Source organism: Carassius auratus, unplaced genomic scaffold, assembly GCF_003368295.1.
Source record: "Carassius auratus strain Wakin unplaced genomic scaffold, ASM336829v1 scaf_tig00011917, whole genome shotgun sequence".
NCBI classification, from domain to species: Eukaryota; Metazoa; Chordata; class Actinopteri; order Cypriniformes; family Cyprinidae; genus Carassius; species Carassius auratus.
In genome coordinates, this window is record NW_020524252.1 from 1 (window position 1) to 72,089 (window position 72,089).

General features: G+C 35.3%; 2 protein-coding genes and 1 pseudogene across 10 annotated transcripts in view; 2 read left to right on the forward strand and 1 right to left on the reverse strand.

Moving 5' to 3' along the window:
• Positions 1 to 5: 5 nt before the first annotated feature.
• On the forward strand, positions 6 to 11,896 carry LOC113073322 (kinesin-like protein KIF13B; annotated as a pseudogene).
• A 2,469-nt stretch (positions 11,897 to 14,365) lies between these two features.
• Positions 14,366 to 28,294, reverse strand: LOC113073320 (homeobox-containing protein 1-like). 4 transcript variants are annotated; one of them, XM_026246220.1, is made up of 10 exons: positions 28,151 to 28,294; positions 24,012 to 24,524; positions 22,896 to 22,981; positions 18,751 to 18,861; positions 18,102 to 18,255; positions 17,848 to 17,930; positions 17,636 to 17,731; positions 15,632 to 15,723; positions 15,449 to 15,532; positions 14,366 to 15,111 (listed from the first exon to the last, which is right to left on the reverse strand). In XM_026246220.1, exons 2-10 carry the CDS (start codon positions 24,521 to 24,523, stop codon positions 14,968 to 14,970), a joined length of 1,362 nt encoding a protein of 453 aa, XP_026102005.1. In that variant the 5' UTR covers position 24,524; positions 28,151 to 28,294; the 3' UTR covers positions 14,366 to 14,967. The 4 variants fall into 4 exon arrangements, with proteins under 4 accessions (XP_026102005.1, XP_026102004.1, XP_026102003.1 ...); XM_026246219.1 differs by having other exon boundaries at positions 15,632 to 15,726; XM_026246218.1 differs by having other exon boundaries at positions 15,632 to 15,741.
• Positions 28,295 to 48,415: 20,121 nt separating this feature from the next.
• Positions 48,416 to 72,089, forward strand: part of LOC113073321 (filamin-A-interacting protein 1-like) — a 32,902-nt gene continuing 9,228 nt past the window's right edge. For 4 of the 6 annotated variants that reach the window (XR_003280483.1, XM_026246224.1, XM_026246223.1 and 1 more), the window contains exons 1-4: positions 48,416 to 48,841; positions 60,943 to 61,218; positions 62,845 to 63,018; positions 63,117 to 63,295. Coding sequence is in view for 5 of the 6 variants with exons in the window: in XM_026246224.1 (XP_026102009.1) it covers positions 60,949 to 61,218; positions 62,845 to 63,018; positions 63,117 to 63,295 (623 nt within the window). In the remaining variant the exon portion in view is untranslated. The remainder of the gene's footprint in view (positions 48,842 to 60,942; positions 61,219 to 62,844; positions 63,019 to 63,116; positions 63,296 to 72,089) is intronic. The other 2 variants (XM_026246226.1, XM_026246227.1) reach the window with 1 other exon arrangement.

Below are 72,089 nucleotides of genomic sequence, written 5' to 3' on the forward strand. Positions count from 1 at the left end.
CGGCTCTAACTGGACGACAGGAATATCTGGACCAACGTCTCCAGAAACTTGTCGGCAAGCAAGGCAAGATGAGATTTAGATGAACTGCATTATAAATCATATGTGTTTTATCAGTGGAATATAGATTGACCTCTTTGGGGAAAGTGAGAGACGTGTTTGACCTCTGTTTGACCTTACAGATAAGTCCGAAGAGGATGTGGAGAGCGAGTCGCAGCTGCTGGAGTGTCGTCTGACGCTGACGGAGGAGAGAAACGCTGTGCTGGTGCCCTCTGCTGGCAGCGCTATCCCAGGAGCCCCGGCGGAGTGGTGTGACACCATATACATCACTCCTATCAAACAATCATAGAACTAGCCTTATTAACCATAACCAACTCCTGAAGTCTCACAGTCTGCTTGTTGTAATCCTCTTTGGGTCATTCAGTTTCACTGTCTCCCTTCCTTTTCTGCAGGGCTCCTGTTCCAGGAATGGAGACCCACATCCGGTCATCTTCCTGGACCTCAGCGGTAAATATTTACTGCCTGGATGTTTACTTCTACATAGGCAGCTGCCTACTAAGGCAGCATCATACCTGAAATAGACCGCATGTGTGAATGATTTGGAACATGAACAGAAAATATCACTTACGATTGTCTTTATTGCCAATTGAAATGCTAATAATAAATGTAAAGTTAAAATAAAACAATCAAAATAAAATATGTAATTAGTTTAAATGCGTGTTATATTTTATTATTATATACCATTTTATTTTTATTAATATTGACTAATTTTTTTATTTTTTATATATTAATTATTATTTTTTTTTCATTAACGTTTTTGGTAATGTTACGTGCTTTTGGCATTTTTATATATATATTTTTAATTTATATTATTATTATTTGTTTTTAGTTTTAGATTTTCAGTTAGTTGCCAAGGAAATATTACCCTTTTATATTTTTGATGTTTTTTTTTTTTTTAAATGTTAAGTTTTGAAATTTTAATTGTATGCATTTGTCATTTCTATCTAATTATTTTATTTTTAAAATGTGTTTAGGTAGTATTTAAAAGTTTTTAGCTTTTAGTTTGGGATCTGTTTTTAGTTATCTTAATACTACAATTGATTGCTTCTGTTGTCCTCATTTGTAAGTCGCTTTTGATAAAAGCGTCTGATAATAACAGTTTTATTTTTATTTCAGCTTTATAAAGATATATCTGATTTATTTATACCACCGTCTAATATACAGTTTATAAAAATATAATATAAAATGCATACCGTATTTTTCAGACTATAAGTCACACATAAGTATAAGTCGCATCAGTCAAGAAATACGTCATGATGAGGAAAAAAACATATATATAAGTCGCACTGGACTAGAAGTCGCATTTATTTAGAACCAAGAACCAAGAGAAAACATTACCATCTACAGCCGCGAGAGGGCGCTCTGTGTTTTCAGTGTAGACTACAGGAGAACTGAGCAGCATAGAGCGCCCTCTCACGGCTGTAGACGGTAATGTTTTCTCTTGGTTCATTTCTCTTGATTCATGTCAATTAATTTTGATAAATAAGTCACACCTGACTATAAGTCGCAGGAGAGCACCTAATAAAAAAAAGTGCGACTTATAGTCCGGAAAATACGGTACTTAAAATTAAAATAAAACCAATCCAAAAAAATTTAAGCTGAAATATTTGTGTTGCTAAATTATTGAAATATTAACTTTAAAATAAACTTTGAATAAATATCTTACATTGGGTTCAGCTGACAAAAAAATGGTTAGGAATCCCTGTCGTATGAATAATTTCTGCTCAACATTTCTCTGTTCTGTCTGTCTGCAGCTGATGATTTCTATGATCATCTGTCCGCTCCTCTCGCTGGAGGTCTGGATGCTGCGCTCGACAGAGAAGATAAAGATGATTTCATGGACTTACAGATCGTCAAACACTATGAGAATCAGGTGAGGAGACTATCGGTAAAAAAACCAAACAAAGAACCAGGATATTCCATGTCACATGAAGTTGTCTCTCTTCCCACAGGTGAAGGCAGAGGCATCATGGGACTGCACCGTTCACGACAGCCCTGAGCTGAATCGAGCGACGGGGCCGGATCACAGGATTTACCTCACGTCCGTGCCATCGTTCAGCTCAGTCATCCCGCGCACATGCAGCTGGTGCTACGCAAGCGCATCTGTGTGAACCTCACCGGACGACAGGTGGGACTGATGAAGATACCTCTGTGTTTCTTATCCACTGCTCTTTTAGTGATCGGATCTCTTCCTGCAGGGTTTTGCTCAAAGTCTGCTGAGGAGAATGTCTCACCGCAGCTCTGTTCACAGCTGTGGAGTCACGTTTGAGATCGTCTCAAATATCCCAGGGGTACGTGAAAGAGCAATCTATTCTTGTTTAGGCATGCGGTTCTTGTGTCGCAATGTGAGTTAGATAATACACACTAGTGTTTCAGAAGTTGCAAGGTGTTTTGAAAGAAGTCTCTAATGCACACCAGGACTGCATTTATTTGATTAAAAATTAGAAAAAAAATAGAAAAAATTGTGAAACATTATTACAATTTAAAATATTTGTTTCGATTTAAATATATCTTAAAATGTATTTTATTCCTGTGATGCAAAGCTGAATTTTCAGCATCATTTCTCCAGTCGTCAGTGTCACATGATCTTCAGAAATCGTTCTGATATGATGATTTTCTGCACGAGAAATGAGTACAAAGTTCAAAAGATCAGCATTTGTTTGAAATGGAAATGCATTATAAAATATAATAGCAAATATCTTTAACTTTTGATAAATTGAATGCATCCTTGCTGAATAAAGTACTAACTTCTTCTGAAAAGACCCTCGATTTTGTATGTCACGTACATGAGTCTATGAGAAGCAGGTAACAGAAACAGGTTTGTGCATTTGTTGACAGGACATTCAGAGCTCTGAGGACCGAGAGATGCTCGCTCGACTGGCTGCCAGCACCGAAAACCCCGGAGCCGAGAGTGAAGCCGCCATCGAGAAATACCTGCGGAGTGTGTTAGCGGTGGACAACATCTCCTCCGCTGGACCGTCTCAGACAGGTCTGACATACCTCATGAGCTTCCTGTACATATGCAGTGTTGCATCTACTTTACATGTGCAAATAAAATATAAATGCTTTTGTTTTTTTTGCTATATACACTTACATGTCATCTTTGTATTCTTTTGTGAATTCAGGAGGTTTCGCGTGAGGGAGCATTTGAAGATAAAGGAAAGCTTCCAAACGCTGCCTCAGTTCATTCCAGTGTCCACCGGGTAAGACCGCGAACAACATCTCTAAAGCATCTAAATTCAGCTTAAACTTAAACTAGAAATGAAATATAAGCTGTTTATTTTTCAGCTCTCTGGCAGTAGGAAAGATCTGTCCAGCAGCCAAGACTCAGCAGAACAATAAAGTGAGAGAAAAAACACCTTAATTATTTGCATAACAGTTCAGATTTCCAATAGTTTGGTTTGTGTTACAGTTCAGTACATACTTAGTGTATGTCACTGTCAGTGTTGGGGTAGTTACTCAAAAGATTTAATTAGTTACTAGTTACTTCTGTAAATTGTAATGAGATTCCTTTACTAGTTACTGCATTTGAAAAGTAACTTCAATACTTATTACTTACTTTTAAAAATATTTTTGTTGAATTTTTTTCCAAATTCCCGTTTTCCGTTAAAAATTTTCATGGAATTCCATTTTTTTGTTTTATTTTTTTCTCAAACTCCTGTACGTTAAATTTAATGTATTTATTAAAAAGCATGTCTAATTAATTTAAATCATAACACTTATACATTTTCACAGCAATTTATTAAAAGTTTTTTTTTTTTTATTATGTTTAGGGCCCTATTAAATTTTTTTTTTTTTTTCAACCATATGTTAGATTTTTTAGCATGTGTAATTATTTAAATGCATAAAAACAACTTCATTTATTACATATTTCTTAAAATAGCCTTATGAAATGTTTTTTTTTTTCCCCTTCAGAAATTCTGTGTATTTACATTTTTCTGTTTATCAAATGAAGGCATAAAACATTCATTTAGATTTTCTTTTAAAATATTGAAAATTAAGCAAACTTTATTTTTGTTAAAGGGGTTTTTACTGTTAAAAATAAAACATGGAAGAAATGTTTAAGCAGGAGATGCTTTAAAGTGCCGAGAAATAGAGGTTTCCTCGGTAACAGCTGTAAACAAAGCAGCGCTGAGCTCACAAACGCTGCTTATTCAAGTCTTCCTTCAGAAATACAGCGATATAAAAACACTTGTCTCGTTTCGATATTTAAACATATAAATGTAAGGAATTATTATTATTTTTAAAACGTGCAGTGTGTGCTCATGTTTATTCAACAAAGCCTTTTGGAAAATCTTTAGTTTTAAAATCGTGGGCGAGTCTCCAAAAATAATTAAATGTATGGGAAATACATACCACATCACAACCACCTGAGCCCAACTTCAGTCTACTCATTACTGTGACTTTAACTGCGTTTTTGTTAACTTAGGGCCAGGCGCGTGCGCCTGATGAAACTGTCTATAAGATGACATTTCAGCACTTGACAAACGTACACAGCACTTGAAGCACAGCTGTGCAATTGCTTTACGTTGCAATGTTGGGAAACGCACATCAAACAATAATGAACGATCGTAAAATTACTCGAAGAAATCACTCCTTAAGCGCTAAGATCAATTGTTATCAGGAAACCCGGCTCAGAACTTTACACACAGGCAAACACGGCATGTGTACCGCAGGAAAGCGCGTTCCTATAGTCTAGTAAAGTAGTGTAGTTACCAATATTATTAGTGTAATGCGTTACATTACTTAGCTACCCAAAAAAGTTATATAGTTACTGTAATCCGTTACTTTGTAACTCGTTACCCCCCAACACTGGTCACTGTTTTGGGAAACTACGAACAGCAAGCAGTGACTTATTACTGTGATACTCTGATTTGTATAGTATTTGTGTCTTTGTTTCATTTTCAGATTCATTTTATTACTTATTTGCTGTCCATCCAGAAGTTGAGCTTGTTTACTGATGGTTTGTATCCGTGCTTTGACTTTCTGTAGAGTGGCTGGGACGGTCGGCAGGAGATTTCTACACCAAAATCAGCCACAAAGAGTGCATCTCACTCAGCGTCAGTAGAAAATCAAAAATCAGAGCCAGGTAACTGTCCTCATCCTCTTCTGCTGTCCACGTTTCCCTTCACAGGTGAGACGGAGCTTGCATTACCTGTTTGACTTTACTCCAGAGTTTTACACGCCAACAGCAACAAACCAGAAAAAACAACAGAACACCTTAGCAAACATACAAAAACACAATAGCAACATATTAAAAGCACTGAGAACAACTTAGCAACACCTTAGCAAGCAAGTGGCACTTCAGATAAGAAGTTGAAAGTTGTTACTGTATTTGACCCACTGGCCTATGCATTAACCAGCACTGCATGGCGCTTATTAAAGGTTTGTGTTTGCAGCAGTTGTTTGGTGCATGTCATAAAAATGCTATTGAGTAAAACGGGTTGGTAAAAAGTGTTTGCGCTTCATTTGGCCACTGTGCTTTCATTGAAGGTGCTGATCTGTTTTTCATGCTTTGCTCTATTTTTTTACTCTCATGGGTTCCCTGCTCATTTCTCCTCTGCTTTTCTTCTGTCTTTCCATCTTTCTCTCTTCTGCTGCTCCTCAAACCCATGTTCCTGCAGGTCTCTCAGGATTTGCTGCATCTTATTTCTCCCCAGTGAAAGCTATAGTATCTCCAGTACCCAAGATGTTCAAGACTCTGTTGTCCAAAAAAGAGGAGAAGAAAGAGATGGCGCCTCCTGGTGTCTGTGAGCAGGTAGCAACACCTTCTGAGGCTCATACTTTAGGAAACATTTCTAGATTTAGAAGCAGTGATTACCACACAATGTCCTGAATTATGTTAATTTTTACATTTTGAGTTCAGGGTTATGTTTCATGTGTATTTAAATTATTTAGCTTTTTATAAGCAATAATAAAAATAATATATAAAACCATTAAACCAGTAAAATATCATGCATCAAGTTGTATTGCAAAAATGCGTTATTTTTGGTTTTACCAGATATTCCTGGTGAAACACTTGATAATATTCTCCCCCTTGAATTTCACCTAGAATGTGCCACGTATTATTGTGCAGTCTGCCAGTCTTGAAGACATCAACAGCTATGAACTGGTAAGTCTGTTCAGTTAGAACCTGAAAAATAAAATGTTTATTTGTTTGGTATGATATGTGCAGTGTTGGGGTAGTTACTCAAAAAAATTTAATTAGTTACTAGTTACTACCAGTAGTTACTTCTGTAAATTGTAATGGGATTACTTTACTAGTTACTGCATTTGAAAAGTAACTTCACTACTTTTTATTTTACTTTTTTTTAGGGCCCTATAAAATTTATTTTTTTCTCAACTCCTTTTTAATGGTTACATTTAATTGTATTCATCAAAAAGCATGTCTAATTAATTTAATTCATAACACATACATTTTCACAGCAATTTATTAAAAGTTTTAACAAAAATTACGTTTAGGGCCCTATGAAATTTTTTCTTTTTTCTTCACCATACGTTTTATTTTTTTAGCATGTGTAATTATTTAAATGCAAAAAAAAAAAAAAACTTCCTTTATTTAATTTTCTTAAAAAGCCTTATGAAAAAAATGTTTTCCCTCAGAAATTCTGTTTACATTTTTCTGGTTATCAAATGAAGGCATAAAACATTCATTTAGATTTTCTTTTAAATATAAATTGCATTTCTTTTTTCTTCTTCTGAGAAATATTTTCAATCTGAGTATGAACAACAAACACAAACTATGCAGCATATAGTAAAAACAACTGCACAAATTGTCTTCAACAATACAGTGCAAAAACAGTGCAAATGATTCTGAAACTACATACAAAATGAGTGAGAAATATTCAGAGTGCAACAGAAAAAAATTGTGCAACTATCTTTATGAACTGTATAATTCTATAATGATTTACATAGTATACATAATATAAATGATCGATCCGTTGGCTGTAATCTGTGTCAGAATCGTTTTTAACGGGACATCGGCTAACGATTTATCACGTTTTATGTCAAAGTACTCTGTTGAGTGTTTTTTGTGCTTTTTCAGAGAGTTTTCTCATGCAAATGTGTTATTGTGTATTTGTATTCATGCACTCAGGACAGACTTTACTTTCACTTTGTTTTCGTTCATTTTCCAAAGCCGTAGGCTATGTTAAGTAGTAGTTCAAAAGATTACTTATTGGTTTAATATGGGAGAGTTTGAACCTGGGCATGGGGGTGGGAGTTAGCGTCACCAATCATTTCTGTTTGGCTCAGAGGAACGAATCAATGTTGTCAAAATGCGATGACGTAATCCCGTACACTATGGCACCTCTAAGCACTAAGATCAATTGTTATCAGGAAACCTGGCCCAGAACTTTACAAACAGGCCAACACGGCATGTGTACCGCAGGAAAGTGCGTTCCTATAGTCTAGTAAAGTAGTGTAGTTACCAATATTATTAGTTTAATGCGTTACTTTACTTCTTTACCCAAAAAAATAATATCGTTACTGTAATCCGTTACAGTAAATAGTAATATTTTTATATTTTGTATTTATATGAACAATTTGTGTCTGAACTTGTGTATTTGTGTAGTTTAGATGCATTTTATGGTAGCACTTTTTTTCACAGTCCTGTTTCATGTGTACGTACTATGTACTTACTAAAGCAATTACAATAACTGAGTAATAACTAACCCTTAATCTCCCCCTAACCTTTCTTTAACCCATGTGGTTATTTTATACTGCCCAGAATGATACTGTAAAATACATGTATAGTAAAATAAAGTGAACCCATTTCATTTTGAAGACTCCACAGGGTCCATCAAAAGAAACCGCTCAAGACAGCCAATCAGAATCTGCTTCCTTTGTGCCCATTTTTCCGGTTATTCCTGATAAAGTAGAGACCCACTAAAGCATCCACCATATCCTCAGAAACCACGTCTGACATCCAGATAGTAAGTCTACATGTATTCCATGCAGCTGCTTATTAGTATGGTGAATATCTGGTGATGTGGTATTGTGGGAAACCTAAAAGTTGCTTTTATTACTGTGTATATTATTAATTAGCTTGATCTGTATGATCTCCTCAGAGCCATGCTATGGAAACTCCAAATTCAGAAAATGAGGAGGAGATTCTACTTCCTAAAGAAGTTGAAGTTACACCTCTTTCTGTTCCTCCAGTGGTTGAGGAAGTTCTACCTTCTAATCTTTCTCCAGAGGTTGAGGTTCCCCCTCTTAATTCTCCTTCAGATGCTGAGGAGGTTCTACCTCGATCTGTTCCTCCAGTAGATGAGGTTGAGGTTCCCCCTCTTAATTCTCCTTCAGATGCTGAGGAGGTTCTACCTCGATCTGTTCCTCCAGTAGATGAGGTTGAGTTTCTACTTGCATCTGTTCCTCCAGAGGTTGAGGTTCCCCCTCCTAATTCTACCACAGATGTTGAGGAGGTTCTACCTGCATTTGTTCCTCCAGTATATGAGGAAGTTCCAGCTCCTAATCCTCCTTTAGAGGCTGAGGAGGTTCTACCGTTATCTGTTTGTCCAGATGATGAGGAAGTTCTATCTCCACCTGTTTCTACAGAGGTCAGAGAGGCTCCACCTCTTTCTGTTTCTCCAGGACTCAAAGAGTCTCTATCTCCTATTCCTCCATTGGAGATTGAGGAGATTTCACCTCCTGCTCCTGTAGAGGTTGAAGACCCCAAGCAAAGTCCAGTTGGTGATTCAACAAACAGCTCCCTCAGCGATGTCTCAAGTGGATACATCTCCACAAGTCTCTCCATAGTGACTCTCTCAGAGGCATTGAATGTTGATCCTCCTCTCATCGACAGCACAGAGGCCAAAATAGACTCTTCTTCCAAAAAGAGTGAACCAAAAACAGAGTTTGTGCCAACAAGCAGCACATCCCCGGAGCATCAGTCAAAACGTGAACCAGCCGACCTAGAACTTGGAGAACAACCACCTACTGAATCCCAGACATCAGAAGAACATGGTCAAGTGTCTCTACTAGATACATCTCCTGGAAAACTCCTCAGTGTTTCTGATTCCTTACCTCAAGAAGCCTCTGGAGCCAACGTCTCTTCATCTGGCCAATCATCTTGTTCAGCCCCATTATCTACACCATTAGCACCACCATTAGCCTCAAAAACAGCTGATCCATCAGTACCAGTAAAGCAAGCCAAGCCATTAGTGCCTACCAAGCAATCAAGACCTGAACAAAACGTCAAACTCACTCCTGCTCCCACCTCCAACCCTTTCCAAATCCACAGAGTCAAGACCTCTGGCCTAAAGTCTTTCAAAGGGATCCTGAATGAAGAAGAGGAAGAGGGTAAAACTAAACAAATTAACGTTTCATCTGCACTGAGCGAGTCTCAAGAAAGACTGGAGATCATTTCTGATTCAGAGGAAAGTCTTGAGACTCCCGACTGGCTGAAGGAGGGGGAATACGTCACTGTGGGCACCAATAAAACTGGAACCGTTCGTTACGTAGGACCAACTGACTTTGCAAAGGGTGTTTGGGTTGGAGTGGAACTTGATGTTCCAGCAGGTTGGTAATGCTTTTCCACTTCAGTAGATCAATAAATCAGTAGTTTGCAATAATACCTGCATGCATATCAGATTCCAGTCATTGGAAAGAACTTGCAACCCCTTGACCAGTGTTTCCTTGAGAATTAATTTGCAAATATTGTTTTTAAGGAGCATTTGCATGCATAACTATAGTAGATTTAGAGAATAGTGTGTGCAGTACCACCTCCTTGCAGTACTTGCCAGGGCTACATATCCCAAAAGCATCATTGGTGCCAATAGCTGCGTTTTCATTACAGATGTGCAATATTTTATTAATATTATCCAAGAATTAATGGCAAGGAAAGCCCCTTATATCTGGGAGTGGCCTCATATGAAGTGTTTCTTGGAGGTTATATTACATTAAAGAATGATCATGTGTTTTAACCTACGCTGGGTGACCTGTAAATTGAAAAAATGGTTTCCATTGCAGTTTTGTGAAATATTCCTTTTTCATATTGCCTGAAAAATAACCTCATGTGAGCGTGAAAACTTTTTTGCAATTTATATGAAAGTTTTTGCAAAATTGACGCGTTTGCATTGCAGCTAATGGCTTCTACGATATGTTTAAGCTTATGATGGGAAATGCAGCTCTGGTGCAAGGTATTACATGTTGTGGACTTGGGGTTTTGTAGGACTTAAAATGGTGCTCACTAGTTCCTAGTTTACACTTGCATAGACAGTGGTGCACTAACCAACTATTCCAGTTATTATAAAATGACTTCTAATTGTATGATCAAAGGACCAGTGATTCGCATGGTTATCTTCTCGTATCCACCACTAAACATTTCTAGATGATGGTTTTGACTCGTAGCTGTGTATGATTGAAAATGGTGCTTACGAAATTTACACTTGCATAAACTACACAGTGGTCCACTTACCAACTTTTCCAATTATTAGAAATGATGTCTAATCGCAAGATCATTGGACTGTTAATTTTCAGATGTTCTTCTCTTGTATGCACCAAATAATTATGCTTTTCTTCATGTCCAGGTAAAAACGATGGTTCGGTTGGCGGTCGCCATTACTTCCACTGCAACCCTGGTTACGGTGTTCTTGTGAGAGCAAATCGGGTCGTGAAAGCGTCGGGTACCGCTAAACGGTTGAGGCAGAAACACAAGCAGAACCTCTCGGGATCTAGTCCCAACCTGGCAGCCCTTACAGCGATGGCCAAAGGAGAAGCTGGAGCACGCAAGGGTGAAAACAGGAAGTCTTGGGTTAGCTGAGGGAAATGCATCATTGTTGATGGACGTGTACGGACGACAGTATTGGTATGGCACTGAAACACTACACTAATACTTGCAGGGATGTAACTGCCACCTGATTTACTCAAATCTACACTACATAGTGCCTTCCAAGTGTTCGAAAAGCGCATTTTAGAAATGTATTTTCAGCCTCGGTAAGCAGTATTTTTGGTATTATTCGTTTTTTTAATGGTTTTAATATCACAAAGTGCCCTGTTTATCTGAACCCAATGTCAGGGAGTATGTGCATGTGGTTGTTCCTTAGAAAAATCAGGACACTGATGGATTAATTTCATGATTTTATATACAGTAGGAAGGCGAGATGGGTTTTACTTATGGAGATTAAAAGCTCCAGACTGTTTTATTCATTAAGGATTGTTTTAACTGTTATTATGGTGAGATAATTCTGCATTTTCTCTTGGTTTGGTACCTTTGTATTATTATTAACTTTCTTCTTCTTCTTGGAACGAGTAATTTATGATCAAATTGTTATTTGTTTATTTATTTTGCAGATCAAAGTAATGACAAAAATGAATTATGAAGATTTTATATATCGCAATGGTGAGAGTAATAAACTTTATTATTTTATTATCTTGCCTTTTAAATGTCTGCATGAAATCGTAGAAGATCTTGTATACAATCTTCAAACTCTTTGAAGAATAAAATCACATGGCTGGTCATCAATATACCTTTATTTTCCAGAAGATAAAATACTAAAATAAACACAAGTTTAAAAAAAAGTCATTTTAAACAAAGAAACTGTACAAAAAGTTATATATACTATAATATACTTACTTATAGAACAGTCTACAGTCCAAAAAAGGCACTAAATTCTTAAATGGGAGATACAGATGATTCACAACAGAATGATTTGAAATTATGGAATTATTTGATTCAAACAATCTTTAAATTCATAGTTACTCTCTTCTGTTTATTTATACAGTTGCTTTTAAAGGCCTATAGATTTTTTTTGTGTATAGACATATGAAAATGCAAATGAAAAACACCCCCTTTAAACCAGCAGTTACCGTTCGTTGCTCTGGAATAAAATACTTGAGGCAACAGAACGAGTCATTGGTATTACTTTATCTGTCACTGTGAGATCATGTAAATGTAAATACTTGACATCATACTGCAGTTTGGCACATTCTGTCATGTTTACAAAGAGGCTCTAATGACACACGGACGAGGACAAGTCGTTTCCTTAGTTTGAAATACAACTGTAAAAGCACATTTGAACATTATAGCATTAGAAAATGACCTGCAACAAACTTAAAAAACAAAAAATGTGGCAAATAAAGTAGTGTTTCTTGAGAGAAGGGGGTGCTTGATCTAAATCGGACACGCTTCAGGAGACTGCTCTGAACTTAAAACAAAAACAGTGTAAAACAATCAAATAAAAAAAGAATCTTGAATTATTATTAAGCAAAATGTCATTTTATAAATATCAATTGTACACAATAGAGGAAGGATACATAAAAAAACTGGGCTTCATTATTCATGCACGAACAGAACTCATTTCTGTTAGCTGTTTGTAAAAGCATTCTCCTGTAGTTTGTCGCGTTATGCAAGTGATGCTTTGAGTTTGTGATCGTTTATTTAAGAACGGCTCTACGAATGAGTCATTCTGCTCGTTTCAATGAATGAATCCCAGCGAGTGAATTGTTATTCTAAAACAATTTTGAATAAAAAAAAAAAAAAGCTACATTTTGGAACCAAGCTTATGTTAGATGAGTTAGACTCTGTGTGGCAGCAGAACAAACATTTGTCATTCAGTCTCTCGTGAACGATTAACACAGTGAAATTCTGATATCATTTCATAATAATAATAATAATAAAGCTTCGTGGGAGTTTGCACGTTATAATTCTGACTGCTGTCGGCTTGAGCCAATATTTCACATTGACGTATTTAGTTTTAAACATCATACGAGCAGATGCTTCGGTCTTGACTCTTTGTGTGAAATCTTTGCACGTGAGTAAAAATGTAAAAGCTAAATAAATACAAACATAAGAATAGCACTTTAATGCATATTTACTTTGGGTGATGCTGGACAGTTAAAGGTGGGGTAAGCGATTTTTCAAAAATGCTTTAGAAAACTGATCCAGGCCAAGTAGCAAAACAAACTTGTAGCCAATCAGCATTAAGGGGCGTGTCTACTCATGATGTGGAGGAGAGAGCGCTTTCCATTACAGCTGTTGTCAGGCTTCTTTGGTGATTTCAAATATGACATCGTCCCCTTGGAATTATGAGGTTCTATCTGCGTTCTGAGTAGTTTTGAGATATTGAGCTTTAAAGTTTTTGTGTTCCATAGACTTCTGTAGATAGAACCTTTTTGTTTTTTCAATAAAAAATCCCAAAATGTACACAACTTAAAATAAAAAAGACATCATGTAAATAAATTGTCACAGATTAAGAATGTGAATAACTCAATTTTGACAAAAATGTCAGATAGAACCTTATAATTCCAAGGGGACGACATGTAATAGGAAGTTTAGTGAACATTTTTGGAGAATTTAATGTTGACCCATTCAAAGAGATAGGAGTTGCACTTGCACCCCCGAGAGGGGCTTTAAAGATGGCCGCCGAGTGACATGACTCATCTTAAAAGGACTTTGAATGGACACGACAAAGCGACCATTGAAAACCATTTGAAATTTGTGTCAGTACATCATAAATAGAACGCAGCAGCAGTTTTCTGTCGGGGATTTGTCGTGTCATGTCACATCCAGTGTATACCATAGATATGTAGGCTATATACATCTATAGTGTAGACGGCATCACTGATTATGATGAGTTCGCTAAAAATCTGGTGTACACAAGGTGTAATATTGGTTTTGCTTTGTTTCTCAGAAGTAATCGTTGCATGGGGTGTGCACGTATGTGAGGGGCGGAGCTATCAAAATAGGGGCAAGACCCTTTCGGGGGAGAGGTGTGTTTGTTTTGGTGATTTTTAAATGTCAACATTGGCTACCAGAAATCACTTACCCCACCTTTAATGGTTTAAAATAAAGCTAGCTGTCTGCCCACTGAAGCCTCAATTTGCAGGTTGATTTAGAGTCCAGGAGACTTGAGCTTTAACGCTGATTAACTTTGAAAAACGCTTTGGCGGTTATGTACTCACATCTTTCAAGTTTCACTACAGTTATATTTCACCCTCCCCCGCCACATTTGAACATAATTCAAATTAAAGTACAGTGTAATGCAATTGAATGAATCTCTACAAAAAAAAAAAAATTATATAAATATCCTGGTTTAATGTCTCCCGCAAACCAAATGCAAAGTAAGAAATTATATTTTGCATCATGGCAATAATGCACATTTTCCGTAAAAAAAAAAAAAAAAAAAAAAAAAGGTTTAATATTTTTTTTAATGATTCTTTTTCTAGTCAGCATAGTCAAATGCTTTACAATTTAAAGAAAAAATTTAAATTTATGCATTTAGCAGACGCTTTTATCCAAAGCGACTTACAGTGCATTCAGGCTATCAATTTCTACCGATCATGTGTTCCCGGGGAATCGAACCCCCAACCTTGCACTTCATAACGCAATGCTCTACCGATTTAAAATTGTTTTTCTATTTAATTTATGCAAAATATATTTATCTCTCTTTCATTTTGTGTTGAGACACATTTTTGACAGTTTTCATGAGATTCACGCAATTGCAGTTTAAAGAAATATGGAACAAAAAAGTAAAGTAGAGGCATTAAGCCTGTTAACTGAGAACGTCTGTCGTGGGAATGGAGGAGATCATGGATTCAAAGCAGAAATTTGCTATCAGACTCTCCTCTCTCTTAAAATCTCCGCCTTTAGCTTATCTGTGAAACTGAGGGTCACTGGAGCACACAGACAGGAAGCACACCAAGCATTATACAAGTTACTGGAATGAGGTACGAGGTTTGGGTCAGCCAGGGTTCAGGAGGCTTAAATAAGATCTGTTGGCCGAACATAGTCACACTTCCTGTCAGCTTGTGTCGAGAGAGTGTGTCGTTGACTCTGGGCTTGTTTAGTAGTGTTGATAGCAGGTGATATTCAATTCTAAAAGCTTGAGACAAAGCGTTGATTTGGTCATTGAATACGTCTGGAGACATCCACACACAAACTCATTGATCCTCTTCGTCCCGTGGTCTTCTTCAGTCGTCATCCAGTGACTCTGTTTTGATTTCACTGGCCACGCCTCCCGGGCGGGACAGGGCGAGGATGCTGTGATTGACAGCTGCCATCTCCACAGCGAGAGAGATGGGGTCCTGGTGGTCTGCGTGATTACTGGTGTCATCCTTAAAGAGACTGTTCAAGTCAGTGAAACATTTAATATCAAGTCACAAAAAATGGATTGTGAACTGCCTTTTTTATTATTTTGTACTGTTCTCTGAAGGCCACTTACATGAATTATGTCATAAAGTGGCTCATTCCACATTTGGCTTCAATATAAGCTTGTTTTAGAAAGTTTTGAGTTCTGAAACTTATGTTTTTATAGTACAATTACCGATTTAAAAAAGATCAAGAGAATAGTTTTCTCAGTTTATAACCCCTTTCACATAACTTCAGCTTGAGCTTGGATTATCTGCATGTATAAAGTGTGTGTACTTTTTATTTTTGTTTTCCATGTGATACCTGTGTTGGTGAGGTGGGCTCCAGACGGTAGTAACCGAAAGGTCTGTTCATGCCTCTCTTTTCAAAATAGGAAACGTCACAACCCTGTAATGAAATCACTGAGATCAGCTCTAGCAGCGGTGTTAAACATCCCATGTTCAACAGATCTGAAAAATAAGACTAGGGATCGTTTGATTCTCTCACCTGCTCGTTGTAGTCGTTGGTGTCGACGTCGTCACTGTTGGAGTGTCCTCCGGGACTCTGCACCTCGATCCCGTGACTCTCCAAGATTGTGGCTTCTTGGAAAAAAGACCCTGTCATGAAACATCTGAAACTCTTTAAAAACCCACTACCACAACAAATGAAAAATAGCAAATGATTTACTACTAGAAACCAAACCAATAAAATCCTGACTGATTTTGAAAATGTTTCCTCATCAAGATAAAGTCATTGACTATATATGTTAATAGCAAAATTGCTATTAACAATAGCTTGTACCTGTCTTTGATCAAATGGGTGCCCTAGCAGGATTGTATTGTTGTGCCCCCTTCCTCAAATATTATGATGAAAAAAAAAACCTACTATATGGGTAAAAACAGAACTTTTAAGTACATAAAAAATATATATATATTGTTTACAAATTACAATTGTAGCTCTTGAGAGCTACTTATGGATATAACTTTATTAATCCAGTTGTCTAATTGATTTTATAGTCTCAAGCATTCAGAAATCATGCAAAAGAGAATTAAGGAGTTGGCTCCCTTTGCAGGCATTTGTAATAACATGTACATAAATTGTTTATTTTGTATTTGCCTACATTATCTATTTTAACAGTGTTATTATTAACCAATCATTATTGCCTCATTGTTTTTTGTATAATGCATTTTAAGTCATTTTAAAGGCTATTGATGGCTTAGGTCTGTCTTTATAACCAAAAAAAAAAAAAAGATCTTTATACTTTTTTTGTAAATTATTAATTGAAGAAACAAGACCATGGTTAATTTGTGGTCACCATGGCTACAAGAAACCTGATTTTTGGTGTTATTAGTGTTAAAGCATGTCTAATTTTTGTAAGGGAACATGGTGGTGGTGAAATTATTTCTGACATTTAAAACATTTTAACGTCAACAGCCAAAAACATTTCAAAGGATTATGAATGTGCCTGAAGTGATGCATGCTCTTCGTTTATAACTTTAACAAATGATTTACAATTTACTTTAATATGAACAGTTTACCGTTGTTTTTATGACTGTAAAGTCATTGTCAAATGCTACTGATGTTAGAAAAGTGTATACCAATATTTCATTCAACTTTAGAGACGGTCCCTAAATTTGCAAATATTGTACACCCAACGTCAAGCCAACTTTATGCCTTTTTTTTTTTTAACCGTCTTTTGTTTTCTTTTCTCTGCGCTGGATTGCTGATGTCTTTTCATGGTCATTGATGTCCATCCATCAATTATGATAAGTGCATTCAGCCGCAAACATGAGGTGCTAGCGGGCGCAAGCACGGACGCAGGAATGGTGCATCGTTTTTCTATTCACAATCGATAAGCACGTTATTCGAAATGCTTAATCCACTCATTATTCCAGCTTCAATAATCAACTTGCTGTCACTGTGACCAATGACAAATGTGACTTTGCAGTTTAACATTTTTTGTATCTGGAGTCGACTTGCATAATAATTTAGACCGTTTGCACATTTGGATTATAATAATGACTGCTCGTCTAGTGCTGACGTTAGCTTTACTTATTTGCCATCATCTCTGTGCTCTCTGAACAGAGTCTGGGCAAAAATGTTAGATATAACAACCAGACGGTTCATTCATAATATTATTATAAAAACTGCAAAGTGCGTTATGGTGGAATAAGTCCCGCCTTGCAGAAGCTCTAGTAGCCATAGAAACATGCGTGTTCGCTACCTGGAGCAACTAAATATAAACTTTTTAACGCAATTTTTTGAGCATCATGGAAAACATTTATGCAACAGTTCATCTAAGATTTTGCTGCTGTTTTGAAACATTTCATGTAAATGTTAGTGCAAGTCTGCAAGCAGTTTTTGAAATTGCAAGTTTGTTTGCATTTATTGTTACATACCCGCCCTGCTTCTGATGATGTCGCTCCTGTTTTTTTTTTCTGTTTTTTTCTTTTTCAATATCTCAATGATACAAAAAAAGAACAGTGGTATAAATCAACTAAAATATAGTACCAATATTGGCCCTCCTCTTGATCTCTTTGCGTCGGTTGGCAAACCAATTGTAGACTTTCAAGGACGTGACTCTTTCCAAGTCAGACAACTTCTTTCCTAGATGGAAAAAAACAAGATTTAAAGGTCAAAGGCATTTGCAAAAATGCAACATGTTATTTGTAGTTCAACAGATAAATCTCACTGTGCAGATTCAGACACACCAGCATTTCTACCTGGTTTCTGAATAACAGCGTTGCAGGCGTTTGCGATCTCCTCTCGTCTGGCTTCATCTGGATATTGATTATCACTGAAATAGCTGAGGAGTGAACAAAGAATAAACACTGCACAATTAGCAGGACTAGTTTGCTTCTGGTATGATTTGAACTAAAAAAAAGTGCATATTTATGACAACTTTTTATTCCTGATTTGAAATGAGATGAGTTTCAGACATTTAAGTTTTTCAGAAGGGGTGTAATCTCCGTCTCACCTCTCCATCACAGCGAGACATTCCTTCCTCCAGGTGAATCGACTGCCTCTGCGCAAACGGAAGCTTCCGGGGGCGGAGCTTATGGGGGGCGGAGTCTGACGCCACTCCATCTCATCCAGAGATACAGGGGTGGGACGCATATTTAATGTGGCACCTGAAAATATATATGAAAAATATACACACTACTGTTCAAAAGTTTACTTTCTTTCATGTTTTTAGCCTCTTATGCTCACTGAGGCTACATTTATTTAATTAAAAATGCAATAAAACTACGGTAATATTGTGAAATATTACTGCAATTTAAAATAGCTGTTTTCAATGGGAATATATAGTAAAATGTAATTTATTGCTGTGATACGCAGCTGAATTTCCAGCATCATTCCTCCAGTCTTCAGTGTCACATGATCCTTCAGAAATCATTCTAATATGTTGATTTGCTGCTCAAGAAACATGTCTGATTTCTTATTACAGTTGTGCTGCATCATATTTTGTGTAGAAATGATGCATTGTTTTTCAGGATGAATAGAAAGTTCAAAAGAACTAGAAATGTGAGATTATAAAACGTTTGATTGGCAGTGATCTGCAACTGGTTTCGACCTCATCTTTGGACATTTATCAACCTACAGTAAAACAAGCAAAGTTGGTTAACCTGGCGTTGTCTTCTCCAGCTGGTACCAGCGATAGAAAGCTCGTTTCTTCTGTTCGCTGAGATCTGAGCCCTGCTGGAGAAGCCAGTGAGAGATTCTGCTCTGACTGATGCCTGACGCACACAAACACAAAACAAATCAACAACAAACGCATGCACTGGTCCGAGTCAAATTGACATTCCAGTTTCAAAACCGCATCTGTGACATGCTCTCGAGACATTTTGACTCTTGTGTAAATGCAAAAGTTTATTCTTGACAGATGAACTACCTGTGGTTCAGTAAATGATTCAATCACACTGCAGGACATTATTAAAGACAGGACATGTAACACTGCAGTCTTCACTTTAGATTAATACTGAAGATATAAAAGTCGTTCAGTCGAGCAGTTTTCTCTGTCTGTTGTTGTTTGATTTGACATTTACAACACAGATCGCAGCAGGTATATTAGGCTGCTGTCACTTTAAGACCTAACGCACAGATCCAACATATTTGACATGCATCTAATTTTTACTTTATGTTCACTTAAGGCAAAAAAAACTAAATGCAATATTTTATATTTTTTGAGACACTGGTCAATTTTTGAGATTTTGATTTGTTTTGCTTACATGTCTTCTTTCAGACTAGAGGAAAGAAAACAAAGACATGTATTTTATTACACATTATGTATTTAAGTCTGTAATTTTCAATTACAATACGTTTTCTCAACACGCATACATTACAATACGTTCTCAACAATATGTTTTCTCTAAATCATTTTTTCCCCTGCTCAGTATCACTTTCACCAGATTTCACCATTTTGTTCATAATTATATTCTGAGGGGTTTGTTAAAGGGGGGGTGAAATGCTATTTCATGCATACTGAGTTTTTTTACACTGTTAAAGAGTTGGATTCCCATGCTAAACATGGGCAAAGTTTCAAAAATTAAGTTGTACGTTTGAAGGATTATTTCTGTTCCAAAAATACTCCTTCCGGTTTGTCACAAGTTTCGGAAAGTTTTTTTCGAGTATGGCTCTGTGTGACGTTAGATGGAGCGGAATTTCCTTATATGGGTCCTAAGGCACGTCTGCCGGAAGAGCGCGCGCTCCCGTATAGCAGAGCACTGAGAGCACAACAGACTTCACTGATCAGAGCGAGAGCGTCGCGAAATGTCACAAAAGAAGTGTGTTTTTGGTTGCCAGGGCAAGACAACCCTGCACAGATTACCAAAAGAGAAACAGCATTAAGGGACCAGTGGATGGAGTTTATTTCTACAGAGCATCAACGGAGTTGTGCAAGTGTTTGTGTTTGTTCCCTGCATTTTGAAGATGCTTTGACGCCGGGTTTGCACATCGTTTATTTCTTAAGGATAATGCAATCCCAACGAAAAAGGGTCACGATCGTGTGTTGGAACCGCAGGCGGTGAGTAAAACTGCTTCAAATATCTCTGTGTTGTTAACTTAGCTATCGGCGCGTAAGAACATCAAGTAAACAACATGCGATGTTGTCATCAAACTGCACTTTCCACATGTACAGCTTAAAAAAAAAAAAAAAAAAAAAAGACGACATAAAGTGGAACTTAGTCATTTTCCAAAACCGCTAAGCAAATATATACAGTTTCAGTACATACCACATAGAGACGTCGTTGCTGATGCTGCTCTTGTTAAATTTCAGCCTCTGGATCTGATTCTGGATCATAAATATATGCTGAATCTGACTGTTAGCCATGGTTTGTTTTGGTTGGTTTTGTCCTCACGGTAATGTCACAGCTTCCAGACGCACTGGCAAAAGCCTACTGGCGCTCGTGATTCTTTAGCTCCGCCCACACGTCACGCCTCCAGCCACTCGTGTTTTTCCGGGGAAAATCGGTACAGACTATCTTTCTCTTATGAATATAATAAAACTAAAGACTTTTTGGAGTTATGCAGGATGCAGTACTACTCTGTAGGTACTCAAGATTAACAGGATATTGAGCGAAAACGAGCATATCACCCCCCCTTTAATATATCATTTGATTGATATATATATGTATTTGTGTGTGTGACATTTTATTTAAAAAAACATGGTGATGTTTTTTATTGTTGTTGTTGTTGTTTTTTATGGCCGTTGTATTATCCGATTTATGTAGTGATAAAAACATTCCCTATGTAATAACCTTTGACTATAATATATCCGAAAAAGTACCTGGCTTTATCTAATATTCAGATTTCTGTTCTGAAAATGTATGCAAATTAATGGATTCAGTACTTAGCCATGAAAATTTACCATATTTTTTTTAATTAAATAAATATCTAAATATGATTACATTATTTACAACTTGATCATTCATGTTAGTTCATTAACTCATGTTAACAGATAAAACTTTAAAATGTAAAAATGTATTAGTAAATATTGAAATTAACCTTCACTGCCGCTCTAGTAACAGACGCAACCCTGAAAAACTAAGTATGTATTTTTGCATCATGTATCAGTCACTCAGCCATTAATTGGCAAGACTTAAAAACACGTGCCAATATGAAACGCAGTAATTGCCCCACATCTGCACTAGGCATCTTTCATGCACTGTGTATTTTATTAAAGTACAATGTCTTGCCTCATAGACTTCTATTGTAAGTACTTTTCTGATTGCGGATGATTGATTGATCGATGTTTTACGGATTGGGGTAATGACCAGAGATGTATAGTAACGAAGTAGAACTACTTCACTACTGTACTTAAGTACTAAAAGGTGGTATCTGTACTTTACTCTAGAGTATTATTTTTTTCTCCTACTTCCACTTTTACTTCGGTACATATTTTCGCTGAGTTTAATACTTTTACTCCGATATTTTTTTTTGTGCTGCATCGTTACTCGTTACAATTATAATAATGTTACGAATCATTCCATTACAAACCACTGCCAGAACTGTAGATGGCAGGTTTGATGAAGCTGGCACATCATTGAGGGAATCAAGCGAGACTGCGCGTGCTGACTGAACTGCTGTGAAGAGAGAGATGAACACCGAGCCGAGCCAGATAATGACTCGTTCACGAGTCAAGAACCGGTTGCATCGGTTTTCGGATGACCAGTAACGTTAGTTCTTTCTGACAGTTCGATTCAATAAACCAGTTGAAGAAAACAGTTCACTGATTATTTTGCGCTCGATGCAATGGCGTCATTGGCGTTGACTGCACATGGGCTCATAACATTAACACAGAATCAGTTCAGAATCAATCACCAGAAGAATCAGTTCGGTTCCAGACGCTCTGTGTGTACGCTAAATCACACATGCGCAGTATCATCAGCTCCTCGGTTCACGAATCGGACGCGTCTGACAGAAACGGTTCTTGACTCGTGAACGAGTCATTATCTGGCTCGGCTCGGTGTTCATCTTCAGTTCTCTCTTCACAGCAGTTCAGTCAGAGTACTGTTTGAGTCAATGATTTACTCCGGGTTATTGGTTTGTTTTAACTCAGGGGGAGTGTCAGACACATTAAACAAGTTAACAGCTTAATTCATCTGTGGATTAATGCGTATTGGAGACGCGAACCGTTTAAAACGATTCTGTTCGATTTGGTGGACTGTTTCAAAAAGATCTGGTTACATCGAATGATTCGTTCGCGAACCGGATATCACAAACTGCTTTGTTTTTAACTGTCTTACAACAGACACGGAAGAGAAGACAATGCTGAATAAAGTCGTAGTTTTTGCTATTTTTGGACCAAAATGTATTGTCGATGCTTCAAAAAATTCTAAATGACCCTCTGATGTCTTACCGGTTTGAAACAACATGAGGGTAAGTTATTAATGACATCATTTTGCAAATTGGGCTAACTAACCCTAGTAACCATTTTTTGTTTACAAGAAGTTACAGTCAAAGGAATTGTTATTGTCCTTTAGGTTAATCATTTGAAATAGTAAAAACAATATGTTCCAACTTTTGACTATTTTCTTTAATAGCTACATAACACAATACTTTTACTTTCAGTACTTGAGTAGTAAATTTTAAAATAGACTACTTGCAATACTTAAGTACAAAAAATGTTTAATACTTTAGTACTTCTACTTAAGTGTGGTGCTTAAAGAGCACTTCTACTTCTACTCAAGTCACTTTTTTGATAGAGCACTTGTACTTTTACTCAAGTATGGTTCTCTAGTACTTTATACATCTCTGGTAATGACGGACTGACCTGTGACCTGAGCCACCACGGCCTGTGAGATGCGTCTGTTGCCCAAAAAGGCTTTGATTTCCTCCTTCACCAGGGTGCTGTCTCTCCTGCACACATCACAGGACGCAAACATGACCGCTGCAATTCAACACCACAACAACATGATGTCTGTGAAGATTCAGTTATCAATCTCCTCGCAGAATGTCTCAGAGCAGAAAGACCCTGCTTACACCTGGTAAACACACTCACACATCAACAGCGCTAAATTCAGGACAGGTTTAGAGTGAGTTTGAATCTGCTTTGATTTTCCGTTTTCATTTCATGGTAGTTTTTTTCGTTTGTATAGTTGTTTATAAATGTTTGTCTTCGGTTGCAGTTTTAGTTATTACATTAAGTTAAAATACAGGAAAATAAGAAATGTTTTGAGACTTTTCTTTTTCTTTATATCCATAAAGTTTTTTATTCATTTTTATTTTCAGTTGTAGTTTTAATTACATCAAGTTAAAATATGGGAAAATTTGAAATGTTTTGAAAATATTTTTTTTTTTTTGGTCCGTTAATTCATCTCAAGGCTGAGATTACAAATATAATTCGAAAAATAGAAAGAATAAATACAAAAATATTATTATTATAAAAATACAAATAAGAAATCTAAAAATATGCATGCACTATTTTTAAATAAATACTGGTCAACCAATAGTAAAACAAAACAAACCTGCAATCATTACAAAGAAAGTACAACAGTGTTCAACTTTTTATTTTTTTATGTTAATATACTACATTACTACATTTTTGCAAGACTGCGTGGCATCCAATTATTATCTTAGTTATTGTTTCTTTTAATCTTTATATAGGTTTTAATTAGTTTTTTTTTCTTGTAAATAAAGTAACAAGTAATCAAGTTATACTAAATGAAAAAGATAAATGTTTCTTTGACAACTAGCTGAAATTTTGTAATATATTTTTTATTTTATAATTTTTTTCTATACTTATTAAATTTATTTTATATTATACACTTTGTTTATATTTTTCATTATATATTTTTTATGTCAGTATTTATATTTCAAGTAATGCAGATTTTCTAAAGGTGTTTATTATATTAGTTGTAGTAAACTATAAGAACCCTGAGAGACTGACCTCATGAGCTCCTCCACCTTGTCATCTATATCCAGGTCCTCCTCTGACCCGTCCAGCCCGTACGACCTCACCGCTGCCGCACTGTTCACTGGGTAATGGCTGGGCGACAATCTCCCATTGGGTGTCATCGCCAAAGCGTCCCGCCCGTTCTGTGCCGTGGCGACCAGAGAGACGGGCGAGGGTAAGACTGCGGGTGGAGACGTGGCGTAGCTGTTGTTGTGCGACGGCGATAAATTACCGTGGAACTGTGTTTGCGTTGCTGTGGAAGTGGTGGAGGAGGTCAACGTAGCGGAGTTGCTAGTGCTATTTGAGGTGGGTGTAGTGCTTGAGGTGGTGGCGTTGGAGTCCGACGGGCCGCGCCGGCTGTATTTGTCCCCGTGCTCGCGGTCGAGTCGCTCCAGGGTGTCCAGCGCGTGCACGATCTCAGGTTTGGTCATACCTGTACGCCGCAGTCTCTGGAGCAGGTCGATCTGTTCGATGGTGAAGCGTGGCTCATCTGTGAAGTGAGACATTCTGACAGCACACACACAAACACACACACACAAACAAACACATGTGCATCAACGGCTGTTACAGGAGAGCGTTCATGAATGCTGACAGAAGAAATAAACAGATGCTTCATCCAGAACTGAAGGTTTTCATACCGTGCAGAAGGCCTACATACTGAATACTGTCTAATAACAAGAAATGATGCAACAGATATTTTGAACATTAACATGCAACATTTTTGACACGTTACCTCAAAATGCTGAATGACTAGGTGAATGGTATACAGTTAAAAAAAATTAAAAATACACAAAAATTTGTCATCCAGTAGTTAAATAAATCCTTAAAACTTCAAGCATTCTGAACAAACAGTTAATCAAAAAGTTGAATTGAATTTAGGCTCAAGAATGTAACTAAACGGTCCACAAACTTGTTTAAAAAATACATCTATAAAATAATAATTACTATTAAATGATTTTTAATTTTTCAATAAAAAAATACATGTAAAAACATCTGTCATATTGGTCAGTCACTAGTAAAAGAAAGAAAGAAACAGAAAGTTAGCGTGCAGTACTGTGTACTCCCTACAATTTAAAAAAGAAAGTACAACAACAATATGCACCGATACATATTTCAAACATTATGCAACATTTCAACTCAGGTTTACACTTGATATTAAATTGCCATGAAATAACTCATGCCTCGTATTGTGCAACAAGCAGTAAATAACAAAAATTTTAAAGCATAGTCAAGAAAGTATGAATAATAGACGTCGTTTCAAGTTTGTTCATAAAATAAAATTAAAAAAGGAAAAATGTTGTTATAAATTTTTTTTTATTTTATAATAATTTTATATGAATTAATATATTTTTTTAAATTAATAAAGTTTATAATAAGTGCAAAAAAACAAACAAACAAAGCTTTTGATTTATTAATCCCAGGGTTTGTTGTTATTATATAAAATGTGTAACTTTATGGTAAATATAAGCATATTTAAGTATAAATCAATCTTTAACATCTAATAGCCATGAGTCATTCTTCAATTAAATCTTTAGAGTTTAAGTCAGTGCAATGCAACAACAAACACTTCCATTTTTTTAAGACTGGTTCTCCTCAATAAGAAGCGACTCTGGGATGCATTAGTTAATGTTTCTACGGTTTGAATCAATCCAATGACTCGCTCACTGAACTCTTCAGAGCTTCCACTAAGTTAACAGCTCAGTTTAACAGTCGTTTGTTTTTAGTCTGGAACTGTGTGTCAGATTGTAAACAGAAGGTTGAGCGCATTGCATTGTGGGATACAGGTTGTACATTTCCTTACTGTGCACAGCTTTCGAACACATTCTATAAGAATAGAAGGAAAGAAATACTCCCAGAATTCACTCCAACATGTCAAGACCAAACAACAATGAATTATCATAATTTCAAGTGGGCCGCCATCTCATGGCAGTCGAGTTATGATGATAAAAGCAGGATTCATCTGACCTACTTAAAATTCTGTTTATCCAAGACGCCTTTCATTAAAAACCATGAGCAATTACTGTCGTTGTTGTCAAGGAAACCATACCACCCAATGACTGATGGGAGTTTATGTAACTCCAGATTAAAGCGCAAAATGCAAATACAGAGCATGCTTTGTTTAACCTTCGAATCTAGAGCACATGAGTTTGATATTAAGCTAATGGTTAGTCATATTAATACCAGGCAGTAATAGATGACTAGCCTACCAGGTTACATTTTAACCATGTTAACTCACTTGAACTGCAGCTTGGGAATATGAGCAATAATATTACTAGTGATGCTTGAATACTAAGAATCGTTGGTTTTCATCTTTGTGTTGCAGCAAAAATGAATGAGAAAGACTGGCAACCCAGAGACCTTGTGGCAATCAATCTTCTAACTTAACCATCCCAGTAACACAACTGGTTTGCTGTGAAATCCCTCACTGGTTTGGAGTTTTCAGCTAATATATTTATACAAGTTAACCGCTAACATTACACCTTAAAAAAGGGCTCAGTGGGCTCTTGTACAGCTAAATTGCTTCCACTTAAATCTCAGATGATCCTTATAAAAGTCTGTGATAGGAGCGCTGTGGGTTTCTAAAAATATATCACTGTGAGGCTTTGACTGAAGCAGAAATTGTGTGTGCGATGAAAGATACAAAACGCTGTCCTCGTCATGAAGAAGCTCTTTTGTCATGCATGCGATCCTTCTCTGACATCATGCACAGAGGATCTCACCCATAAACCCTGCTGCATTAGTGATCATGTGGCATTAAATACTGCAGGCGTACACTGCAGGGATCTTTATGAGGGCACAGCTGCAGAGACTGCATGCACACGTGCATCAGCTCATCTGACTGCATCCAGACACATCAGACGAGTTCACTGAAAGCTTTAAATAATAACAATCCACATGAGAATCCATGCACCTTTCTTCTTTTCATTTAATAAGCACTGGTTATGTAGACGTGGGCATTTTGGAAAACAAAATTAGACTGAATTAGGCAGGATGGAAAATATGTCTGGGTTTTTTTTTTCATTATTTGGTCATTTTTACAATGTTATCCATGTTTCTAAGATTTACAACGAATATTAGTACATGCTATAGCAAACTTTGTGTAAATAATGATTAGAGTTGTGGTCTGGCACAGGTTTTATGACATGAATGTGTACATTAAACCTTTAAACCCTGCAACATGTAAAAGACCACAAGTTAATATACACTGAAGAACAAGATGCATTTTAACAGCTTACATGCTTAGGTGCTGCAACAAGCTTTTATAAATAGGAGCGTGCATAAAAAAAAAAGATGTATCCCAAGAGGAAATAAATCTTTTTTTTTCTTTTTTTTCTATGCATTTAAACGCTCCTCACATCCTCAGACAGATACTGGAATCTCAAGTTATGAAAGCAAAATTCAAGCATGCAAACTCGTGATCAATGAGGATCATTAGCAAAGCACTTTCATTTAACTTCATGTGCATTGCATCTGAAGGTCTTCAGTCGACCGGTCAAAGCCCAGACTGGAATTAAAATCTGAATATTTTCTAAATGCATGTCATATGATAACGATAAAAAACACAGATATACGCCCATCATCTTTGTGCATATAAAAACTAACAGCATCCAGCGTTAGAAAAAGACCGCCTGCGTGCATACGAAACATAAACATACATATAATACACTTATAAAACACTTATTAAATAACAATTCCAATGAGATACATTGGGGTTTTCAACCTATATAAACAAAAATAAGTTAATCTGTGTCCTGACCTTTGCAAAAAAAAAAAAAAAAAAACACCAAAAGGGCTTAAAATTAACAGCACATATGCAAAAATAAATATCAACAAGTTATTCACATGACTGTTTATTAGTAAATATGAATAATATGCACAAATAAATACATGGGTTCAGCAGTTTCAAACTAGAAAAACTGTCTACATAACTCATTAACTGGCAATTTTATTACTGTATAAACTATCTAGACGTGTATAGATTTAAACTAGATGCATATGTCGATTAAAAGTTCAATCACGAAGCGAGTTTTACAAAGATAAACAAAACGAGCTGAATTATCCAGGCGGCTAGTTAGCTTAGCACGAACCAGCACAAAACTGACTTTCCTCAGGGCCAAAATCACGTTTCTTACCTGGAATCGGGAAAATACACAAAATCTCAGTGCAGCAGATCATTTAATGCGCTCTGTCAGACGACGAAGATGATATTTTATGTGATGTTGTGAAGAAGACTCGCCCTGATTGACTGACTGACCGTCTTTGTCTGACTGACAGCAGACGCGTTGACGTCATGACGCACGCTTTCCATGACTCGGGAAATGTAGTTCCAACGCGTCTAGATAGCGATTGTGAGACGGGTTTGAAAATTTGTAAGATCACGAATCATTATTCAGACATCTGAATCTGAGCGCGAATCCTATGATCTATTTACAGTACAGACCAAAAGTTTGGACACACCTTCTCATTCAAAGAGTTTTCTTTATTTTCATGACTATGAAAATTGTAGTCACACTGAAGGCATCAACACTATGAATTAACACATATGGAATTATATAGTATATAGTGTGACTCTACAATTTTCATAGGCATGAAAATAAAGAAAACTCTTTGAATGAGAAGGTGTGTCCAAACTTTTGGTCTGTACTGTATTTAATAACCCCAAAATACCAATCATGACCTTTTTGTGTGTCATTTGTTAAAGCAGCAGGTAGAGTGCGCTGTTTTACACTGTTAACTATAAATGGATGGTCAAACAAATGACAATGAATCTCTGTCCAGATGAGCTCTGTATCTGATGAAGGAGTCTTCTGTGTCCTTGCCACACATTTAATCTACATATTATATTTCTGTAAAATGAAATAATATGCAGGAATGTTTCAATGCCACGCATGTGTTGTGTTTTATGAATTGTGGATGGATTAATCAACTGAGAAATAAAGTTGAACATTAATTATCATGAACTCTTAAATATGATGATGAAAAGAAAAGGTAATATTGCATATAAAATTATATCTAAGTATGAACTAACTTGCGCAATACAGTAAATATTCTTACTGTACCCTAAATCAGTGAAAATATTTTTGTGTACGTCACACATCCTTTCATTATGATGCAACATAGTTTTCTCCTCAGATGAGTATTTAACATCTTTATTATTGCGGAGATTAGTGTGTAAGTCAGAGTTTGGGATCAGAATTATTTTTTATGTTTTTTTTTCTTACTGGAGTTTACAAATCAAAACTGCATTTATTTGATCAAAAATACAGAAAAAAAGTGAAATATTATTATGAAGTAAAACAACATTATTTTTATTTTAATATACATTAAAATCTATTTTATTTCTGAGATTTTCAGCATCATTCCTCCAGTCTTCAGCGTCACACGATCTTCAGAAATCAGAATAATATGATGATTTATTATCAGAGTTGTGCTGCTGAAACTGTGATGCTTCTTTCAGGATTCTTTGATAAAAAAGTTAAAAAGAAGAGCATTTATTTAAAATAGAAGACTTTTCTAACAATATTCACTACAGTTCAATAGTTTGGGGTCAGTAAATTTTTATCCTTTCTTTTTTTTTTATAAGAAATTGTATTCTTTATTAGATTTTAGAATCTTTTATTCAGGATGTGTTAAATGGATAAGAAGCGATATCAAAGATTAATATTATTGGAAGAGGTTTATATTTTGAATAAACGCTGTTCTTAAAAAAAAAATTATACATCGAAGAATCCTTAAAAAAGTATCGGAGATTCCAAAATAATATTTGGTGGCACACCTATTAATAGTTCTAATAATAAATCATCATATTTTCATGATTTCTAAAGATCATGTGACACTGAAGACTGGAGGAATGATGCTGAAAATACAGCAGCACATCACAGAAATAAATTATATTTTAAAGGATATTAAAATATAAAACATTATTTTATATATTTTATTTTGATAATTTTGAATTATTACTGAAATACAACCTTTTTTTGTTTCAAACAGTTCATTAAACAATAATAAATGAAGTACCTGAAGCTGACAATGACGTAAATGTATAATAATTAGCAAAGATGGTTAATTTAGCGCTGTAAATGCGCGTATGAGGGGCGGAGACGCCTGCGGAGCGTCAGACGCGCGTGAGGAACAAACACAGCAGAAGGTAGGAAACTCCACTCCTCTTATTTCTCTTTAACTATAGCGATTTATTTTTAGATGCGTGATCTGAGTCTTTCATAGAGTTGTAGAGTTATTAGAAAAATTGAGTTATTTTTTACATTCTTTGGTCGAAGTTTTCAGATCGGCACTTCGGAGCCTGTTCGCGACTCGGTTGATTCAGATCGGCACTTCGGAGCCTGTTCGCGACTCGGTTGATTCAGATCGGCACTTCGGAGCCTGTTCGCGACTCCGTTGATTCAGATCGGCACCTCGGAAGCCTGTTAGCGACTCGGTTGATTCAGATCGGCACTTCGGAGCCTGTTCGCGACTCGGTTGATTCAGAACGGGACTTCGGAGCAGGAAGTGTTTGTCAAACAGTTAATGTGTGATAAATGAATATTTGACCTGAGGCTTTTTTTAAACCTGTCGATGTGATTTTTAAATTATTTCAATGACTTTTGGATGTCAATACTTCTTGTACCTCAGTTGCATGTGTTGTGTTTTATGAATTGTGGATGGATTAACTGAGAAATAAAGTTGAACATTAATTATCATGAACTCTTAAATATGATGATGAAAAGAAAAGGTAATATTGCATATAAAATTATATCTAAGTATGAACTAACTTGCGCAATACGGTAAATATTCTTACTCCTAAATCAGTGAAAAAAATGTTTGGCTCAGTTTACAGAAAAGTGTACGTCACACATCCTTTCATTATGATGCAACATAGTTTTCTCCTCAGATGAGTATTTAACATCTTTATTATTGCGGAGATAGTGTGTAAGTCAGAGTTTGGGATCAGAATTATTTTTTATGTTTTTTTTTCTTACTGGAGTTTACAAATCAAAACTGCATTTATTTGATCAAAAATACAGAAAAAAAGTGAAATATTATTATGAAGTAAAACAACATTATTTTTATTTTAATATACATTAAAATCTATTTTATTTCTGAGATTTTCAGCATCATTCCTCCAGTCTTCAGCGTCACACGATCTTCAGAAATCAGAATAATATGATGATTTATTATCAGAGTTGTGCTGCTGAAACTGTGATGCTTCTTTCAGGATTCTTTGATAAAAAAATTAAAAAGAAGAGCATTTATTTAAAATAGAAGACTTTTCTAACAATATTCACTACAGTTCAATAGTTTGGGGTCAGTAAATTTTTATCCTTTTTTTTATAAGAAATTGTATTCTTTATTAGATTTTATAATCTTTTATTCAGGATGTGTTAAATTGATAAGAAGTGATATCAAAGATTAATATTATTGGAAGAGATTTATATTTTGAATAAACGCTGTTCTTAAAAAAAAAAAGATACATCGAAGAATCCTTAAAAAAGTATCGCAGATTCCAAAATAATATTTGGTGGCACACCTATTAATAGTTCTAATAATAAATCATCATATTTTCATGATTTCTAAAGATCATGTGACACTGAAGACTGGAGGAATGATGCTGAAAATACAGCTGCACATCACAGAAATAAATTATATTTTAAAGGATATTAAAATATAAAACATTATTTTATATATTTTATTTTGATAATTTTGAATTATTACTGAAATACAACCTTTTTTTGTTTCAAACAGTTCATTAAACAATAATAAATGAAGTACCTGAAGCTGACAATGACGTAAATGTATAATAATTAGCAAAGATGGTTAATTTAGCGCTGTAAATGCGCGTATGAGGGGCGGAGACACCTGCGGAGCGTCAGACACGCGTGAGGAACAAACACAGCAGAAGGTAGGAAACTCCACTCCTCTTATTTCTCTTTTACTATAGCGATTTATTTTTAGATGCGTGATCTGAGTCTTTCATAGAGTTGTAGAGTTATTAGAAAAATTGAGTTATTTTTTACATTCTTTGGTCGAAGTTTTCAGATCGGCACTTCGGAGCCTGTTCGCGACTCGGTTGATTCAGATCGGCACTTCGGAGCATGTTAGCGACTCGGTTTATTTAGATCGGCACTTCGGAGCATGTTCGTGACTCGGTTGATTCAGACCGGAACTTCGGAGCCTGTTCGCAACTCCGTTGATTCAGATCGGCACTTCGGAGCCTGTTCGCGACTCGGTTGATTCAGAACGGGACTTCGGAGCAGGAAGTGTTTGTCAAACAGTTAATGTGTGATAAATGAATATTAGACCTGAGGCTTTTTTTAAACCTGTCGATGTGATTTTTAAATTATTTCAATGACTTTTGGATGTCAATACTTTTTGTACCTCAGTTGCATGCATGTGTTGTGTTTTATGAATTGTGGATGGATTAATCAACTGAGAAATAAAGTTTTAACATTAATTATCATGAACTCTTAAATATGATGATGAAAAGAAAAGGTAATATTGCATATAAAATTATATCTAAGTATGAACTAACTTGCGCAATACAGTAAATATTCTTACTGTACCCTAAATCAGTGAAAATATTTTTGGCTCAGTTTACAGAAAAGTGTACGTCACACATCCTTTCATTATGATGCAACATAGTTTTCTCCTCAGATGAGTATTTAACATCTTTATTATTGCGGAGATTAGTGTGTAAGTCAGAGTTTGGGATCAGAATTATTTTTTATGTTTTTTTTTTCTTACTGGAGTTTACAAATCAAAACTGCATTTTCTTTGATCAAAAATACATTAAAAAAGTGAAATATTATTATGAAGTAAAACAACATTATTTTTATTTTAATATACATTAAAATCTATTTTATTTCTGAGATTTTCAGCATCATTCCTCCAGTCTTCAGCGTCACACGATCTTCAGAAATCAGAATAATATGATGATTTATTATCAGAGTTGTGCTGCTGAAACTGTGATGCTTCTTTCAGGATTCTTTGATAAAAAAGTTAAAAAGAAGAGCATTTATTTAAAATAGAAGACTTTTCTAACAATATTCACTACAGTTCAATAGTTTGGGGTCAGTAAATTTTTATCCTTTCTTTTTTTTATAAGAAATTGTATTCTTTATTAGATTTTAGAATCTTTTATTCAGGATGTGTTAAATTGATAAGAAGTGATATCAAAGATTAATATTATTGGAAGAGATTTATATTTTGAATAAACGCTGTTTTTTTTAAAAAAAAGATACATCGAAGAATCCTTAAAAAAGTATCGCAGATTCCAAAATAATATTTGGTGGCACACCTATTAATAGTTCTAATAATAAATCATCATATTTTCATGATTTCTAAAGATCATGTGACACTGAAGACTGGAGGAATGATGCTGAAAATACAGCTGCACATCACAGAAATAAATTATATTTTAAAGGATATTAAAATATAAAACATTATTTTATATATTTTATTTTGATAATTTTGAATTATTACTGAAATACAACCTTTTTTTGTTTCAAACAGTTCATTAAACAATAATAAATGAAGTACCTGAAGCTGACAATGACGTAAATGTATAATAATTAGCAAAGATGGTTAATTTAGCGCTGTAAATGCGCGTATGAGGGGCGGAGACGCCTGCAGAGCGTCAGACGCGCGTGAGGAACAAACACAGCAGAAGGTAGGAAACTCCACTCCTCTTATTTCTCTTTTACTATAGCGATTTATTTTTAGATGCGTGATCTGAGTCTTTCATAGAGTTATAGAGTTATTAGAAAAATTGAGTTATTTTTTACATTCTTTGGTCGAAGTTTTCAGATCGGCACTTCGGAGCCTGTTAGCGACTCGGTTTATTCAGATCGGCACTTCGGAGCCTGTTCGCGACTCCGTTGATTCAGATCGGCACTTCGGAGCCTGTTCGCGACTCCGTTGATTCAGATCGGCACTTCGGAGCCTGTTAGCGACTCGGTTTATTTAGATCGGCACTTCGGAGCATTTTCGTGACTCGGTTGATTCAGATCGGCACTTCGGAGCCTGTTCGCGACTCCGTTGATTCAGATCGGCACTTCGGAGCCTGTTAGCGACTCGGTTGATTCAGATCGGCACTTCGGAGCCTGTTCGCGACTCCGTTGATTCAGATCGGCACTTCGGAGCCTGTTCGCAACTCGGTTGATTCAGAACGGGACTTCGGAGCAGGAAGTGTTTGTCAAACAGTTAATGTGTGATAAATGAATATTTGACCTGAGGCTTTTTTTAAACCTGTCGATGTGATTTTTAAATTATTTCAATGACTTTTGGATGTCAATACTTCTTGTACCTCAGTTGCATGTGTTGTGTTTTATGAATTGTGGATGGATTAATCAACTGAGAAATAAAGTTGAACATTAATTATCATGAACTCTTAAATATGATGATTAAAAGAAAAGGTAATATTGCATATAAAATTATATCTAAGTATGAACTAACTTGCGCAATACAGTAAATATTCTTACTCCTAAATCAGTGAAAGAAATGTTTGGCTCAGTTTACAGAAAAGTGTACGTCACACATCCTTTCATTATGATGCAACATAGTTTTCTCCTCAGATGAGTATTTAACATCTTTATTATTGCGGAGATTAGTGTGTAAGTCAGAGTTTGGGATCAGAATTATTTTTTATGTTTTTTTTTCTTACTGGAGTTTACAAATCAAAACTGCATTTATTTGATCAAAAATACAGAAAAAAAGTGAAATATTATTATGAAGTAAAACAACATTATTTTTATTTTAATATACATTAAAATCTATTTTATTTCTGAGATTTTCAGCATCATTCCTCCAGTCTTCAGCGTCACACGATCTTCAGAAATCAGAATAATATGATGATTTATTATCAGAGTTGTGCTGCTGAAACTGTGATGCTTCTTTCAGGATTCTTTGATAAAAAAGTTAAAAAGAAGAGCATTTATTTAAAATAGAAGACTTTTCTAACAATATTCACTACAGTTCAATAGTTTGGGGTCAGTAAATTTTTATCCTTTCTTTTTTTATTTCACAGAAATAAATTATATTTTAAAGGATATTAAAATATAAAACATTATTTTATATATTTTATTTTGATAATTTTGAATTATTACTGAAATACAAGCTTTTTTTGTTTCAAACAGTTCATTAAACAATAATAAATGAAGATCCTGAAGCTGACAATGACGTAAATGTATAATAATTAGCAAAGATGGTTAATTTAGCGCTGTAAATGCGCGTATGAGGGGCGGAGACGCCTGCGGAGCGTCAGACGCGCGTGAGGAACAAACACAGCAGAAGGTAGGAAACTCCACTCCTCTTATTTCTCTTTAACTATAGCGATTTATTTTTAGATGCGTGATCTGAGTCTTTCATAGAGTTGTAGAGTTATTAGAAAAATTGAGTTATTTTTTACATTCTTTGGTCGAAGTTTTCAGATCGGCACTTCGGAGCCTGTTAGCGACTCGGTTGATTCAGATCGGCACTTCGGAGCCTGTTAGCGACTCGGTTGATTCAGATCGGCACTTCGGAGCCTGTTCGCGACTCCGTTGATTCAGATCGGCACTTCGGAGCCTGTTAGCGACTCGGTTGATTCAGATCGGCACTTCGGAGCCTGTTCGCGACTCGGTTGATTCAGAACGGGACTTCGGAGCAGGAAGTGTTTGTCAAACAGTTAATGTGTGATAAATGAATATTTGACCTGAGGCTTTTTTTAAACCTGTCGATGTGATTTTTAAATTATTTCAATGACTTTTGGATGTCAATACTTCTTGTACCTCAGTTGCATGTGTTGTGTTTTATGAATTGTGGATGGATTAATCAACTGAGAAATAAAGTTGAACATTAATTATCATGAACTCTTAAATATGATGATGAAAAGAAAAGGTAATATTGCATATAAAATTATATCTAAGTATGAACTAACTTGCGCAATACGGTAAATATTCTTACTCCTAAATCAGTGAAAAAAATGTTTGGCTCAGTTTACAGAAAAGTGTACGTCACACATCCTTTCATTATGATGCAACATAGTTTTCTCCTCAGATGAGTATTTAACATCTTTATTATTGCGGAGATTAGTGTGTAAGTCAGAGTTTGGGATCAGAATTATTTTTTATGTTTTTTTTTCTTACTGGAGTTTACAAATCAAAACTGCATTTATTTGATCAAAAATACAGAAAAAAGTGAAATATTATTATGAAGTAAAACAACATTATTTTTATTTTAATATACATTAAAATCTATTTTATTTCTGATATTTTCAGCATCATTCCTCCAGTCTTCAGCGTCACACGATCTTCAGAAATCAGAATAATATGATGATTTATTATCAGAGTTGTGCTGCTGAAACTGTGATGCTTCTTTCAGGATTCTTTGATAAAAAAATTAAAAAGAAGAGCATTTATTTAAAATAGAAGACTTTTCTAACAATATTCACTACAGTTCAATAGTTTGGGGTCAGTAAATTTTTATCCTTTTTTTATAAGAAATTGTATTCTTTATTAGATTTTAGAATCTTTTATTCAGGATGTGTTAAATTGATAAGAAGTGATATCAAAGATTAATATTATTGGAAGAGATTTATATTTTGAATAAACGCTGTTCTTAAAAAAAAAAAGATACATCGAAGAATCCTTAAAAAAGTATCGCAGATTCCAAAATAATATTTGGTGGCACACCTATTAATAGTTCTAATAATAAATCATCATATTTTCATGATTTCTAAAGATCATGTGACACTGAAGACTGGAGGAATGATGCTGAAAATACAGCTGCACATCACAGAAATAAATTATATTTTAAAGGATATTAAAATATAAAACATTATTTTATATATTTTATTTTGATAATTTTGAATTATTACTGAAATACAACCTTTTTTTGTTTCAAACAGTTCATTAAACAATAATAAATGAAGTACCTGAAGCTGACAATGACGTAAATGTATAATAATTAGCAAAGATGGTTAATTTAGCGCTGTAAATGCGCGTATGAGGGGCAGAGACGCCTGCGGAGCGTCAGACGCGCGTGAGGAACAAACACAGCAGAAGGTAGGAAACTCCACTCCTCTTATTTCTCTTTTACTATAGCGATTTATTTTTAGATGCGTGATCTGAGTCTTTCATAGAGTTGTAGAGTTATTAGAAAAATTGAGTTATTTTTTACATTCTTTGGTCGAAGTTTTCAGATCGGCACTTCGGAGCCTGTTCGCGACTCGGTTGATTCAGATCGGCACTTCGGAGCATGTTAGCGACTCGGTTTATTTAGATCGGCACTTCGGAGCATGTTCGTGACTCGGTTGATTCAGACCGGCACTTCGGAGCCTGTTCGCGACTCCGTTGATTCAGATCGGCACTTCGGAGCCTGTTAGCGACTCGGTTGATTCAGATCGGCACTTCGGAGCCTGTTAGCGACTCGGTTGATTCAGATCGGCACTTCGGAGCCTGTTCGCGACTCGGTTGATTCAGAACGGGACTTCGGAGCAGGAAGTGTTTGTCAAACAGTTAATGTGTGATAAATGAATATTAGACCTGAGGCTTTTTTTAAACCTGTCGATGTGATTTTTAAATTATTTCAATGACTTTTGGATGTCAATACTTCTTGTACCTCAGTTGCATGTGTTGTGTTTTATGAATTGTGGATGGATTAATCAACTGAGAAATAAAGTTGAACATTAATTATCATGAACTCTTAAATATGATGATGAAAAGAAAAGGTAATATTGCATATAAAATTATATCTAAGTATGAACTAACTTGCGCAATACAGTAAATATTCTTACTGTACCCTAAATCAGTGAAAATATTTTTGGCTCAGTTTACAGAAAAGTGTACGTCACACATCCTTTCATTATGATGCAACATAGTTTTCTCCTCAGATGAGTATTTAACATCTTTATTATTGCGGAGATTAGTGTGTAAGTCAGAGTTTGGGATCAGAATTATTTTTTATGTTTTTTTTTCTTACTGGAGTTTACAAATCAAAACTGCATTTTCTTTGATCAAAAATACATAAAAAAAGTGAAATATTATTATGAAGTAAAACAACATTATTTTTATTTTAATATACATTAAAATCTATTTTATTTCTGAGATTTTCAGCATCATTCCTCCAGTCTTCAGCGTCACACGATCTTCAGAAATCAGAATAATATGATGATTTATTATCAGAGTTGTGCTGCTGAAACTGTGATGCTTCTTTCAGGATTCTTTGATAAAAAAGTTAAAAAGAAGAGCATTTATTTAAAATAGAAGACTTTTCTAACAATATTCACTACAGTTCAATAGTTTGGGGTCAGTAAATTTTTATCCTTTCTTTTTTTTTAATAAGAAATTGTATTCTTTATTAGATTTTAGAATCTTTTATTCAGGATGTGTTAAATTGATAAGAAGTGATATCAAAGATTAATATTATTGGAAGAGATTTATATTTTGAATAAACGCTGTTCTTAAAAAAAAAATGATACATCAAAGAATCCTTAAAAAAGTATCGCAGATTCCAAAATAATATTTGGTGGCACACCTATTAATAGTTCTAATAATAAATCATCATATTTTCATGATTTCTAAAGATCATGTGACACTGAAGACTGGAGGAATGATGCTGAAAATACAGCTGCACATCAAAGAAATAAATTATATTTTAAAGGATATTAAAATATAAAACATTATTTTATATATTTTATTTTGATAATTTTGAATTATTACTGAAATACAACCTTTTTTTGTTTCAAACAGTTCATTAAACAATAATAAATGAAGTACCTGAAGCTGACAATGACGTAAATGTATAATAATTAGCAAAGATGGTTAATTTAGCGCTGTAAATGCGCGTATGAGGGGCGGAGACGCCTGCAGAGCGTCAGACGCGCGTGAGGACCAAACACAGCAGAAGGTAGGAAACTCCACTCCTCTTATTTCTCTTTTACTATAGCGATTTATTTTTAGATGCGTGATCTGAGTCTTTCATAGAGTTATAGAGTTATTAGAAAAATTGAGTTATTTTTTACATTCTTTGGTCGAAGTTTTCAGATCGGCACTTCGGAGCCTGTTAGCGACTCGGTTTATTCAGATCGGCACTTCGGAGCCTGTTCGCGACTCCGTTGATTCAGATCGGCACTTCGGAGCCTGTTCGCGACTCCGTTGATTCAGATCGGCACTTCGGAGCCTGTTCGCGACTCCGTTGATTCAGATCGGCACTTCGGAGCCTGTTAGCGACTCGGTTTATTTAGATCGGCACTTCGGAGCATGTTCGTGACTCGGTTGATTCAGATCGGCAGTCGGGGCCTGTTCGCGACTCCGTTGATTCAGATCGGCACTTCGGAGCCTGTTAGCGACTCGGTTGATTCAGATCAGCACTTCGGAGCCTGTTCGCGACTCCGTTGATTCAGATCGGCACTTCGGAGCCTGTTCGCGACTCGGTTGATTCAGAACGGGACTTCGGAGCAGGAAGTGTTTGTCAAACAGTTAATGTGTGATAAATGAATATTTGACCTGAGGCTTTTTTTAAACCTGTCGATGTTATTTTTAAATTATTTCAATGACTTTTGGATGTCAATACTTCTTGTACCTCAGTTGCATGTGTTGTGTTTTATGAATTGTGGATGGATTAATCAACTGAGAAATAAAGTTGAACATTAATTATCATGAACTCTTAAATATGATGATTAAAAGAAAAGGTAATATTGCATATAAAATTATATCTAGGCCTAAGTATGAACTAACTTGCGCAATACGGTAAATATTCTTACTCCTAAATCAGTGAAAGAAATGTTTGGCTCAGTTTACAGAAAAGTGTACGTCACACATCCTTTCATTATGATGCAACATAGTTTTCTCCTCAGATGAGTATTTAACATCTTTATTATTGCGGAGATTAGTGTGTAAGTCAGAGTTTGGGATCAGAATTATTTTTTATGTTTTTTTTTCTTACTGGAGTTTACAAATCAAAACTGCATTTATTTGATCAAAAATACAGAAAAAAAGTGAAATATTATTATGAAGTAAAACAACATTATTTTTATTTTAATATACATTAAAATCTATTTTATTTCTGAGATTTTCAGCATCATTCCTCCAGTCTTCAGCGTCACACGATCTTCAGAAATCAGAATAATATGATGATTTATTATCAGAGTTGTGCTGCTGAAACTGTGATGCTTCTTTCAGGATTCTTTGATAAAAAAGTTAAAAAGAAGAGCATTTATTTAAAATAGAAGACTTTTCTAACAATATTCACTACAGTTCAATAGTTTGGGGTCAGTAAATTTTTATCCTTTCTTTTTTTTTTTATAAGAAATTGTATTCTTTATTAGATTTTAGAATCTTTTATTCAGGATGTGTTAAATGGATAAGAAGCGATATCAAAGATTAATATTATTGGAAGAGATTTATATTTTGAATAAACGCTGTTCTTAAAAAAAAAAAATTATACATCGAAGAATCCTTAAAAAAGTATCGGAGATTCCAAAATAATATTTGGTGGCACACCTATTAATAGTTCTAATAATAAATCATCATATTTTCATGATTTCTAAAGATCATGTGACACTGAAGACTGGAGGAATGATGCTGAAAATACAGCTGCACATCACAGAAATAAATTATATTTTAAAGGATATTAAAATATAAAACATTATTTTATATATTTTATTTTGACAATTTTGAATTATTACTGAAATACAACCTTTTTTTGTTTCAAACAGTTCATTAAACAATAATAAATGAAGATCCTGAAGCTGACAATGACGTAAATGTATAATAATTAGCAAAGATGGTTAATTTAGCGCTGTAAATGCGCGTATGAGGGGCGGAGACACCTGCGGAGCGTCAGACACGCGTGAGGAACAAACACAGCAGAAGGTAGGAAACTCCAATCCTCTTATTTCTCTTTAACTATAGCGATTTATTTTTAGATGCGTGATCTGAGTCTTTCATAGAGTTGTAGAGTTATTAGAAAAATTGAGTTATTTTTTACATTCTTTGGTCGAAGTTTTCAGATCGGCACTTCGGAGCCTGTTCGCGACTCGGTTGATTCAGATCGGCACTTCGGAGCCTGTTCGCGACTCCGTTGATTCAGATCGGCACTTCGGAGCCTGTTAGCGACTCGGTTGATTCAGATCGGCACTTCGGAGCCTGTTAGCGACTCGGTTGATTCAGATCGGCACTTCGGAGCCTGTTCGCGACTCCGTTGATTCAGATCGGCACTTCGGAGCCTGTTAGCGACTCGGTTGATTCAGATCGGCACTTCGGAGCCTGTTCGCGACTCGGTTGATTCAGAACGGGACTTCGGAGCAGGAAGTGTTTGTCAAACAGTTAATGTGTGATAAATGAATATTTGACCTGAGGCTTTTTTTAAACCTGTCGATGTGATTTTTAAATTATTTCAATGACTTTTGGATGTCAATACTTCTTGTACCTCAGTTGCATGTGTTGTGTTTTATGAATTGTGGATGGATTAACTGAGAAATAAAGTTGAACATTAATTATCATGAACTCTTAAATATGATGATGAAAAGAAAAGGTAATATTGCATATAAAATTATATCTAAGTATGAACTAACTTGCGCAATACGGTAAATATTCTTACTCCTAAATCAGTGAAAAAAATGTTTGGCTCAGTTTACAGAAAAGTGTACGTCACACATCCTTTCATTATGATGCAACATAGTTTTCTCCTCAGATGAGTATTTAACATCTTTATTATTGCGGAGATTAGTGTGTAAGTCAGAGTTTGGGATCAGAATTATTTTTTATGTTTTTTTTTCTTACTGGAGTTTACAAATCAAAACTGCATTTATTTGATCAAAAATACAGAAAAAAAGTGAAATATTATTATGAAGTAAAACAACATTATTTTTATTTTAATATACATTAAAATCTATTTTATTTCTGAGATTTTCAGCATCATTCCTCCAGTCTTCAGCGTCACACGATCTTCAGAAATCAGAATAATATGATGATTTATTATCAGAGTTGTGCTGCTGAAACTGTGATGCTTCTTTCAGGATTCTTTGATAAAAAAATTAAAAAGAAGAGCATTTATTTAAAATAGAAGACTTTTCTAACAATATTCACTACAGTTCAATAGTTTGGGGTCAGTAAATTTTTATCCTTTTCTTTATAAGAAATTGTATTCTTTATTAGATTTTAGAATCTTTTATTCAGGATGTGTTAAATTGATAAGAAGTGATATCAAAGATTAATATTATTGGAAGAGATTTATATTTTGAATAAACGCTGTTCTTAAAAAAAAAAGATACATCGAAGAATCCTTAAAAAAGTATCGCAGATTCCAAAATAATATTTGGTGGCACACCTATTAATAGTTCTAATAATAAATCATCATATTTTCATGATTTCTAAAGATCATGTGACACTGAAGACTGGAGGAATGATGCTGAAAATACAGCTGCACATCACAGAAATAAATTATATTTTAAAGGATATTAAAATATAAAACATTATTTTATATATTTTATTTTGATAATTTTGAATTATTACTGAAATACAACCTTTTTTTGTTTCAAACAGTTCATTAAACAATAATAAATGAAGTACCTGAAGCTGACAATGACGTAAATGTATAATAATTAGCAAAGATGGTTAATTTAGCGCTGTAAATGCGCGTATGAGGGGCGGAGACGCCTGCGGAGCGTCAGACGCGCGTGAGGAACAAACACAGCAGAAGGTAGGAAACTCCACTCCTCTTATTTCTCTTTTACTATAGCGATTTATTTTTAGATGCGTGATCTGAGTCTTTCATAGAGTTGTAGAGTTATTAGAAAAATTGAGTTATTTTTTACATTCTTTGGTCGAAGTTTTCAGATCGGCACTTCGGAGCCTGTTCGCGACTCGGTTGATTCAGATCGGCACTTCGGAGCATGTTAGCGACTCGGTTTATTTAGATCGGCACTTCGGAGCATGTTCGTGACTCGGTTGATTCAGACCGGCACTTCGGAGCCTGTTAGCGACTCGGTTTATTTAGATCGGCACTTCGGAGCCTGTTAGCGACTCGGTTGATTCAGATCGGCACTTCGGAGCCTGTTCGCGACTCCGTTGATTCAGATCGGCACTTCGGAGCCTGTTCGCGACTCGGTTGATTCAGAACGGGACTTCGGAGCAGGAAGTGTTTGTCAAACAGTTAATGTGTGATAAATGAATATTTGACCTGAGGCTTTTTTTAAACCTGTCGATGTTATTTTTAAATTATTTCAATGACTTTTGGATGTCAATACTTCTTGTACCTCAGTTGCATGTGTTGTGTTTTATGAATTGTGGATGGATTAATCAACTGAGAAATAAAGTTGAACATTAATTATCATGAACTCTTAAATATGATGATTAAAAGAAAAGGTAATATTGCATATAAAATTATATCTAGGCCTAAGTATGAACTAACTTGCGCAATACGGTAAATATTCTTACTCCTAAATCAGTGAAAGAAATGTTTGGCTCAGTTTACAGAAAAGTGTACGTCACACATCCTTTCATTATGATGCAACATAGTTTTCTCCTCAGATGAGTATTTAACATCTTTATTATTGCGGAGATTAGTGTGTAAGTCAGAGTTTGGGATCAGAATTATTTTTTATGTTTTTTTTTCTTACTGGAGTTTACAAATCAAAACTGCATTTATTTGATCAAAAATACAGAAAAAAAGTGAAATATTATTATGAAGTAAAACAACATTATTTTTATTTTAATATACATTAAAATCTATTTTATTTCTGAGATTTTCAGCATCATTCCTCCAGTCTTCAGCGTCACACGATCTTCAGAAATCAGAATAATATGATGATTTATTATCAGAGTTGTGCTGCTGAAACTGTGATGCTTCTTTCAGGATTCTTTGATAAAAAAGTTAAAAAGAAGAGCATTTATTTAAAATAGAAGACTTTTCTAACAATATTCACTACAGTTCAATAGTTTGGGGTCAGTAAATTTTTATCCTTTCTTTTTTTTTTATAAGAAATTGTATTCTTTATTAGATTTTAGAATCTTTTATTCAGGATGTGTTAAATGGATAAGAAGCGATATCAAAGATTAATATTATTGGAAGAGATTTATATTTTGAATAAACGCTGTTCTTAAAAAAAAAATTATACATCGAAGAATCCTTAAAAAAGTATCGGAGATTCCAAAATAATATTTGGTGGCACACCTATTAATAAAAAATGTGACACTGAAGACTGGAGGAATGATGCTGAAAATACAGCTGCACATCACAGAAATAAATTATATTTTAAAGGATATTAAAATATAAAACATTATTTTATATATTTTATTTTGATAATTTTGAATTATTACTGAAATACAACCTTTTTTTGTTTCAAACAGTTCATTAAACAATAATAAATGAAGTACCTGAAGCTGACAATGACGTAAATGTATAATAATTAGCAAAGATGGTTAATTTAGCGCTGTAAATGCGCGTATGAGGGGCAGAGACGCCTGCGGAGCGTCAGACGCGCGTGAGGAACAAACACAGCAGAAGGTAGGAAACTCCACTCCTCTTATTTCTCTTTTACTATAGCGATTTATTTTTAGATGCGTGATCTGAGTCTTTCATAGAGTTGTAGAGTTATTAGAAAAATTGAGTTATTTTTTACATTCTTTGGTCAAAGTTTTCAGATCGGCACTTCGGAGCCTGTTAGCGACTCGGTTGATTCAGATCGGCACTTCGGAGCATGTTAGCGACTCGGTTTATTTAGATCGGCACTTCGGAGCATGTTCGTGACTCGGTTGATTCAGATCGGCACTTCGGAGCCTGTTCGCGACTCGGTTGATTCAGATCGGCACTTCGGAGCATGTTAGCGACTCGGTTTATTTAGATCGGCACTTCGGAGCATGTTCGTGACTCGGTTGATTCAGACCGGCACTTCGGAGCCTGTTCGCGACTCCGTTGATTCAGATCGGCACTTCGGAGCCTGTTAGCGACTCGGTTGATTCAGATCGGCACTTCGGAGCCTGTTAGCGACTCGGTTGATTCAGATCGGCACTTCGGAGCCTGTTCGCGACTCGGTTGATTCAGAACGGGACTTCGGAGCAGGGAGTGTTTGTCAAACAGTTAATGTGTGATAAATGAATATTAGACCTGAGGCTTTTTTTAAACCTGTCGATGTGATTTTTAAATTATTTCAATGACTTTTGGATGTCAATACTTCTTGTACCTCAGTTGCATCCCACATTCAGAGCAGAACATGATGTAAACTAGCATTGTGTTGTTGTTGTTGTTTATGATGTCTTGTTTTCTATGTTAACAAAAAAACAGCATTATGTGACCAAGATTAAGAGATTTACATATGTGTGTGACGCTGTGCATATTCTGGGGGTTTGTTGTTATATATCACACTTTTTCTAGACAGTTTATGACAGTTCATTCAGGTTACACACAAACATTCATCACAGTTCACTCAGACATGGTTTCTGTAAAAAGTACTGTGACCGTAATGATGATGGTAATACCAAGGGTTTTTAAATTACCAGTGATTACTTTAGTCATGTACCATTTGGTATTTACCCTGCACTCAAATTTCCATTTGGTATTCACATGGTTCTTTGAAGTATAGTATTAACCAGGGGCGGATCTACCGGGGTGGCATAGGGTGGCAAATGGCACCCTAAAAGAAAGCCTTGCCACCCCTGCTGCCACCCCAGTTGGCAGCAACGAATTAAAGGTTGTGGCCAGTTTGAAAATTTATGAGCACGAATCTTTCGTGATTCGTGATCCCGCTCCGAACTCTCGATCTGATTCAAATGATTCGCGAACCCGCTCCGAACTCCTGAACTGACTCAAATGATTCGCGAACCCGCTTCGAACTCTCGAATTGATTCAAATGATCCGCGAAGCCGCTCCGAACTCCCGAACTGATTCAAATGATTTGCGATCCCCAAACTGACTCAAATGATTCGCGATCCCGCTCCAAACTCCCGAACTGACTCAAATGATTCGCGATCCCCATAACTGACTCAAATGATTCGCGATTCCGCTCCGAACTCCCAAGCTTACTCAAATGATTCGCGAATCCGCTTCGAACTCTCGAATTGATTCAAATGATCCGCGAAGCCGCTCCGAACTCCCGAGCTGATTCAAATGATTTGCGATCCCCAAATTTACTCAAATGTTTCGCGAACCCGCTCCGAATTCCCGAACTGACTCAAATGATTCGCGATCCCCATAACTGACTCTTATGATTCGCGATCCCGCTCCGAACTCCCAAATGATTCGCGATCCCCATAACTGACTCAAATGATTCGCGATCCCGCTCCGAACTCCCGAACTGACTCAATCTGCCTAGGGCACCAACTCCCTGAAGGGGGCACCATCCCAGTCGCTCCAAAAAAAAACAAAAAAAAACTTCCTCCATTCTCCCATTCCTCGCGACCGCTCGCACCTCATGTTTGCGGATGAATGTTCATAATTGATGGATGAATCCAATCCAGCGAAGAGAAAAGAAAACTAAAAGAAAAAAAAAAACAGACAAAGTTGGCTTGACGTTGGACGAGTATCAAATTTAGGGACCGTCTCTAAAGTTACATGCGATATTGGTATACACTTTTCTAACGTCAGCAGCATCCGAGGAGAATGACTTATAGTCATAAAAACAACTGTAATTGTTCATGTAGGTGTCAGCTATAATGAACAATTGGATTAAATGTTTGATATTTATAAAAATAATCTGTAAATCATATGTAGATTATGCTATTTGCTTAGTAAAATATACTTAAAAGATATACTAAAACATTATTTTATTTTAAAGGAATATCACACAAATTTTAATTTAAGCTTTCCAAAACAATAACACCATATTTTTCAAAAACAATTTCTAAAAGTACATTTGCATTTGTGCCTATAATGTTTATTTATTTATTATTATTGTCAGCTAATAAATCATATGCTTCAGAGACCATATTCATATAACAAGTCTAAATGTAGCTCTTGACTGGTTGAGTTAGATGATGATTAACACTAAACAGTAGAAAATCAGTTGAGTCTCCCCAGCTGGAAATGTCATTGGCTGTTAAAATCTTGTGTTTCTTATAATAAATTGACATATTGATAACACTGAACCTTTTATAATGCTCTTAATTACATGTTGATGCATACTGTATGCATTAGTGAGTGTGGAGGTGCTTATGGGGTATGGTCACTTATTCCTTATATGAACTGTTTCAAATGCAAGAAATTGATTACATGAGATTAAGTTTGTAAATGGCAGCCTGTGTCCTTTTGTAGTGTGCACATATATTTATCATCAAACTGTGATAACTGTGACTAAATTCAGTATATATACGTCTGCCATATGTTGCCACCCCTCAAAAATTCCTGCCCCCTTCTCGCCACCCCATCAATATTTTTCTAGATCCGACCCCTGGTATTAACATAAGCAAGACAACAAGTGTTGTTCCCAAACAGCTTTATAGCGACAGGGCTGTAAACACAAGTGACATTTCTGACACTATGTCAGTGTTTGACATGCCACTTGTGGCTAGAGTTTGCCAAAAGAAAGGCAATAACTTTGGCCTTGTTATGCTGGCTTTGTCATCAAAGATGTTTGATTATTTTTATTTTGTTCACATGCTTCAGGTTAGGAGGTTTATCTCATAAAAACATGTATTGGCCACAGTTTACCCCTATTTTAATACCAGGACCCCCCCTAAATTCTCATGATCATAAATCATAAAAATCTCATTCTGATTTCTTCAGAATACTTTATTGAGAATTACTATTTAATTTTCAATGCAAAAAAAAAAAAAAAAATCAATATTTATATAAAAATTATATATTGGTAAAAAAAGGTATAAATTCTAAAGACATTTTTTAAATCATTTTTATAATTTGTAAATATATTTTAAATATTATAAAATATTTAAATTGGCATGCATTAATTGAGAGCAGTGCTTAAATTAAGCTAAGCATGAGCAATATTTTTACAGTTTTAATACTATTTATACATATATTATATATATTTTTTAACAATAAGTTAAATGCAGTACATTACATTTTTACAGGATGTATAAATATTTTATTCTGCATAAGGAAAATTTTGTTGTATGCATATATATCCATACATACATGAATGTATGCACAATGTATTTATTTATAAAAATGACAGTAAAGACATTTATAATGTTACAAAAGATGGGGTGAAATGTGACCTGGACATGTTCTTTGTCAGATTAATCCTGATATGCTCTCAGATATTAATTTTCGTCCCTACACTGTTTCCCCTTCAGCCACCAGTGTCTGATCTACCTGACACAGAAAGTTGATTTCTATCCCAGCAACTGCTCAGGATGTTATGAGAGTCTTTTCCTCATTTGGCAGAATACTGTAGTCCAGCTGTCAGCAGGGTTCACAGACGTCTGTTTCAGCTGCTAAACGCTATGAGAGACTGAGCGCATGAGTTAAAATTAGCTCTTAGTCGACATAGAGCTTCACGTCAGGACATAAGAAGAGTGGGGTCTCTTCAGACACACTAAACTGTTTCTTTACCTCGTCCAGGACGTTAAATAGGCAGATTCGGATTGATATTAACCGGATCTGGCTGTCTCTACCTCTCTTCTTATTGGTCATTCTCTCTCTCTCTCTCTCTCTCTCTCTCTCTCAGACTTGCATTGAGGACAGCACAGTTCTCACAGACCGCTAGAGCTCGGACAGTCTCAGTAGAAACAGAAGACCGAACCGCAAGAAGGAGCGCTTTTGTGATGCTTTATTCCAGGAACAGATGGACATTGAAGTGGACATTTCTTTTGACACGTTTTTGAAGTCTTTGCTGACTTTAACACAAAGTCATCTGTGAACGGATACCCGTAACTTGGGACCATAACAAAAGGGTATGTTGTGCACCTCAAAAAAAAATCATATTATGTTTTTAATATTTTAAAGGAGAAACTAAGTGTTTTTGTAATCCTGTTGATATACTGTATATATACAGTTATTGGTTTATCTGTGTGTGTGTGTGTGTGTGTGTGTATTCAAACACACAAACATACATATATTTAAATGTATAAATAGTATAACATTTAAATATCTATTAAATTGGACACACACACACACATATGTATATTGTAATTAATAAACTAAATTACATATAAAGTACATAAATGTCATTTTATAAAACTATATACATCTATATGTATGTAATTTGACAATTTTTATTTATTTATCAATTACAATTAAGTGATACTTTATTTTTGAATGTTTTATCATATGTTTCCTTTTAAATTTTTGCTTTTTTGTTCATTATTTTGCCATAACCCATTTAAAATTAGCTGAGAAGCTTATAATCGACAGGTTCCTTTTGTGCCAACTTACCCCATATAGTGTGATGACATCAGATTTATGATTTTTGATATGGATAAAAACAATAATAATAATAAAAAAAAAACATTTATTTTTACATTGCAAGAGGCACTTGAGCCATATCTAGAGACTTGGGGGAGTGATTGAGCCATATTTAACTTGGTCCAGTAAAAACCACCTGGTAAATAGATAAATCAATTAACACCAGACAGCAATGCCCACTCGCAAGTTATTTCTGCAGGAAGTATGACAATGTGATTTTATTTGTGTTTATGTGCACAAGGTGTCCATGTAACTGAGATATTTCTCTGAATCACTGAGTAAGGGCAGCTTTCAGGAAGCGCTTCATCAGATTGCACTTAGCGATATTATTCCTCTGACACGGGCTCACGGGAGACGGCTGGCAGCATTACAGCACTCTGAAGTCCTCAGTGACAGAGCTGATGTCTGAAATCAGCCTGTGTGACTCGATATTCTCTCTGGATTTAGGCTCTGTCTAAACATTTCAGCTTTGTGGTGGAAAGAGAAAAGAGAAAAGCTGCTTGTGTTTAGGCTCACATTGCATTTTGCAAATAATGTTGGAATCTGAGCATGTGCATTGTCATACTGATGAGGCACCACACAGTAATGTTGTTCATTATCTTGGAAACGGCATGGCCCAGTAAAGAATCATCGGCTGGAGTTAGAGTCTGAACTAATGACCTGACGCGATGCGATAAGACACGGTGCATGACATCAGCGCTCGAATTCTGCACCGCCATCTGAGAAACAACAACGATCTCGCACTCATACCATCAGTTCTCGCTGTCGTCATGACAACAAAACAGAGGCCGTTTGTTTAGATGGTTTGTTTAGTTCGTTCAAACGTGTTTAGTTTATTTTGAACAAAAAGCACGTAGGTTCTAAATGTCAACTTACATCACTGTTTACTGCGTTTACTAAAACAGGCACTTACTAAAAAGTACACGCTTAGGACATTTTTTTTTTTGTGCAATGGCATATATTAACTGTGTCATAGTTTTGTAAACGGAGGTACCATGGTATTTTTTGAAGTATGATATAAGTATGTGTATGGCACCATGGCATGACCAATGCACATTGTGATACCATGCTATATGAAAAAAGCAATAACTGTGAAATATAGTACATACCAAAGTAAATGTGTTTGGGCTTGTACTGTATACCATGGTATTCTCTGCAGTTCCCTTGAGTATTATTTACTGTAGTTAGAGTATGATACACTACTGTTTATTTTTTTCCCAAATATATTAGTTTAAAGAAATTAATACTATTCATCAAGGATTCATTAAGTTGATCAAAATTTACAGTAAAGATATTTATAATAATTATAATACTACAAAGTATTTCTGTTTCAAATCAATGCTGTTATGTTCATCCAAAACAATACTCATCAAAAAAAGAAATATATATATGTATATATCATGGTTTCCACAAAAATATGCAGCACTACAACTGTTTTCAACAATAATAAGAAATGTTTTTGAGCAGCAAATCATAATATTAGACTGATTTCTGAAGATCATGTGACACTGAAGACTGGAGAAACGATGCTGAAAAATCAGATGTGCATCACTGGAATAAATTACTTTTTAAAATATATTCACATAGAAAATAGTTATTTTAAATGGTACTAATATTTCACAATCTCACAGTTTTTTGCTGTATTTTTGATCAAATAAATGCATGTGTGTTTGTTTTTTAAGGAGCTGTTGCATCTGAGCTGTGACATCGGGTATGTGCCAAATGTTAAACTCTTCACCTGTTAGTACTCAAGACTGTATAGCGTCAGTCTTCACTTCTTCGGGAATGGTGTGCGTCTCTAAAAATGACACAGACACAGAATTAACATTATATCAGTTCAGTCAAAGCAGGCTGTGTGGTGAGGTCATCTCTCTGCTGCAGCCCACAGCTATAGTCAGGAAAAAAACAAGGCGCTGAGCCAAAAGCATTACTGCAGACGCTGAGAGATCTGGGGTCACTCGTGGCCTTGTGCTTTCTGCAAAACTCTTCCAAAGCAGCAATCTTGGATATTGTTTTTTTTTTTTCTGATGGATTAGTTGTGACATAGTATTAATTACTAATTTGATGTTTAGTTTATTCTTTAATCCAAAGTGATTTGAGTGCACTTAAAGAAACAGTTCACCCAAAAATGAAAATATGTTGAAAATGTTGACGCCATCAAAGATGTAGATCTGGAGAAATGCAGCATTGCATTACTTGCTCACCAATGTATCCTCTGCAGTGAATGGGTGCCGTCAGAGACAACAGGGGAAGGACTCTTCACTGGAGGAAGTGTTATTATGGATTATGCATGAATATTTTGGCCAGAAGTAATGATTTGTGATGTTTTTATCAGCTGTTCAAACTCTTAATCTGACGGCACCCATTCACTGCAGAGGATCCATTGGTGAGCAAGTGATGCAATGCTACATTTCTCCAAATCTGTTCCCATGAAAAACAAACTCATCTAAATCTTGGATGGATTGACGGTGAGAACATTTTAATTTTTGGGTGATCTGTTTCTTTAAATCTCCCAAATGCCATTAACTTTTGTGTTCCATGTCTTTTTGTGGACAGTCATAAATTATTTTTTCCAGCATGAAAAAAACAACAACTATAGTACCATAATAAATTCTGTTAGTGTGATACGAGAGTTGAATCACTTGAACTTATTTCCTCCGTCCTCTGTTTTACTGTATGAGGGAAATGACATCATCTTCCTTCCATCAGAAAGGCATCTGTTCATCTGGTCTTTTGTCCACTGTGACCGACGATCGGAGCAGATCCATGCAGCCATATGAAAACATGTTTATCAGTAACATTTGCTCCTCAATCACATCCGTGCAGGACAAAGGAGATTGCTGTGATATAAATGAGTCCCAAAGCGTGTATGAAGCTAACACTGAAGTCATTACACGTCGAGTGTTTCTCATTCTGGGTCAGCAGATGTCTTTCTGCAGAGCTATTCCTGAGAAAATGCACGTCATTTTGCATCACAGCAATCTTTTCTGACCGTAGGTCATTCTTTCAGGATTTTTTGCTTTTATGCTATTGCACAAATTTGGATTAGTATTCATTTCCAAATCCCTATCCTGAGACCATTTCCAACTCTAAACCCCTCGTGGAGAGTTCAAGATATTTTCACTTAACTCAGCACATTTCTTTTTTCTTTTGTTTCATTTTTTGCTTTCTGGACTGTTTTTTTTTAGTTTGTTGTTGTTGTTGTTGTTGTTTTTTTTGTAGCAGATTGCAAAATATACAAATATTCCAAAAGTTCATGACTGTATCTATCTATACATTTATATCTAGCCATCCTTCCAGTATTCTATTCTTTCACCCATCTATCGATTCATCCATCTTTTGTTCTTCCATTCTGTCGTTCCATCCATCCACCCATTCATTCATCCACTGGATCCAGATTAGCGGTCAACAAATATGGGTTTTTGACGGTCATTTGTAAAACTATAGATAATTGGTGATACAGCTTTTCAAAGTAGCATTACTTAACATTACTAACCCCAAATTACTCTGAATTATTGTTCTGCATTTACCACTGAATGTTATATATTGCTGGACAGCGTTCTGGATACTTGATTCTGATTGGTCAGCTGCTGCATTCCGTTACATTTATACTTAATTGAATAAAGGCCGTTCATCCTATATATGATTATTATGAGATAATGACTGGCTGTATTTTACCTCTTAAGTGGTATTTAGGAGAGTGGGCTCTCTAATGTCAATCAGAGAGGCACAGAGGTGATGCTCTTGAACTCTCACCTAAAGCGCAACTCCACATTTTCATCATGTGCCATTTTAAACCTGGCTGTAGTTTATGATTCCTATTTTTATATGCTCTCTTCAACCTCTCTGTGTCTCTCTCACTCTCTCCTTCTCTTGTGTGACATCAGGTCACATTTATTAGATTAAGGCTGTGGTCCTCATCATGCCAGCGCTGGACGGCTCATCACTCACATGCTTGTTGAATGACAGTTTGTGCTCTGAATTACTCTGAGCACTTACTTACAATAGTCAGATGTGTTGTTTCTTTTTTACATTATGTTTTTATAGGACTATAAACACTTTAAAATGCATTTATGCATTTTGTCAGATGCTTTATCAGCAACTGCATTGCATTCAAGATGCACTTTTTTTTTTAAATATCATATTCCATAGCCAGTTGAATAACGTGCACTCGTGAATCATTCAATCAGAGCAGGAATGTGTGTTTAGATAGTGAATATAGGTAATGTTTTGATGCTGACTTTGACTTAAAGTGCATTCAGGCACAAATAGCTGATGTGCACTTGTGATATGGCTATTTTTAGCGGCTCACACTACAGGAAGGTACAGGAGGAAATGGCAGATGGTCAGAGCTTGGTCTGATGCACGAATGTTGTAGGTAGTGTTGTATTTCTGATGAGAACATGACTGGAGCTGTAAAGGGAAGATGTTACAGAGGAGTATTCTCTGATGTTGGTCAAAGTGCATTCTGCTACTCATTTCACTATCAACTTTTTCTCATGCATTTAGAGCAATGGACAGACATTTGATTGCAAGTAAAAATCACACTCTTAACAAGAATTTAGTCTAATTATCCATTAGAACATCCAAAAATGATGTTGCATTCAGTATTTAAGTAAGACTTATTTTCAGTTATTTGTGTTACTGTACTTTTTCTTTTAAGTGTAAACAAACTCTGTCATGCAATCCAATCCACTTTATTTATATAGCACAATTTAAGCAAACAGCAAGGTTACCAAAGTGCTTTACAGAGATGAAAATACAAAACAAACATCAAAAGTAACAGCGATAACGAAGACCACAACAGCTCTTATGCGGAGTCAAAAGCCAGGGAATAAAAATGTGTTTTTAAACGAGATTTAAAAGTGTTTTTCTGCTTGTCAAGTTAAATTCACTATCAATTTTAATGCCTAGATTGGTCACTACTGGCTTTACATATTTCTGCAGGGACCCAAGGTTTATGGGAGTGGAGTCACAAACCCAGCTGGGTCCAAACACAATGATCTCAGGTTTTTCTTTATTTAAATTAGAAAAATTAAAAGACATCCAGGTTTTAATATCCTTGAGACATTCAAGTAACAGAGTCAGAGAACCGTTTGCATCTCTTCTCAGTGGTAAATAGATTTGCGAGTCATCAGCTTAAAAATGGTAAGAAATACCATGTCATATATAAGATTAAAAAAAAATCTTAATGTGCATGCTACTTTAATTATTTTTAGTCATTTTAACTGAAAAAGTAGTCAAGATGATACATTAAAATCAATGTAGCAGTGTAAAGCTTTAAAATGAATTCCTTGTTTGGGAACAATAAAAACACAGACATTTGACTGTTGGTATACAAGTAGAAATCCTATTTTAACAAGCATTTTAATCTAGCTTGAAGAGAAAATGAAAATCATCCTAAAAATGTAATTACATTGTACAATATTAAGGCATCAGAGCGTGTATTTATTCTTACTGCACCGCTCGTTTTAACTATAAAATCTGCCATGTTTAAAGGGACACTAAGTAGGAATTACTCCCATCTAGTGGTGAAATTGTATTTTGCATTCAAACTAATTTTGCTCTCCTGCGCCTCGCTTTTTCAAATGCGCGTTGCATCTACGGTAGGCGATATGTACCAAAAAGCTTTGACGGGATGTCTTCTAATAGCACTTCGTCGAGTTTTCCTTCAGGTGAACAGGTGTGTTATTTCAAACAAACTGCAACATGACAACTAACAAACGAATGTTACAGTATGAATTACTGACTGTGGAAAACATGAAATATTGTATTTAGTAGTTATGTCTAATTTATTCGTTATATTTTCTGAATTATATGCATTGTTAGATATAAAAAAAATATTATAATATAGACTGTAACACTGACTTACCTGTCGAGGAGAAAACTGGCCACTTCAGCGTCTCTTTTGAAATCTTTATCAAGCATTAGCTCTTTCCACCTAGAAAAAGCTTCCCCGACATTAACTCTTGTTTTCTGTAATCTACGGTCACGTTTCCTTTTACGTTCTATTTTTGACTGTTTTGGCGACGATGTTTTCTTCTCCCGTGGCGCGGCATATGTATGGTCCATAATAAGAATGCAATCCAGACTTTTAAACTTGCCGGTGCAGTTTCAAGCGCCTCTCACTGCTCTGCACCTGCGTTTCTGGCTCTGACCGAAAACGCGCTGTGGAAACGCGTTGGCTTAGTACTTTTTGTCCCTCTCTGCTATTATAGTTTTGCAAGATGGCGGAACTACATGGAAGCCTCCGTCGACCTACCCGTCCCATGTATATAAAGATAATAAATTCTTCATTTACAAGGATTAGTTTAAACATTGGCATAGGTATTTGTACACCATTGAGGGCATATTTATGAATAAAAATATTGATTTTAGATAATAAAATACCTAAAAAGTTACTTATTGTCCCTTTAAGAGGCATTAGTCCTCTTGTACCTGTATCTTGTTTTAAGGATTTGTGGACATTTCAGCTGGAAAACAAGTCCAAACTGCTTATTAAAATTGAATTGCAGCTTATATTGAAATGCATTAACATGGACAGCAGTCTAAAAGTGCTCTGAGCTGCCACTGATCTCTCGAGGAGACACATCTCGTTTTCTCTCCCTCAGAACAAACATTTGAGAAGAAGGATGCACACCTTTTTTGAATTCAGCTGTAGATGCCATTGAGAAACCAATGAGATATTTAAGACATTGGTTTTCAATTCATCTGGGTTAATTTCAACTTTCCAGGAATTTTTCAGACATTATCTAAAAATAAAGCAAGGTAAATCCTTCATAATAATAATGAATACAAACATATGCACCTAATTCTCTCTCTCACAGAGGACAGGAACAAACAGTTCTGTGTCTGATGTGATCAAATAATGACCCTGACCTTACTTCTGGCAATCATGTGATCATCTCAAACACAGCGCGTCAGTCTGAGAGTTTGTCTGCCCTTATTTAGTCACAGTCCTCCAGCTTTCACACGGCTGAGATGCACTCGGACGTTTCCCTCAAGATCTGGAGATGTCTGAGTCGGTTCAGGACTGTCTCTCTGTTTGGTGGAGGATGGGGAGGAAATATTTGCACAAATGTCATCAACTTCCATTATGTCATTTAACTCTGGTTGTCTAGTTGAGGTTGATGTTAGAAGTGGGTTGAAACCAATGTATTTAATCCATCCATGCATCCATTCATGCATGTATGTCTGTTTGCATTTCTATTTAATTCACTGTTGGTTTTACTAATGCATGGCAGTGTTGTTATGGTTAATAAATAAATAAATAAATAAATAATAGACAGATCGATAAATATATTTAAAATTCAAACAAAATAAAATATTCAATGAAAACCTAAATATTATGTGTTAAAACCTAAACCAAAATTAGAAATGATGCCTTGGCATATAATTGAAATAGGTTTAAGTTAAAATATTAATAACTGAAATGGAACTACAACTACAGTTGAAACTACAACAAAAAAAATAATTAAACTATTAAAAAATTTAATGAATAAAAATGACAAAAGCATTGTTGTTACTTTAGTGGCAGTTCCACTAGTGCAGGTCAGTTTTGTTATAGTTAACTAAAACTATGAAAAATATTTCTTTTTAAAATAAAACATGAAATATGTAATGTAAATATTAGATGAAAAATGTAAACTAAAAAGTGTCGCCATGGCATGTAACTGAAAGAAGTTTAAATGAAAATCTTAAAATCACTAACTGAAATGAAATAAATAAATAAAAACTCTATAAATATTTGTAAAAAGTTGACAAAATCATATAAACAAAATTAAAATGAAAACTAAATAAGAATACAAATAAGTATATAAATAATACTTCAAAACCTTTATTTTTATTTTTATTTTTCGTCCCCTTGGAATTAGTTGGTTCTATCTGATTTTTGTCAAAATTTTGTTATTCCCATATTGTTATTCTGTGACAACTTATTTACATTATGTGATAATTTTTTTTTTTTTTTTTTTGTGTTGTATACATTATTGGATTTTTATTTAAAAAACAATAAGGTTCTATCTACACAGTCGAATGGAATGCAAAAGCTTTGAAGCTCAATATCTCAAAACTACTCGGAATGCAGATAGAACCTTATAATTCCAAGGGGACGATTTGTAATATATATATATATATTTTTTTTAATAGATAAATAGTTAATTTAATTCATTTATTGTGTTTAATCTTGTGAAATATGCATGCACTTAATAATATGCATGAGCCGGTTTTCATGAACCCAGATGTAGCCGTTAACAAAGAATGTGCCGGTGTTTGAGTGTGTATCCGTGTGCATCGAGCTCCAGCAGTATCCATTACTAAATATAAAGGAAGTGCCACAGATGCTTGCCCACCTCAGATGAATCTGAGGAATTAATTATCACCGGCGCTCATTCAGTTTAAATTTCCCAGGAGGCATGCGTGTAACAAAACCGATAGCTGTGATGTTAAACAGCCTCGATCAGATCCTCCTGAGCACAAGTGCGTCTCTCGCTATAAATACTGCTCAGTTTCAGCAAGGAGCAGCTGCGTGAAGCTCTTCAGCAGCGAGGTGCATATTCTCAGAGTAAATATAAGACAAACTCTCATTTATATCTCCCAGCTGCCTCGTCTCCAATAATAACACAGCTAAGGTCACCCTGAATCTCTCAAGCATAATCCAAGTTAAAAATACACCCGTCTCGAGTCAGAGAATAGAGGTTTGGGAAAAACTCCAGGAGTTTGAACTCTCATCTGAATTGCTGTTTGGGACGGCATCAGTCTGTCAACAGCTTCTGGACAGTTTTTTTTGGAGGGCATAATGAACGTCTGTGTGTATACACGCTCTGTCATTGCTATTTGGGACCGCGATTGAATGTCATAACAGAAGCACAACAAATCAAAGTCACCATCGAAATGAAAACACTCCCATGGCCACAACACGCTTCTATTAATAACACAAATGCTTTCTGCAACAATTAGTCTGCCAGGGATTTCCCGTCTTTGCTTACTTGCTGGTTTCATCAGATTCACTTCAGAAAAAAGCCTGAGATCAACATATTGATTAGTAATGTTTATACAGTTTTTTTCTATTATTATTGGAATAATATAATATATACTGTTTAAGGAAATGTAAAAACATTTTCTTTTTTTTCTTCTTTTTTAGATAATTAAACACCGCATCACCAGAGCTTTATATATGATCAGACACTTGCATGTGCCATTATAATATTAACATTTTATGAAAATCAAGCTCAAATGAAGTTACAAGGTTTTTAACCAGCAAGTGACAGTAGTATATGTTTTGGCATTAACAGAGGAAGTAAGTGCATCGCATTAAGTTTTCGTGAACTCACAGGTTATAAAAAGTTTACTGTATCTGCATGGGTGTTTTTTGTAGTTAACTTATTTCGCCAAAAATATTGTGATTTTAAACATGATGCGCAATGCATAGGATATATAGAACAGTATTAGCTACTCAGCAAATACTATGACTCTTCTCCTCTCCTCAAACACACAAAAAACATGAACCTTTATAGACATATTATATATATATATATGTGTGTGTGTTTCTTTAGTAAAGAAAACGCTGTATTTTTTCAAACATCAGTTTTTTCCCCACCATTAATAAGTATTATTACAAAACACTATACATTTAAAAATTATATAATAATAAAATACTAAAAATATTATAGTTTAGAATCATATTTTTCATTTAATACTGTTGAATTACTGTACATATTCAATCTGAAATAATTTTATATATTATAATTAATATATATAAAACAATATAAATAGTATACATTATTAATTATAAAACTGCAAAATATTTTATAATATATAATACTATTTCAAATGTAATATGTACAGCTGTTAACAGTATTGAATAAGAAATATAATGTCTATTTATAAAACAATTTCACATTTAATATGTATCTTTTGACAGTATCAGAAAACATTAATTACAAAATATATTTAAGTACATTAATTAAAATGTTATCATACATATGGATATACATGTTATTAAATATACACACACACACACACAAAATACACTTACAAAATGTTTATTTATAATACATAAAATATTTAACATTTAATGGTGCTATTTAGCACCAGAAACATAAGTTTGAATAAAAAGAGCTACATGAATTAATGTAGTTTTAGAAGCTTGATTGTGATTAGACTATTTCTCATACCATTGCTCAAATGTGAGGCTATTATAATCTAATTCAGCTCCGTGAACGGAACATCTTGTTTTAATAAGAGGTTTCAGTAAGTGCTCTTTCACAGCCTTTTGATGCAGACACAGTTCTGATGGGAGCGTGGATGGTGAGCGATGTGTGGGATCTCTAGGAGATATTCGGGGGGCAGTGCTGGATCAGGCCAGAAATGAGGCAGCGCGTACACAGTTGATCAAAAATCCTGATGTCATAGTTGAGCTCAGCACTCATAACATCCCTCCCTCCCTCCCTCTCTCTCTCTCTCTCTCTGCACAAGGGAACGTGAGAAATGAGGCTGTTGCAGATTAGCTACAAGGACAAACTACATATTAAAATATCAAGAGTGGGCTCCAGACATTTGATAAGAGACTTGTAGAAAAAGGTCCAGTGGGTCGCTTTTTAGCATTTCATCACTTGCTCACCAAAAGATCCTCTATAGTGAATGGGTGCCGTCAGAATGAGAGTCCAAACAGCTGATAAAAACATCACCATAATCCACATCACTCCACTCCATCAGTTAATGTCTTGAGAAGTGAAAAGCCGTGTGCTTGTAAGAAACAAATCCATCGTCGCGATGTTCTTAACTTCAAACTGTTGCTTCCAGCTAAAATTAGAGTCCATAATCCATAACAACACCAGTGAAAAAGTCATCTGGTCTGTATCAGGAGAGAAATCTGCACAGACCAAGCACCATTTCAAGCCTAAACAGTCCAGAACAGCTTTAAATAAATGTGTGGGTGCATTTTGATGTGAGAGAGGAAGTGTTATTATGGAAAATAGACTTATATTTTGGCCAGAAGGAATGGTTTAAAGTTAAAAAAATTTTTTTTTTCTTATAATAAGTAGATTTTTGGTTCATAAGATGTTAACTGATGGACTGCAGTTGGTGCAGATTATTGTGATGATTTTATCAGCTGTTTGGACTCTCACTCTGACGGCACCCATTCACTGCAGAGCATCCATTGATGAGCAAGTGATGCAAAGATCTTGGATGACCTGAGAGTGAGTAAATTCTCAGCAACTGAAACTTTGAGTGAACTGTTCCTTTGAGATATGAATTCTTGATTTCTGAGGAAATGAAGTCAGATTAAGTTTAAAACAAGAAAAAAATCTGCCAATGGGGTCAAAAATAAATAAATAAATGACACGTTTTCTTGTTTTGAGCAAAAAAGCACTTCATTTCTGACAAATTAACTCATTTTGCTCCTTAAGTAAATGTATCTTGTTTTCGGAATGTTTAGATTTTAGAACTGGAAAACAAGACACAAATACAGAGGAAGAGCATTATTTGCAGTGTGATGAACGTTATTAGATGTTTGATTGTTTTCAAAAGATTTTCAGGAGTTTGTCTCCGGAGTATCTGTGGATGATGCTCCTCTTTGCACCTGCAGGTGAAGATGAGGTCCAGGAGCAGCGATACGGAGGGGCCAGAGAACAGACCACTGAAGCCACTCGCTAAAATACTCAACACTGAGAAAGAGGGAAGCAAACAAGAGCTGATGAGGAAGAACACCAGAGCTCGGGAGGAAAAAGAGAGCGGTGAGGACAAGGCTGTTTCTGGGACTTTGAAAAAGCCTTGTGAGATGCAGCAGAGGAGAGCCAGACTGATGGACCTCTCCAAAGAAGATCTCATCCGTCTGCTGGGAGTCATGGAGGGAGAAGTTCAGGTGAGGTTTCACTGCATGATGCCAGTCAGTTTTTCATGGTAGAGTTAGACTGAAAAAAAACCAATGCAGGACTTCCTATGAAACAATTTGCGCTTAGAAATTGCTTGTACATTTCACAAATAATTATAAAGAAATGGCAAGTAGCACATTGAATTAAACTTACAATTTTGAAGTAGAAAGACTAAAATAGTATTGTCTTGTAAGACATATTCTAATAATCTTTAAAAGCATCACTGTCATTCAAAGAGGAATTAAATAGCATGACAGAAGAATTACGAAGCTTTATATATTTTATACAGTTATTCCATAAAATATATTATGATTTTACAACTCAAACAGTGGGTAAACTATAATATTTTGGTGGAACCTGTTGTATTGTACTGAGTGCCATGCTTGTATACTGCACATTTTGGAAATGGAAAAGCACTACTGTTATATGTTTGGGGGCATCAAAATATTTTATATATACTTCTATTCATCAGGAAAACATTAGATTGTTCAAAAGTGACATTCATGATATTTATTATGTTACAAATTATTTCTGTTTCACATGAATGTTGTTCTTGTGGACCTTATGTTAAAAAAACAAATGCACAAGAATTTGAAGCAATCTGTTTTTCAACATTGATAATAATCAGAAATGTTTCTTGAGCAGCAAATCATCATATTATCATGATTTCTGAAGATCATGTGACACTGAAGACTGGAAGAATGATGCTGAAAATACAGCGGAGCATCACAGAAATAAATTACAGTTTACAATATATTCAATTGAAAAACAGTTATTTAAAATTGTAATAATGTTTTACAATATTGCTTTATTATTGATGGGAAAAATACAGGCTTTGTGAGCAGAAGACTTATTTTAAAAACATTTCAACATTTTACCAACCCCAGACTTTTGACCAGTAAGTAATTAGGATATAGTGTGCATACAGCACACAGTATAGGCTCCATACGATACAGTGAAGACACTGTAAAAGAAGTATGATGTTCTTTACACAGATGATGTCATATGGGTTTATGGAAGCGTACAGCTCTCCCTGCTGGTGCACAACGAGAATGGAACAGTTTGCTCCAAGAGACATGATACAAAACCTGGGAAATTCTTTTAAAATATTTCATTTATAATTTTTTTTTTATCCAAACCAGTTATTTTTATCATGTTTTTACATGACACATTGACAATTGATCCAGTAAACGACAAATGCTTAGGGAAGGTTTAAAAAAAAAATTGTCAAAAGTTGTCAGTAAAACATTATTACTGATTGAGAAATATTGATTGATGATTGAAGATTACTGGAGAATATTTTACATGAAAATATTTAAAATTTAGTTTAATTCAATGTGTTCCAATTTTCTTTAATTGTGTTCTAAAATGTCTAAAATAGCTTCTACAGCAAAATTCTTCATTGCAGTATATATATTCTTAAAACATAGGATACTATGCCATGCCATGATTTTTATTTATTTAATTTAAACGTGCTATGTTAGAACCAAAGTATTCTTAGTTTGTAGTTTCATGGAAATACTGTGGTATGTGAATATGATGAACATTCAGTACCGTGGTATGCTGTATATCACAGTACTATGGTACCAGAGTAAAGCAGTGATCGTGTCCTTTAGGCTCGTGAAGACATTATCCACATGCTGCAGTCTGAGAGAACACGACCCGAGGTTCTGGAGGCTCATTACGGATCTGCGGTTCCGGTCAAACCTCTTCAAGCTCTGCAGAGAGACAGTCTGATGACCAGCGGAGACTTGATCAGGGATGATGTCTATGAGATCCCGATGATAGAGGTGCCATATTCATCTCTAAACCTGAATTAACAATGCAGATTTGAACATGTTGTGCCAGTGCAAGCAGTTTATGATGGTGATGATCATTGTCTCTGCAGCTGGACCGTTTGGAGGAGAAGCACCAGGAGACGTACAGACGGATGTTAGAGCAGCTGCTCTTAGCTGAGAAATGCCACCGGCACACCGTCACCGAACTGGACAATGAAAAGCGCAAACACGTCGACTTCATGAACAAAAGCGATGAATTCACCAACCTGCTGGAGCAGGAGAGAGAGAGGTGAGGAGATGAGCTTTACACAGGAATGAATCATGGTTTTCAGTAAAATGTGCTCAAAAAGTGGAAAAAAATGCTAGAATAATCTTCTTACAGTGGATAGAATGAAGCGTGACATAATTTTTTCCAAATTTTTTTTACATTTTATTTCTGAAAGTTTTAGTGTCATTGGGATAGTATTTTTTTTTTTTTTAAGATTTAGATTTTCATTTTAATGAGATTTCTTTTTTTGTTATTTTGTAGCATTTTTTTTCATTTTTATTTTGTTATTCTTTTGTAATTAAAAAATATATATTTTAACTGGTTTCATCTAATTTTTAAACATTGGCAATTTATTGAGGAATTGATGAATGAGTTTTTAAAAGGTAGTTTTCCACACCTTAAACCATTTTTTTTCTCTGAAAGTTGTAAATAAAACAAAGATTATTGGAGAGCGTTTTAAAAGAAAATACTATTCCAGCTTTTTGCTTCAAAATGTATTTTTAACTCAATGTGCTACTTGCTGTTTCCTTGTATTTGCGATTCCAAGTGAAAATTAGTGTAGAAACTTCTTTCTATGTCAGTTTTTTTTTTTTTTTTGGTGTAGTATAATGTTCTTATATGCAACACTGAAAAAAGGCAAACACTTCTCACCGTAGATTTGTTTTAATTTATTCAATTTTATGTTGCATTTTAAACACACAAGGGGTATTGATTATATATATATATATATATATATATATATATATATATATATATTGATTCTAAAGAACATTTTCTATTGAATATATTTTCTTTCTTTTTTTTTGTGAGTCAAAATTTTATCATCATTACTCCATCAGTTGTGCTTCTTCATATATTTTAGAAATCTTAAAGGGATAGTTTATTCATAAATGAAAATTTATCATAAATGATTTACTCACCCTCAAACCATTCTAGGTGTATGAGATTCTTCTTTTAGATGAATACAATCTGAATTATATTAAAAGATCCAGGCTTTTCCAAGCTTTAAAATAGCAATGAATGGTAGTTGAGTTTTTGAAGCTAAATAAAGTGCATCCATCCATCATAAAAAGTGTCCCAAATGGCTCCGGTGGGTTAATAAAGGCCTTCTGTAGTGAACTGATGCATTTGTGTGAGAAAATCTACATATTTAAACTTTATAATCCGTTATCTATTCAGTAGCTTCACAAGCTTCATAATCATGAGAGAGCGGCGTTCCAGCGGATGATGTAACACTTTATTTTGCTCAATTTAATGCGTCCTTGCTGAATAAAAGTATTTATAAAAAAATAAAAAAAATGTAAATCAACTGGCCCCAAGCTTTTGAACGGTAGTGTGTTTTATTCCCCGTTTAATATTATGAAAAGCTCTCATATGCTACATTCAGATTATTTATCAAACAATATATTTATCTTTGGAAAATCAGGTGACTCATAACTGCAAATCCCAAACAATTCCTGACAGAGACAATGAGTTCATTCATATTCTGATAAGACCCCTATAGTGGTCGACCACAGTCACGGTCACCTGACTTCCTGTTTACCATCCTGAGCTTGACTAGCAAATGATATTTAGTTTAAAAACTTGGAACTTGGAGGCTTATTAAAACCTGGAAAATGCTCTGTTGTTTTTTTCTGGACTCTAAGGTTCTATGTTTTAAAAGTTTGTAAATATACTGTAAATATAGATTGAATCTTTTGTTTTGCATTTTATTTGCATTGGATTTTTAAAAAGTAGCTCATTTGTGTGATGCTTCATCAAAAAATTCATAATCAAATCTATAAAAACCCAAATTCTAGCTGGTTGCAGTGGCACTGTTCAGTCACACTCCTTCCTTCCACATATCACACTTATCTCCAGCTTGTGTGTGTTTGGACATTCCTTCATAATTCTCTCATTTCAGAGATTGATAGCAGGTGAGGTCATGCCAACGCCGCGCCACCTGGGACGGAGGAATATAAAACTACTGTGTGCTGAGCTTCTAGAGGCGTCTGCAATGCCGTTCCTCCTCAAATTACACCTCTTTCTTTCACATGACAAAAAAGTGTTTTCTCTTGAAGTCCCATATTCAAGAAAGACCGTAATCTGATGAGGACAACTGGTATTGTTCTTTGATTGGTGTATAGTTACTAATTATTTTACTATCAACAATATTGTTTCATCATGTCAAGTCTATATATATATATATATGTATATATGTGTGTGTGTGTGTTTAAAACAGTGGGCCACTTTTACTGATCCAGTCAATTTCTGATGGATACATATCCTTGGTTAAAATTTAGTTTAAATTGCTAATGTCACATTATAGAAGGAAAATGCATTATGAATGCCCTTTCATGTTTACTGCAAAATAAAATCCAGCATACAAATAAGGTGTGTTTGGTATTTATAAGGGTTTTCTGGATGGTTGCAAGGTGGATGCTAAGATAGTTGGGATCAATTAATACATCTAGGGGAATTTTTTTTCACCCGTTTTGTCGTCTTCCAGGAAAATATAATGTCTGATCGCTTGAAGCAATTGTTGCACATCAAAGTCTTATTCTTCTTACTGTAGGTGTGTTAGCAAACATCTCCAATTAAAAATACATCTGGAAGTTTCATGTGCTTTTGATTTTAAGGCTGTAATTTAAATCACAAGCACATTTATACTAGACACCAAAAGATGATGTCATTCGATCACTATTCACATGATTTATGATTTATAAGTGTCTTATGCACGTTTCAGTGGATCTGATGATTTCAGTAGATTTTCCCAATTGTTATGCCAGAAAATTACCAACTATATCAGTAAACTTCCTGCAATGATTGAACCTTTTTCCAAATATTATTTGCATATTAGTGTGTCAAATCTGCATTCTTGTTGCATTTCTGAGTGACAGGGTTTCATCTGACCTGAAACTGAGAGTGCAACATTGTTCTCTTTCAAAACAAAACTTTTCCCTTGTATTGTTGTCTGTTCCCATGGGAACAATTGGTTGCATGTGTGAAACAAAATAATTGGCTCATTTTATTGTTTATTTGAGATGGAAAGTGAACCCTAAAAATGATACAGAGGATTTAGTGCATTGACCACTGCTCTAATTGACTGTTTCCTAAAACAATGTTCGGTAACACTTTATTTCGATAGTACACTTTAGACATTCTACTAACAGTAAGTAACTTTACAACTACATGTCAACTAGCAATTAGTAGAGTATTAGCAGACTGTCTAAAGTGGATTATTGAAATAAAGTGTAACACAATATTCTGACTTCAATCTCAGGGAAGAGACTAAGAGAGGAAAGCTGAGAAAAGAGTGCATGAAAAGCTCTGTGGTGGCTCCGCCTCCTTTGCCCAAACAAGGGCAGAACAGCTCTATGTTAGTGGGATGATATCAGCAGCAAGAGGGGCAATGCCGTTTCACACAACATTCACCTTTCATTCCGTTCATGACATGGTTGGAATGTGATGGCTAATTCAGGGAACCGTTCAGTGATGCTTTGAGCAGAGTAACTTTAAAAACACATTAGGCAGGACCTACCTGGACTCCTTTTCAGCTAGATGGTGAGTTCAAAAACAGTTTGAAATGAATGCAAGTGGGCTGACAGTATTCATTAATGGATCTGTTTGGATATGTTATGTTGTCTAACTGCTGTAAAATTCTCAAAAATGCATAGTCTGGAAATTCAGATCATGGAATAATGAATGAAATATTATGTAGACGCAAATTCTGGCACTTATTTTGCAAAGGACATGGTCCCGCAGAGCTAGATCAGTGTAAACATTCACCAGCATGTTGTCATAATGTTCACCTTGGAGATTGAAAATGTTTCTTTATTGAGACTCAAATTCAGACCCAGAACAATAAAACCCACAGAAGAAGTGGATTCAAAGGAGGAATCTTTATATTACCAAACTTCAGGGAGAGGAAGAGTAGATATAACCACAATCTGATGTGATCCGACCACCAAGAGCTTTAGAAGCACAGCAGCTGTGGTCAAAGAGTTCTCGTGTGTTCTGATTGGTGGATGATGATGATGATGAGTGGATAAAAACTAGAGCAATCAAATAGTGAGAGAGTGATTTGCTCACCTGGTTGTGATCATGGATGTTTCGATGTGCAAAGCAGTTCGGAATGGAAATATTGATATTTTATTTGTTAACAACATACTTTTTGTACCTTAATTTCAGTAAATGTTATGAAATTAGAGAACTAAGCCAATAGTAGCCTAGCGCTGGTAATTGATGCCCCTCCTACAGGCCATGGCTTGGCCAAAAAATAATAATATACCTTTTAGTTATTATTTTAATATTAAATGTTCAAACTGTAACTTAAATTAAATTAAATAAAAATAATGAGAAAATGCATCATTTTGGTTGTTCATGGCACGTTACTAGGCTTCGTCTTGGTGAATGCTTATTGGTCGCCGTCTCACCGAGTAAACTTGTTACATTTGATTTGCAGCGCGCGCGCAAAATCAATTTCATGTTGAAGAACAGTTTGTCCGTCAATATTATAGACAGTTGTTAGAAGCTAATTAAAAAATCAAAAAAAAAAAAAATGGATTTACGAAAATTGATTAGACCACCCCAGCCTCGTCAATCAGCAGACTTGGATGCTCTGGCCACGATCACCAGTACCACGGTCTGAGAGCCGAGCTGGCCCTTCTTTTGCGATTGATAGCAAATGCACAAGCGAGTGAAAGGACACAGTACTTAGACCAGGGGTCATCAACTATATTTGTCAAAGGGCCAGAATTTTTATCTGCAGACACTGTAAGGGCCAGATACTCGTAATATAAAATAAAATTCGAATTGTATCCTAATATGTTATTATTTGATATACTAATTCTAATTCCAAATTTATGTTATTTTTTTTACATATTACCTGTACTGCAGCAAGCCACCAGGGGAAGATAGCGAAATTTTAGGCTTCATATTTTTGATGCTGTCAAGCTGTCCATCACTGTCACATGCAGATCGTAGTTTGTGGAGAACACTAGAAGAAAGGCCTTCTGAATATATTTAAATGAAAAAATGGCACTCTCAAAGAGCCTTAAGCGAAATGTTTATTCATAGAACCGTAGTTTTAATGAAGAATGGACTGATACGTACGTATTCATAGTGCCTATAGAAATGCTGTACCTGTGTGCCTCATTTGCTTTTTTTCCCCGTTAGATTTAAAAATAAATAAGTATGGAACAGACCCGAATATTCGTTCGGTGGGTTGGTATTCGATTTGAAAATTTGCCATTCGAATATTGTTTTTTTTTGCACACCTGGGATCCGCCGCGAAACGGTTCTCATTCCCCCTTGAATAAGGCCGGCGACACACTGGCTCTGTGACCGTCTCAGCTGCGTGGCGTGTCCGTTTTTATTTCGGCTCCCATATTTAACAGGTTGGAGTTTGCACACTGAGACACGCGTCTCAGTCGCGCTCGAGCCACGCGGAAAACGCACGCATGCTAGAAATAGAACCGACGCGTGTTCCAGCAACGGGAGTGTTCTCTGGCTAGAGCGCAGAACAGCGGAGTTTGTATGGACCGAAGTGCATGTCTGAGCTTGTGTTTTGTTGCTTTGACATTGTGGAAAATAGAAACAAAATGTATTAGCATTTTTACCCGTTATTATGAATCTAAATTAATCTCGTTTTTCTTTATTTAAATTTCGTTTTTTCTTTATTGAATTTTTTTCATTTAAATTTCGTTTTTTTTCTTTATTTAAATTTCGTTTTTTCTTTATTTATTTTTTCTTTATTTAAATTTCGTTTTTTCTTTATTTTTTTTCTTTATTTAAATTTCGTTTTTTCTTTATTTAAATTTCGTTTTCCTTTATTTAAATTTCGTTTTTCTTTATTTAAATTTAGTTTTTTCTTTATTTAAATTTAGTTTTTCCTTATTTAAATCTACCCTTACTGTGCCAATTTGTTAGTCAGAAAAATATTAGACTACCTTAAAAGTATTGCTTAATTTTACAGACCTGTGTATGTGCGTTTTATATCACTAGTGCAGTGTCCGTTCTTGGAGCAAGCCCTGCCCGCATGAGGTGCGCCGCTTCCCGCTCGCGCTGTTTGGACTGTAGTTTACTAAAAGTTAATTAATTCTGAATGTGTCCTGTCTGTCTAGCGTGTCCTTCTATATTGCACCAAATGCTACACTGCACTCCCTCGTGAAGTCGATTGGATGAACGGTTCTCGAAATAATAAAAATACAAACGGACATACAGACACAGATTCCTGCCTTTATTAGAGAGAAAAATATGTACAGCCCCTCTCTCCGAAGCTTCGAATAGTCAATGTTCATTACTACCGAAGCTTCGAAGCTTAAAAAAATGGTATTCGGACCAGCCCTAAACGTTTTCCTCTTACAAGGCTATTCCTGAATTCAGTATTATTCTGGGGGCCGGATGGAAATCTCTGAAGTCATAAGGCCTACTAAGCAGAATATACATTTATTTTTGTCCTTTATTTATTTTGTTTAGAAAACGAGTCCTTTAGAGTATTTAAAGTCCTTGAAACCCTAAGAAAAACGATTTTTAAAGAAATTATTTTATTTGTTGAAGCACACTTTGTATTTTCTGTGTTTGATTTTTTTTTTCCATTTCCTGTATTTTATTTTATCTTTATCTATTTCTCAAGTTATACAAAATTTGCATTCTACGCAAATCAAAAACTAAAAAATCTGTTAAAAAATGTTGTGACATCCTTATTCTCTGAAGAATTCTCTGCGAATTTTAGTCTTAATTTAACTGGTCCATACGCAGACATTTGTGTGATGATGTCCAACTCGTTTTATGAAGAAGAAAGCTTCAAGTTTTCAGAAACATCTGTACGAAAAAACTTTGAAAAAAACAGCAAAAAAATAAAATAAAAAATGCCCCCATCAGACAAAGCTTCAAACTGATTCAGTTTTATTTTTGTCGTCCTAATTTGTTATTTATTTAATTATAAAAATATATAGCTATTTATTGTAGGCCTATATCATGTTTTTTATTTAGCCTATATTATATTTAGCCTATATTATTATTTTCTGTCCTGTTCTGTTGTTTAGGCTATCTGTTCTGTGCCGGGTTTTCCGATAACGATTTAGCCTTGCCTATCTTAGCTCTTAAAAGCGCTCTCTATGTGCAAGCTTATGAAGGTTAGCCGCAATTCCTCGCGCGTTTTCCAATAAATGTACATTTTCACAAAAATGTAGGCTACTGAACTCGTAGAAGGCTACGTGCTACTTGAGTCACTGTCCATTGGCAAAGTGCTGAACTAGGCTACTAACCTTATATGGAATCATATTCTGAACGTTTAGCCTAACAATCGTCATCTGTTGTGTATTAGGAATCAAGACAGGTAAAAATTAAATAAAAATATATAATGACATTCTATACAGATAAGATCATTGGAGCTATAATTCTATGGTAGAATGTCATTCTAGATCATTGGAGCTAACTGACTCTTGCCGTATCTGGTCGGCAAAACAGTAAATTTCCGCGCTGCCCTTCCTCTTTTAGATAAAAACCCAAGTCCAAATCGTTCATTGTCATTCTATATAGATCTTCCAGATTTAGGTCTGAATTTCCGTGCTACTACGATGTTGCCAATGCGTCAAAAAATATTTATCAAACGACAGTGCCCCCCTCCGATGATCCAATGCCCCTCCAGTAGATCTGCTCTGACGCCGACTCTGGCTGGCGGTGTCATTTGATGTGGATGGGAACTTCGGATTGTGATCATTTGAGTCAGTTTGGGAGTTCGGAGCGGGTTCGCGAATCATTTGAGTCAGTTTGGGAGTCCGGAGCATGAATCATTTTGAGTCAGTTTGGCAGTTTGGAGCGTGAATCATTTTAATCAGTTCGGGAGTTCGGAGCGGGTTCGCGAATCATTTGAGTTTGTTCGGCAGCTCGGAGCGGGATCGTGATTCATTTGAGTCAGTTTGGGGATCGCGAATCATTTTAATCAGTACGGGAGCTCGATCGGAGCGGGTTCGCGAATCATTTGAGTCAGTCCTGGAGTTCAAAGCGGGTTCGCGAATCGTTTGAGTAAGTTTGGGAGTGCAGAGCATGAATTATTTGAGTCAGTCCGGGAGTTCGGACCGTGAATCATTTTAATCAGTTCGGAAGTTCGGAGCGAGTTCGCGAATCATTTGAGTCTGTTTGGGAGTTCAAAGCGGGTTCGCGAATCATTTGAGTCAGTTTGGGAGTTCGGGAATCATTTGAATCAGATCGGGAGTTCGTAGCAGGTTCGTGAATCATTTGAGTCAGTTCGGGAGTTCAAAGCGGGTTCGCGAATCATTTGAGTCAGTTTGGGGTTCGCGAATCATATCTGTATGTAGATAGGCATTTTTAACAAATTTAGTAGCTAGTATTTTTTATAACAGTATCAAGTATATTCAAAAACTAAACAAATCTTGCCTAAAAAGTGCAGGCATCTAGGCTAATGTAAAGTTACATGATGAAGTCATACTAGTGTGCTTGGTGCGTATGCATTTTGAGTGCGTTCTTTCACTGCATTATTTGGTGTATTCAAATGCATTTATGAATGCATATGAATGATCACAAAATTCAAGTTATGGGGAGTAGAAAATGTATATATTTATATAATTTTATGTAGTTAATCAACATCACATGCAGAGTGCCATTTCAGTTTTTCTCCAAAAATCAGCATGATTAAAATGTGATATTAATTTACTACAAACAATCATTTAATTACAAATGCAAAATGTTGCAGAATAATGTAATATATGAATGAATAATAGCCTAAAGGACCTTTGTGGCAAAAGGGTTCTTTCTTGTCATTATAGAACCTTTAGCATAAAAGGTTCTTTGGAGTTGAGTAAAGAACCCC

Excerpts from the sequence above, each read along its gene's own strand:
- LOC113073320 (XM_026246218.1), bottom strand. The coding sequence starts at position 24,523 with ATGTCTCACTTCACAGATGAGCCACGCTTCACCATCGAACAGATCGAC. Across the intron at positions 22,982-24,011 it reads AAGGTGGAGGAGCTCATGAG|GAGAGACAGCACCCTGGTGA; the intron begins GTCAGTCTCTCA and ends TGATGTGTGCAG. Across the intron at positions 15,112-15,448 it reads AGCCCACCTCACCAACACAG|GATGACACCAGTAATCACGC; the intron begins GTATCACATGGA and ends AGTCTCTTTAAG.